Source organism: Diabrotica virgifera, chromosome 1, assembly GCF_917563875.1.
Source record: "Diabrotica virgifera virgifera chromosome 1, PGI_DIABVI_V3a".
NCBI classification, from domain to species: Eukaryota; Metazoa; Arthropoda; class Insecta; order Coleoptera; family Chrysomelidae; genus Diabrotica; species Diabrotica virgifera.
The window spans coordinates 225758852-225822225 of record NC_065443.1 but is presented as its reverse complement, the minus strand read 5'-3'; the positions used below and the strand labels follow the sequence as shown (position 1 = coordinate 225822225).

The 63374-nt window shown below is 32.4% G+C and overlaps 1 protein-coding gene across 1 annotated transcript; it reads left to right on the top strand.

The window, feature by feature from the left end:
* The first annotated feature begins 4000 nt into the window (after positions 1-4000).
* LOC126879026 (zinc finger protein 260-like) lies at positions 4001-57422 on the top strand. Its single transcript, XM_050641908.1, has 2 exons — positions 4001-4443; positions 51454-57422. The coding sequence occupies exons 1-2, from the start codon at positions 4209-4211 to the stop codon at positions 53376-53378; spliced, it is 2160 nt and encodes a 719-aa protein (XP_050497865.1). The 5' UTR covers positions 4001-4208; the 3' UTR covers positions 53379-57422.
* Positions 57423-63374: the final 5952 nt, after the last annotated feature.

Here is a 63374-nt window from a genome sequence, read left to right as displayed (position 1 = left end):
AACTTTAAACCAAAACACTCACATAAAAATTGACAGTAATTCTGCACATTGATAATTTATTCCAATTTCCTTCGACGGAAATTTTCCTCGGAAAATTCGGGTTTTCCAAACAAAATCTTTAATTTTCAACTAAAATTTGAGGGAAGTAATTATTTATCAATAATTAAATAATTTGGTGACAGTGTCATAAATCTTTTTTGTTATAAGTGTCTTGAAGATATGAAAATTTGTATGTACAAAGAGGACCGGAATTAAAAGGTATCTAATGGTTCAAAGATTAAAATCCTGTTGTTTATAACTCTGTCGCAAATGCCGGTCAAATTTGACCGGTTATACCTGGAATCACTCCTCGCAATTCAATTTGTTTTTCTTCGTAAAGGACACAGAAGCCGTGCCCTTTTCAACAGCGTTAACTTAATTTAATTAAATCTAATATTTTCTGAGGGGTTCTATTTGTTTATAAGCCAAAAAATTGTTTCTTTATAACATTCCTGAGACCGCTCAAATGGTCCAATTTCAATCCTGTAAGGAACGTTGAATAGGTATAGTGCTTTTTTATACGAAAATCATAGTTATTCTGGTGTATCATAATCTTTCTGGTTATTATTTCGACCGAAATTTTTTAATTAACATTTTAATTATTGCTAAACTATTGGTTAGATTGTCGCCGGTCTCCTGATATACAGAGAGGGGCTAAATTATGGAATAAATTCATTTTCTCTAAAATGGACGATTTTAGAGAAAAATCCCGAAACAGGTCGATTTTTATTTTTAAATTAAATTTCTTGGCATATATTTCAAACTAGTGACGTCATCCATCCGAGCGTGATGACGTAATCGATTATTTTTTTTAAATAGGAATAGGGGTTCGTGTTGTAGCTCATTTACAAAGGCGTTCAATTATCTATTCAGTATTATAAACATTAATATCATTATTTATACAGGGAGGCCAAAAAAATTTTTGAATTAAATTAATTGACGCAAGAAGAAGAATGCATGTAATTTATTTAACTCAAAATACATTCTATTGCTGTCAGAAAATAGAAAAAAATGTTTATTTTGCAAATAAACATTGCTTTTAGCTTAAATTAAATGTTCAAACTGCCAATAGGTAGGAGGGAGGCTGTTTGTGATTTAATTTAAGCGAAAAGAAATGCTTATTTGTGAAATAAACCTTTTCTTCTATTTTCTGACAGCAGTACAATGTATTTTGAGTTAAATAAATTACATACATTCTTTTTGCGCCAATTAATTTAATTCAAAAATTTTTTTTGGCAACCCTGTATAAATACCTAATGATAATATTGTTTATATTACTGAATAGAGAATTGAACGCCCTTTCAAATGACCTACCACACGACCCCTATTCCCATTAACAAAATTATCGATTACGTCATCACGCTCAGATGGATGACGTCACTAGTAAGAAATATATGCCAAAAAATTGTAATTTAAAAATAAAAATCGACCTCTTTCGGGATTTTGCTCCAAAATCGTCCGTTTTAAAGAAATGAATTTATTCCATAATTTAGCCCCTCTGTATAATCTACTATAATAAATCTTTCATGTCATCAATTATTTAATTATTGATAAATAATTAGGTACTTCCCTAAAATTTTAATTGAAAATTGCAGATTTTTTGGGAAAACTCGGATTTTCTGAGTAAAATTTTTGTTGAAGGAAATCGGAAAAAAAATAACTTGCAGAACTAAATTACGGTGAATTTTTATTTGAGTGTTTTTGGCTCAAAGGAAAAATTTTAGGAGTTACAGACCACTAATTGAAAAATAAAGAAGATTTAGAAGTGCTAATTTGTTTATAAATAAAATAACACACTTTCTGCGGACTTGTCATACCCCATATTACTAATAAAGTAACGCATAAATTCGTTATTTCGTAAAGTGGTTACTTTAAGGAAAATTCCCGAAACACGTCGATTTTTATTTTTAAATTACGGTTTTTTGGCATATATATCATACTAGTGAAGTCATCCATCTGGGCGTGATGACTTAATCGATGATTTTTTTAAATGAGAATAGGGGTCATATGATAACTCATTTAAAAGGGTATCCAATTCTCTATCCAAGAATATAAACATTAACATAATTATTTATACAGTGTGTTCAAAAAACATTTTTTAATTAAAATAAGTGAGACAAAAAGAAGAATATAATGTAATTATTTAATTCAAAATACATTTTACTACTGTCAGTAAACAGAAAAAAATTTTATTTGACAAATAAACATTGATTTTCGCTTAAACGAAATGTTCAAACTGCCAAGCGACAGGTGGGTGGCAGCTTTAACATTGAATTTAAGCAAAAAACAATATTTATTTCTCAAATAAACATTTTTTTCCTGTTTTCTGACAACAGTAAAACGTATTTTGAATTAAATAAATTACGTACATTCTTCTTTTTGTTTCAATTATTTTAATTAAAAAAATGTTTTTTGAACACCTTGTATAAATAATTAGGTAAATGTTTATATTAGTGAATAGAGAATTGAATACCCTTTCAAATGAGCTATCACATGACCATTCTCATTTAAAAAAATCATCGATTACGTCATCGCGCCCAGATGGATGACGTCACTAGTATGATATATATGCCAAAAAATCTGAATCTAAAAATAAAAATCGACCCGTTTCAGGATTTTTCATTAATGTCGCTGGTTTACGAAATAATGAATTTATGCGTTACTTTATGGACGCACTGTATATGCAATCTTAAGATTCGATTTTAGCAATAAAATAGCTGGTAAATAATTTTTCCCAACAATGGCATTTTTTCGATAATTTTCCCAGACTATCAACAAGTTCCAATAAACGGGAGCGCCAACCCAAATTCTGAGCAGTCTCAACATGATAAGATTAATATCCCCAGTTGTAACTAATATCGAAATGAATAAGAATCGCTATATTCTGCGGCTGTCATGGCGGTGTCGAAATGAAATTGCGACTGTCGAAATGAATTAGAATCAGGGCCCTGATCTGCGACGGAACTGACGTCACATACTGTTTACAATTTCTGACGTGAAGTTGGCGTTGACAGGTGTTTTTGTGGTTAATAAATAATAAATATTTTATTTGGTGACATATTTTAATGTAAAACACATTGTAAAACAGGTAACATTATGTATTACGGAAATATTAAGTCAATAATTTAATGCATTCCTGTTGGTAAATCAAGAAATTATTCCGGAAACCAAGAGTCGGCCATTGTTATGTCAAGTTATTAGCTACTTTTTATCCATAGAGTTATATATAGGGCTTTTCATCGATTGTCATTTGTTTCGAGCTTCTGTCATGTGTCACATAATATTAATATATCTACGCCCTACGTCTTGGGTTTGTATCATTTGTATATACCAATAACGTATGACGTAGATATATTAATATTATGTGACAGATGACAGAAGCTCGAAACAAATGACTGTGAATGAAAAGCCCTATTAGCATAGAGAGAGTGTCATTCAGAGCGAAGTGACGACACCATCTTTTTTATTTGGATTAGTGCTGTTTCACTCTTACGCATAGTAAAGCTACTACAGTTGTCCTCCTCTTCCGTGCTTATATTCACACTGAATGTCATCATAGATTTTCGATACAATGTGTTAGAAAGAGATGCAGCAAACCAGTCCATGAGATCTTGTCGTCAGGAAGCGCGGAAGGTAGGCTCCCTCTATGTTAATATATACCTCTATGTTTTTATCAGCTACTTTGGACGCCAGAATTTTGCTCATAAATTCTATCCTGGGTGTTTTTATATCAATGTTTGAAACTGTTTAAGATTTTTCGGTGAACGTCAAATGTCAATTTAGGCTAAACTTCAACGTGTTGACGACAGAGACATATTAAGGATAGACTTGGCTAGGGATATGCCACTCAATGCATACGTCGACATGTGATTGAGTGGTCTAGCCATCTTTGTCAGTCACATGCGAGGTATCGCTTGGTTTAGATAGACCACCGATCGACTGTTTCCGCGTTACGCTTTTTTGGTGAGTATGCCGAGTCTACGCATATGGTCAATCTTTGCCTCCCGACTGTCAGTTTGACAGCATGTTCGAATGCCCTATACTATGCTAGGATGTTTGGTTTGACAGTGACAGTGACGTATAAGTATTTAAGTTTTCGTTTTATTTTTCATTTATAGGCACATTAAATTATTTTTCACAAATAAAATCAAAGTTTAAAGTTTAAACAAATGGAAGTAAAACAAGAAGTTAGTGATGAGACGTGTCCAGTAGAAATATATTGTAATGCTATTGATGATGGTCCTTCGGATATTTGTAAAATTGAAATTAAGGAAGAATCCCAAAAGGAACATACACAGGATACATGTGATTATGTAACCTTAAATGAACTTGCCATCAAGACTGAAATAAAACAAGAGCAACATAAACTGTCGTCATTTAAAGAAAGACAAACAATTCCAAACGGTAAGTAAACCACAAGAGTAGGAGTATATGGATTGGTTTTCTAGGACTCTGAAACATAATCAATGATTTCTTTGTCAGCTAGTTAATCATTCATTCATTATATTGGCTACTCAACGTTAATTTTTATGTGTTTTCTGTTAAACCCACTTTAGACTAGAGCAAGGGTTGTCAACCTTTTGAGTCGAAAGAGTCAAAAATTACAATTTACAAAATTTCAAAGTTTTTAAAGAGCCACAAAATTTTTTTTGTCAACAATAAATAGTACAAGCATAAATAAAGTCCTTTAATAAAAGAAATTAATCCTATTTACAGTGGAACTTCGATTATCCGTCAGGGCACCAGACCAAGAGATAAATTAAAAGATTAAATAAGATAATAGATTAAAAAAATAATAAAAATTCATAGTATACTGCCCTGCTTAGTAAAAACTTTTTATCTACAATTTTCGTTTTTTCGTGATAAGGTTCGTGATATGCTTTTGTACAATTTGAGATGGCAGAAAAGGACTTTCTGACTAAGCAATAAGATACTAAATATCTAATAATATTGTTCTGAAGCTATTTTCTTGTGGCATTTTTATAATTAAGTATTTTCTATGGGAAATAAGCCACAATTTTATTAAAAAAATGAATTTATTAACATTTCGAAGCCCAAATCGGGTTTCGTTGTCAAAATACAAAATACGAAATAATAGTAGTATTTTGTATTTTGACAACAAAACCCGATTTGGGCTTCGAAACGTTAATAAATTCATTTTTTTAATAAAATTGTGGCTTATTTCCCATAGAAAATACTTAAGTCTAATAGTAGTAGATTTATATCCTTATCACGAAAAAACGAAAACTGTAGATCGGACGTTTTTACTAAGCAGGGCAGTATAGCTCTCAAATTTTATTTATATACTTGAATCAAACTGAATTATGGTGACACACAGATATTGACTGTAATAATTATTGTGCTGTGCGTCTTTATTTTCGGCTTGCAATTCTAAAAATAGAACTCTAAAAGCACAGTATCATTTATCATTACCTATTTAAATTGAACTTTAATCCAGAGCCCTCAATTAGAAAAAAAATTATTTACATAAAAAATGCGGTGGTGGCATAACTGCACATGTGTACATTTCAACAAATTTCGTTTGGCTTATCGCAATGCTCAAACAAAATGAATTGATGACTAAATTTTTACTTATGTAGTCAATATAACTTATGTATGGACCCTGAAGGTTAACAGAGGTGAAGGTTAGTAGAGAGACTGATAATCGAGGTTCCACTGTATTCATATGTATGGTCGCCTCGTATTTCCGTGAGACTGTGTAAAAATATAATGCATCTGTAATAAAAGCAAGTCATAAAAATGAAAGCAAAAGTACCCTACCAGGAGTAGTTATTAACTGCAAAACTATCAATGACTAAGATGTGTAAAATATAAAAGTTCAAGTACATTCAGATGTTCCAGGTATGCTATTTTAAAATATGGGCATATGGGCAATCACCCAGTTAAGTTTTCATCGAACTGTTGATCAGTCCACGTGGACAAAGAGCCACTCAAAAATCGGATATTGCTGTTATGACCAATCATAATGCGTTATCTTTTATCAGAAGGACTACTCACCCTTCACTCAAGATATAACAATATTTGGCTGAGCGAGGCCATGCCAAAGAATAGCTTATCAGAAAGTGTCATCTTTCGACCGACCACAGCCGTCCAGTGGTGTGCACGTGGTTAAGTATATTATTTTGTTTTTAAATTGCGGCAGCGAAGCAGATTGTGCGAAACAAGAAACTGAGTTAAATTCAAATAGTGCACTGCAAGTGAATTTAATTGTGACTTCATCAGTGTTCTTTCTAAATTTCTTTTAACATTTTATGAAGACACTTTCCAAATGTGGCGTCTGTGGTGCAATAATAATTCTGCAGCTGAAGAGCCACTGGAACCCTCTAATCAATTGGAAGATTTATTGGAGAATTGATTGATATTTAACGATGTGAAGAGTAACTATAGTATTGTCCTGCTTTTTGTTGAAATTAAGTAGTAATAACAGTGAATTATTAGCTGTATTTCATACCTACATGTGGCTAAAAACCTACAGTTTCAGTTGTAAGTGATTTTGTGAAGGCAGTGCAATTGTATTTCGAGAAATCGGCGCAATTATTTTGGATTCTACATAAGAGGTTCTGTTTTTGTTATCAGGTTCTGTTTTTTATTATCAGAAAGCAATTAACATCTAGAACTGTGGCCGATAAAGCTAATGGTAAATTAATTAGCTCCAACAATCGTTTTGTTAATAGTCCAGTGAAATTTTAACAATTTCGGAACTTTCATTATTGTTTTCAAGTATGGCAGGTGGATCCTGTTATAAATGCAAGACATCATGCATCTTTAAGGAATCAAGGAATGACCTATTTGGGTATCCATGTGACATCTGTAAGCGAGTAATTTGTAAAAATTGTTCATCTATATCAGCTACTGAAATCCGAGCAGTGATAATGGTAAATAGAATTGTGCCGTTTTATTGCCCTGACTGTGCTATAAACATTGTCAATTTAACAGATTTGATAAAGAGAATGAGTAATTTGGAACTGGAGATTCAAAAAAATCAGAGAGACAACAAAGATCAATTCTTGAAACTAGAACAACGTATTTTAAAATTGGAAATATGCCATAATGATAGCGCCGAAACTGCTGTTAGAAATAACGTGATTACTTCAGACATCGATGCCCTTAAGGAGGATATTATCAACTTAAAGAGTGCAATAGAGGATCTGACCGTAAATGGACTGAATACTGATGTTCCTGCCTCAAGTAGTAACAGCAAAGTTTCCGAGGATTCATTGGTTTCTGAACTCCAAGAACGATCCAGGCGATCAACCAATATCCTACTTTTTAATGTTACCGAATCCAACAATGACATGGAGGCTGCCACAGAAATTCTCAAAAAACTTCACCATGAACCTATTCCTATTCGCTCCGCCACCAGATTTGGCAAAAGGAATAAATTTGGCTGTAGGGCTTTAAAAATCACGGTTCCAAGCAGCTATGATGTTCAAATGGCACTCAAGGGTAGATCCAAATTAAAAGGTAGCAAGATCTTCATATCGAGCGATTTAACTAAACTACAAAGGGAACACGAACTCAAAATTAAGAACGAGCTGAAGACCAGAATCGATAATGGCGAAACTGATCTAAGGATCAAATACTTGAATGGAGTGCCGTCTATAGCTTCAAAAAACTGAAAAATCTAAAACTCAATACTGTTCCTCCCAATGACCACAAAATCAGTGTTTATTACCAAAATGTACGTGGCCTTCGGACAAAGCTTGGCAAGTTATTGGAAAATACTCAAGGATGCTTTTATAATGTTTTGGTGTTTACGGAGACCTGGCTAACTGAGGGAATTACCGACGCCGAGCTGAACCTAGCGGACTTTAATGTCTACAGAAGTGATAGGTCATCTTCAACCAGTGCCTATTCTAGAGGAGGAGGCGTTCTTATTGCCGTATCCAAGCAATTGAATAGTAAGCATTTGCCATCTTCACTTGATATCGAGCAACTGTTTGTAGCCATTATCAATGGTAACGAAACCATTATTCTCGGCACTGCATATTTTCCATTCACTTCAATGACAATGTTGACAACACAGTCAACAATTTCAATCCATCCCAACTATGCCTTTTGGGTGACTTTAATCTGCCTAATGCATCGTGGTCCCATGACAATTTCAGTTTATCAGCCACATTTAATCACCTTGCTACTCCTAACGAAAGAACATCCATTGAGATTATCTCAAATCTATCCTGTCTGCATAATCTATACCAGATTAACGTTTGCCCAAATACCTCTAATTCTTTATTAGATTTGATACTGGTCCAAAATAAAGATATCGCCGTTGTTGAACCTACAGACATTTTAATCTCTCCTGACCAATATCATCCCCCACTGGTGTTTGAACTACCCATAACTACCAGATATAATGAGGGACTTTTACCGGAGGGTTACTATCATGACTTTAAATCAGCAAACTTTTCTCTAATTAAAGGCTATCTCGATTGTGTCAACTGGGATACTTTAATGATTGGATGTTCAGTCGATGAAATGGTTAACATTTTATATGATATTCTGTACTCAGCTATTGACATCTATGTTCCTGTTAAAAAATTCTCTTCTAGAAAATTTCCTATCTGGTACTCTTCGGAACTAAAATCGTGTATTATTAGAAAGAAGACAGCACACAGGAGACTTAAAGAGTCCAAGCTGCCAAAAACCAGTTACCTTTACAAACAGTTCTCAGAGCTCCGATCTCAGTCCCAGATACTTGCCAAGCGTGACTATTTAAACTTTACATTGTCTACTGAAAACTCTCTTCCCGGCGGTCTGAATAAGTTTTGGTCTTTTATCAATAACAAAAGAAAATCAAATGGAATTCCTTCTGAGTTATCTCACAACGGTAAAACTAGTTCATCTGGTAAAGATATTGCGAATTTATTTGCTGATTTCTTTTCATCAGTTTACTCCTCTGTTGTTGTTGATTTCCCCGAAGACATCACTTCTTCACCCTTAAACCTATCATCATGTAAACTATCCATCTCTGACATTTACTCTAAATTGTGTAACCTCAATCCTTCTAAAGGCCCGGGACCTGATGGCATCCCATCAAGCTTGCTCAAGTACTGTGCATTTAATTTAGCTCGGCCATTATTTCTCATCTTTAACAAGTCTTTAGCTAGTGGAAGCTTTCCAAATGTTTGGAAGACCAGTTTCCTATTGCCCTTACACAAAACAGGTGACAAAAGTCTTGTGTCCAACTATAGACCTATTAGTATCCTAAACTCTATTCCTAAACTATTCGAATCACTTGTCTGCGATTTCCTTACACCCTCCTTGAACGGTGTTCTTTTGGAACAGCAGTTTGGTTTCAGGCGCCATAAGTCAACTGAACTCAATTTGCTGACATATACTAACTTCTTACTGAACGCCTTGGACGAAGGACTACAGGTGGACGCCCTGTACACCGACTTCTCTAAGGCTTTCGACAGAGTTAATCACAATATTCTATTAGAAAAATTGCAGCGATTAGGGATACATGGTTCACTTCTGCTGTGGCTTAGGGAATATCTTCTGGACAGAAAACAAATCGTCAAGCTCTACAGCTATTTTTCCTACGAAATAGTTGTCCCTTCGGGCGTACCGCAGGGATCTCATCTTGGACCTTTGTTGTTCAATGTTTTTATTAACGATATAAAAGACTGTTTCCAATATGCGAAATTTCTTTTATTTGCTGACGATGTTAAGTTTTACTGCCACATTAGGAATCCACTCGACTGTTTAAGGCTTCAGTCCGATTTGAATCGGTTGAATGAATGGTGCAGCAACAATGACATGGTTCTCAACTCCTGCAAATGTTTTCACATTTCATTCACGCGTTCGAAAAGTCCTATCTCTTTCACATACAAAATAGGTGATATAAATATCACAACAGTCACATCCATAAAAGATCTTGGAGTTACACTTGACTCTGGACTATCTTTCAATATTCATATAAGCAATATCATCTCAAAATCGCTTCAACTGTTAGGTTTTATTAAAAGATGCTCCCAAGACTTTAAGCAGTTGAGATCGTTTAAACTGTTGTACTGTGCAATGGTGAGGCCAATCGTGGAATATGCATCTTGCGTCTGGTCACCCGCCTATGAGACATACAACTGTAAGATTGAAAGGATCCAGCACCTATTCCTTAGGTTCGTCGCATTCAAAACAAACCGTAGAGACTGGAATTATATGGATCTTGAACTAGAACTTAACATTGACACCTTATCAAGCAGACGGAAAAAGAAGGACATGTACATGTTGTATAATATTATAAATTCAATTCACGACTGCCCTGAGCTCCTGGAGGAAGTAGGTTTACATATTCCCTCCAGAATCACACGTTCAAGATCTACGTTTCATACTCCCATCAGCAGAACTAACTTCACTGCAAATTCTTTCATCTCGAGGGTTTCTAGACAGGCAAATGCTTGCTCCAATTGTGTGGATTTCTTTGCGGATAGTTCGCGATTTTTAAAAACGCTAAAGGGTTGCACCCTCTAGTGTTATGTTCTTGAATATTTTAAACTTGAGATTATATATCTTTACCTGTTATTTTTACTTTTTGACTTGCTTTATTATCGTAGTGTTTATTGTATCTTATTGTATTTCACGTATATTTGTAATATTTTGTTAGTTCTTCATATCTTCTGTAATGTTTTATTGTAATGAGCTTTGCTCGTAAATATATATAAATAAATAAATAAATAAATTTACAAAGCTGTGTAATAAAACGTAAGCGACATTTTCAATAACTCTATGATGATGTCAAACAATACTTCGATTAATTCTTAAAGCCAATAATTTTAAACACAAAACTATATAGGTCTGGATCCCGCGTATGAAAAAAATTTGATTAATAGCAAGCTGAAAATTTGTTAATAGTTTAAGGGTGTCTAGTCGGATAAACTTTGATATATGGGAACACTGGAATAGGGGCAGTTTTAATTGTGGAACAGGTTAAAAATTTGGAACGGTCAGACCACGAAAACGGCACATTTATTTTGTCCGACAGAATAGACTTAAACTCTCCAAACAGAGATTAAACTCTCATGCAAAAATCAGACTGCTATTTATCACCTGTCATTTGACATATTCTACATGTTCCACTCATTAAAACGCCTATTTGGTGATAAATAGCAGTCTGATTTTTGCATGAGAGTTTAGTCTCTGTTCGGAGAGTTTAAGTCTGTTCTGTCGGAAAAAATACATGTGCCGTTTTCGTGGTCTGACCGTTCCAAATTTTTAACCTGTTCCACAATTTAAACTTCATCTGTTCCAGTGTTCCCATATATCAAAGTTTGACCGACTAGACACCCTTAAGCTATTAACAAATTTTCAGCTTGCTATTAATCAACTTTTTTTTCATACACGGGATCCAGATACTAATAGATAAGCACCAGACTATTGAAAAGTATTACTAAGCTTTGTTTTTAAACCAAGAGGAGTACACTAAAAAGACATATTCACACCCAAGAAAGTCACTAAAAATATCACCAAACACATCATCTTTTTGGATAATCATATCGGCCTTCAACGGTTATCCATAAATATTATATTATACTAATACGTCACTAAAGAGTTACAATCTAAAGGTCGATAAAAGTATATCTATCAGTGGAGAATTTTGGAACAACTTACGTGTTGCAGATGATACAGTAAAGGCCGGGACACACATATCTGCACCGAGCACAGACAGCATGGCCAGCCTTGCTGTCTCTGCTCGGTGCGGACATGGTGCTGGTTCGGTGCGGATATGTGTGTCCCGGCCTTAATAATAACGGATTAAGACAATGATTTAGAGAACGTAATGCAACGCCTTAGTGAACGCTGCCATGAGTACGGACTGAAGATTAATTTAAAGAAAACTAAATGCATGACCATAACTAAATCAGCACACGCAAACATCCAATTGACTATTGGAAGATACTGTAATTGAGAGTGTGGATACTACAAATAATTAGGAACATGGATAACATCAAATGTGGAACAAAGCAAAGAAATTAGGGAACATTCACATATTACGTAACGCAATTTTTGAAGATTTTTAACCCTCTCCCCTTACATAATATTTGAACGGCCCCTTATGACACGTATTGAAATAGTACGTGCATCATTCATTAAACTTAAAAAGTTTCTTTGTTATTAGGATATAAGGTTAGAACTATGCCTAAGGATGCTTCGGTGTTACGTGTTCTCTACTTTTCTTCATGGCTTGGAAGCGTGGACACTAACAATTCCATCAATTAGTCAAAAGATTACAATAACATGAAAGTTATCAGAGATAAAACAGGAAAGTTTACTACTTATGTGCAGTTGTATTACTAAAACGTATAAATTTGATCATACTTACTGTTTAATTATATGCGATAATTAATGTTATTGACAATTGTTTATACAGATATTATTATTTTACAATAAGTTCTGTTCAGTCGAGTCGATTAGTGTTATCACTATGTACCTAGGTATATCACAGATGTTGATAACACCGATTTTTTTTTATTTAAACTTTTTCGTAAAATAAAATATTTACTGATACCCACATAATTTGAGGAGATGCGATGGTCTCATTTACAATTTACACTTAAAATCAAATGTTTGCAAAATAATAACTTTTATTTAATTGAAATTAGATATCTACGCTACTGTTCACTAAATTGTCACCCTGGTCACTCTTAACAATGTTGCCATTTTGCTAGTATCTTGTCCGCTCTTGTTAGCGTAAATTTTCCAACGGAATCCCGTCTTTACCATAATATAGTGTTTTTCACATATAGGTATATTTTCATACATTTTATTAATTCAAGTAAAAAAATGAAAACAACTAAATATTCACTTAAAACACTAACTTGTACTTCAATGACAAACAATTGAGCAAATAATCACAATGGGAGCGTTGGCTTTGCATGGTTTTAGAAAGGTACGATAAATCTGCCTCATAACTTGTTGTTTTAAGTTTCAAACATGACTCTAAATTTTCATTTGTTAGTTGGCTTCTCAGTTTACTTTTAATTATTTATTTTTTATTTAGCGTATGGCAATTTGATACACAACATTATCACACATATGTTATAGTTTAACATCTAAGGTATTAATATATTCAATCGACGCTGGTGTTGCAGAGGCGAAGTCCAGAGGATCTCCATCATACTTTCTCCGAGGGCATTCGGCAATCATATGCTGGATGGTCTGTATCTCGGCGCCGCAGTCGCACTCAGCAGAGGTTCTCATTTTCCATTTATAAAGGGAATCTGCGCAGACTCCATGACCCGTTCTTATCCTGTTAAGAGTTGACCATGATTTTCGGGGGAGGTCAAAACCTGGTGGAGTTTCTGTGATGCATGGTGTGTTTCTCATTATTAGGTTCGGTCTGTCGCTCTGCATGTTCTTCCACTGGGAGTTCATTTGGAAATTGTTGGAACTCAAGTTTATTGCATCTCTAGTCGGAGGTTTTCTGGAGCGCAATCGATGTGAGTTAGCGTCGGCGACATATGTGTGTATAGGTAACTGCGGGTTGTTAAGCAGCTTTTGGAATTCTCTAAGCAGAGCATGCTGACGACGAAGGTTAGGTGGAGGTATGTGGCTCAGTAGTGGAAGCCACTCCACAGGTGTAGACATGATCGTTCCAGATATGAGACGCATGGCGACATTGAGCTGAGTATCTATAATTTTTGTGTGAACGCTGTTCAGCCAAACAGGGGAGCAGTATTCAGCTGCGGAGTATACGAGTCCAAGGGCTGAACACCGAAGTGTACTTGCTGTTGAGCCCCATGTAGTCCCGCAAAGCTTCTGTATGATGTTGTTACGGGTTCTCAGCTTTGCTGCGGTGTTCTCAAGATGTTTCTTAAAGGAGAGTGTTCTGTCCAGGGTGACGCCGAGGTACTTGGGTTTATAGTTGTGCGTGAGCAGTTGGTTATCAATGTACACTTTAAGTTTTGGGTGGGCCATATTGTTGTTCAGGTGAAAACAGCTAACCTCGGTTTTTTTGGGGTTAGGTTTAAGTCTCCATTGTTTAAAGTACTTAACCAGGCGTTCCAGATCTTCCGTTAGGATTGCCTCGGAGTTTTGTATTAAGGAGTTTTGAGTTGCAAGTGCCCAGTCGTCTGCATATCCAAATTTTTTAGATCTGGTAGGGGGCATATCAGCTATATACATACTAAATAGCAGCGGTGCAAGTACGGAGCCCTGGGGGAGGCCGTTGTTAAGCGTTCTCTGTTTGCTCACTGTAGTTCCCATGGTTACACGAAAGTTTCTACTGCTCAGCATAGTATTTATGAGTCGGGCGGTTGCTTTGCAGGGGATTATTTTCAGGAGCTTATAGATGAGGCCATCTTTCCAAACCGTGTCATATGCAGCCGATAAATCGATGAATGCCACAGACGTCTTCAGTTTTCTTTGGTAACCTGCCTCTATGTAGGTAGTTATAGAGAGCACTTGGTCAGTGGTGCTTCGTTGAGGCCTGAATCCTGCTTGTTCAATTGGTATTTTTTGAAGTAGCTTTGGGCCGATTCTGTTTAGGACCAGTCTTTCGAGGAGCTTGTAAGCTGAACTGAGTAAAGCGATGGGGCGGTAACTCGCTGGGTTGTCTGTTGGTTTTCCAGGTTTTAGAACGGCTATGATTTTTGTTTGTTTAAAGATGTTTGGTAGGTTACCTGTTTTGAGTATATCTGTATAGAATTTAGACAACCAGGTTTTTGCAAATTTCCCACAATGGATCAGGAATTCGGGAGGTATACCATCTGTACCAGGAGCTTTGTTAGGTTTAATGTCTTTGATGACGTTTGAGACTTCTTCTGGAGTGAACGGTGCGGAGTACTCTGTATCTGATGGACAGGCAGCTTTTAGATGTTTAAGCTCCCTTTTTATAGTAGTGGTAAACTTTTTATCACATGCTCCTCTGGAGGTGGCAACTATATGTGATGCAATTTTATTAGGGTTGAAGTCGTGGATTTGTCGTGTTGCCAGTTTGTCACTTCCGAGTTTTCTTAGGAGCGACCACGCTTTACGGCTGGACTTTTTGAAATCTAACGATTCGACTTCATTTGTCCATTTCTTCCTTCTTGCTACATCAAGGCTCAGGAGAAGTTTGCCCCTGGGAATGTGTTTCTTTGCTGTAGCAATTATTGCCCCTCTAAACCTTTCATAATTTTTGTATGTTGGTGGAATCCATCGTAGGATTTTATCGAGTTCGTTGGTAAAGGCGGGCCAGTTACCTTTGTTAAAGTTCCAGCGTGGTCGTGGAATGGTTGTGACTAGTGGGATTTGGATACCAATCTCAATAATGATCGGCCTGTGCTGGCTATGCGGGAAGTCATGAAGTACTTTTCTCTTGGTTGGTAAGGGGTAGCTTTTCTGGTTTTGCTCACACAACATAAATCTGGATTGTACTCTTGTTTCCATGCCGCCGATTTAAAAGTGCCCCGGTCTTTGGCATCGAAGACGTGATGCAGGTAGTTACTCTCTGCCCAGTCTAGCAGTGTCTCCCCGTTTTCATCGTTATTTCTGTATTTCCATTCTTGATGATGGCTGTTAAAATCACCTAAATAGATGGCGGGATGGGGCCTTATGTCTATGACGTGGCTTGGCCATGTAATACTTGGGGGTTTGTAAACATTTGTCACTTCCATTTCACCTATTTTGGTAACGGTCCAATGTATATTATCTTGCATGGTGGAAGATATGAGGTGAGCGTTTTCTACGGAGTTTTTTACGTAGTTGGCGGTACCATAAGCATGGTGATAGGTTGCTCCCAGAAGATCATAGCCTGGAATTTTGCCTCTACTTGCGAGTTGTTGTTCGTTCGCAGCATGGGTTTCCTGTATGACTACCAGGTCGATGTCGTTAGAAAGTAGTATGTTTGACAGCATTTCGCTTTTGGATCGACTAATGCCTTCAATATTTATCTGACAAGTCCGGACAATGGGTCCCAGAGTTCTAGTCGCTTGGTTCTCATAAGAACCATTTCTTGGTTGGGCGTTCATGTTTGCAGTTGTGTATTGGCCAGGAGATCGTTAGATAGTTTGGCCGCCTGTTCGTTCTAGCTCATTTAGTGTTAACCAGAGGGCACGTGCAGAATTCTTCTGCGGACGCGAGCTAGTTTACCCTCCAACTACTTTTAATTATATCCATGCAAGAGAATGCTTGCTCGCAAGAATATGTAGATCTGAAGGGAGTTAGCGCTCCAAATGCCAATCTTTAATAACACTTCTCCATATTGTGGAATATAAAGGTACTTTAGTCTTGTGTGAAATTCATATTTTTTAACATACCTCGTATACTATTGATAAAATTTGATATGTGATCATTGCATCTTAGGCTTTATGCTATGCAGAGCATTCTATGAAGAAAATTTTATTTTCATAAAATTAATAATAAAGAAGTTTTCCATATATGTAGTTCCAACTTAGTGCCACATATTGCATGTGTATATGTCACACTTTGAAAAAGCATATCTTTTTTAAAAATAGCCATACAATTTTTTACAATACACCATTTTAATGTAAAGAAAATAAGCTTTACTTTGTATTGAGCAATGTATATACCTGAACGTAAAAGAAAAAAAGTTATAATGGGAAATTTAAAAATAGTCATACATATCAAAAAAGTATAAAACTTTGAAAAACCATATCTTGCTTAAAAATAGTCATACAGCCTTCTATAATAGACTGTTTTAAAGGCAATTGACTTGTTTTCCTACTAAATTGCGTGTGCCTAAAACTGTGTAGAAAAAAGTCACTGAACAATGTTTGCTAAATAAGAAGGAAAATGACCCAAAAATGCTGTGTCGAACGTTGAAAAACCATATTTTGGAAATTATAAATTCCAAGGACTTCTACTAAACGTCATATTTTAAAGAAGAAGGATATGTTTTTTTTTCCGAAGCAATGCCTATACCTACTTATATCCCCATGGAAAAAAGTTTGGGGCAAAAAACAAAATTGCTTTCTTTCGTGTTTTTTTTGCTTTTTTTTTAATATATTTTTGTAAAAAAATATTTTGGACTGTAAAAGGCGATATTTCGATAGTAAATTTAATCTGGAACAATTTTTCTGTAGAGGTGTTTGTACCAAAAATACATAGAACTCACCCTAATGCAGCCTGTGCCTAGGGACTAATGCACCCCTTTCGTATTTAGAGGTCCATTAACCATATGAAACATTAAAACCCTGTTAACGTTGTAGTTCCTTTCAGCTCTCTTATTTTGAACATAATCAATAAGAGAGATATAATTTTCTGTCATATTTTAGCTACTGATATCTACTTTTAACTTGAATTTTTTCAACTTTAGTCAAATATCAAGGCGCCTTTTTGGCAAAACTTAAAGTAGGTCCACTTTTTACCAAAAATTACCATATTCAAACAGCTATAAAATAGATTTTAAGTAACGCAATTATATTTACAAAGCAACCTACAAAGTTAGTGCCATTATCGGACATCATTTAAACAGGCTTGCCTCTTCTAGATATAAATCTTCTTAAATCAGCGAGGAAGCAAGACGTAGTTAAGTCTGTGACCAGTTCTAGGTGTATCGCTTAAGTACCTTGGTTTCTACCTTGTCTTGTTTTAAGAGTGAACGGACCTGCATTGTCCACTCCCATGATTGCAAATGGAAACAATGGATTTACTCTAGGTGCAGGAAGATCTCCCATCATGGGTGTACACTGGGGACGGTTACATTTTCGAACAACCCGTTTCGCAATAGATCTACATAAAATAGGGCCAAAAACGTTCACGAACGACAGACAATAAGTGCTGAGGACCGACATGCAATCAGAGCTATTCCGAATCAAATCAACACACTTTGAATTTATTTTTTCCTGACCTATTTAGATTTTGTTAAAATTTAGAGTACTCATAGTGGACGTTTAGCTTGAAAAGTACAAAATTTTAAATTTTTAGCTCAAGCCGTTTCCGAAATATAGTTATGTAAAGTTTTCCAAAAAATCCAAGACACCGCGACCATACTTTTTCGGAATTGTTGTACAAGTGCCCTGTTGTATTTGTCGTTTTTGTTATTTTAATCTAATTTAATATTATGCTTGTACTGTTATTCTAAATTGTATATTTGCTCTACTCTAAAAACGTCTATTTTCGTGCCTTTAAAAAATCACCTTTTGCCAAAAAAAAACTTATTTATGTTAATGAAACAAAAGAGAGACTTACTCGCAATTATTTATTGTATTAGTCCTACGACCGGTTTCGCTCTCTACAATTTGCAGAGCATCATCAGGTCAAAGGTTACAAGTAAACTAGGTTAGGTAAGTGATGCCGATACAAGGAATAATTTAAGTCTGCACTATCATACCTTCTTGCCAATTAATAGGGAACTGATTGAAATGTGGTGCCTGCGTTGAATGCTTAGAATATCATGGACGGACAGAATCAGAAATGAGGAAGTATTAAGAAGCGTAGGGTTACAGGATAGGGAGCTTTTTAATTATATTAAAAGTAAGAAAACTGCATACTTGGGGCAAATATCACGAGTAAATAAATAATAAATAAATAATGTTTATTCAGAGAAAAGATACAATACATACAATGGTAATACATTAAAATCATTATAATTCCCTATAAATAAACACAAAAATACCACTTGAAGCAGAATGCTTGTACAGTGGTCAATTTGGTTCATTATGTAACAAAAATATCCTGAGTAGGTACACACTATCTTTTCACAGGCAATACAATAATATAATATCTATTACTTAATAATAAGAGAACAAAGAAAAAGCAAAGAGTTGTTTTTTGAATAATTAAATAATTAAAGAAAATAATTATATTTCAAAATCTGGAAAAAATTTAAAAATACAGCATCCCTACGATGTATTTATCAAAAAATAACAGCAACAAATGAGAAAAGAAAAACACAATTAAGTACAACAACTATGAGTCCAATATTCAAACACTTGTTTTATTTTCTAACTTCAATTAATTCATGTATTACTGAAAGAGGCGTATCTATAATATATTTCTTTAATTTATTTTTAAATTCTTTTATATTCTTGACATTCTGAACATTTATGGGTAAAACGTTAAAGGACCTAGGTCCTAGGTAAGTGAAACAACGCTGTCCAATTGTTTTTTCACTTTTAGGGGGTATCGCTTTATTCCTGTTTCTGGTGGAGTATTCATGCAAGGGAAACTGTAGTGTTTGTTTATTTTTATATTGATATACAGTAACCGCTTTAAAATAAAGCTGCCTAATATCAAAAATATTAGTTTCCTTGTATAATAATTCAGTGGAGTAAAGCTTGGGCTTGCGATAAATTGATTTTAAAATTTTTCTTTGGACGACATTTAGCTGTTCCAAATGATTGCCATACGCCCCGCCCCACCCAAGAATCCCATAGCATAATCTAGATTCTACTAAGGCAAAGTACATATTTTTTAAAAGGCGCTGTTCTAAAATATTGCTTAAGTATTTAAATTTATAGAGTAAACTTCGAAGGTTTTTAGTCACATTCGCAATATGTAGGTTCCATTTTAAATGACTATCAATTGTAATTCCCAAATACTTTACAGAATGAGCAGACAGAATATGTTGATCCTTATATCCTTCATTGGATATTATTAGTGTTTCGTAGTTAGGCAGACTTGTTTTGTAAGATCCAAAAGGCAAAAAGAAAGTTTTTGTGAAGTTAACAGTTAGTTGTTTGTGTGCAAACCAATCAAAACAATTTTTTAAATCTTCTTCAGCCAATAATTTTAGATTCTCCCAATTATCTGCAGTATACAGTACAGCTGTGTCATCTGCATAACTAATAATTTTACCTTTTAATTTCATTGACAATAAATTATTAACATAAATTATAAACAACAATGGACCAAGAATCGTTCCTTGCGGAACACCGTACTTCACCACATTTCTCTCACTCATACTTTCATTTATTTTTACCCTTTGTACCCTATTATCTAGATAACTTTCAAAAAATCTTAATACGTTGCCTCTGAAACCTACATCAGCCAAAGTTTCCAAGAGTTGCTTATGGCTTACTGTGTCGAAAGCTTTAGCCAAGTCTAAAAATACACATAATGTGGGCTTACCTCTATCAACTAAATCATAAATGCAACCCATTAGTGAAGCAATTGCATCATCTGTACCTCTGCCTTCAAACAAAGCCAAATTGATTATTAGATATGATTTTATGTAGGTCTAAAAATTTTAGCATCCGAGTTTTATGCCCGGTTGCACCAACAAATCTTAAGCTTAAGTCGAGAATATCATAAGGATTAATACAATATAATTATAATATATTACAATAAGAATATCATAATATAATAATAGATATAATTGATAATAAGGTAAGAATATAAAATTATGTTGCAACGTAAGTGATACTCAAGGAGGCCTTATCTATAAGTAGAGCTTAGCTAAGCTGGAGCTTAAGATCTGTTGGTGCAACCAGGCATAAATCGCTTTTTCCATAATTTTTGCAAGGCTTGAGATTAGTGAAATTGGGCGGTAATTTTGGCTTAAATCCTTATTTCCTGATTTATATACAGGTTTGAAAATTTGCGTCTTTAAATTCTGTTGGACATTTTCCATTTTCTATAATTTTATTTAATAAATATGTTAAAGGATATACAATTTCTCCTGAAACTTCTTTTAATATTTCTGCCTTTAATAAATCAGGTCCGGGAGCTTTATTCAACTTAGGGATTGAATAATCGCTATAACCTCACTTTCAGTTATTGGATCAAAAAAAGCACTTTGAGCGACTGAGATTCTATTCGGATTATTGGATGGCGGTTTTTTTATATTGTTAGCCAGTTTTTCACCAATAGTTGAAAAATAATTATTGAAGGTATTAGCGATATCCAAATCAGAGTTCATAATCCGGTCACCCTCTACTAACTGTTTAACGCCTACAGAATTTACCTCAGTTTGGGTCAGTTCACGAATAACCTTCCACGTATTTCTACTATCGGGTTTGTTACTAAATACGTTTTTGAAATATTCTGCCTTAGTATTTTATATTAAATTTGTCAAAAAATTTTTGTAATTTTTGTATTCTTGTTTAAGAATTTCATTATGTGGATTTTGGATCATTTTTTTATATAATTTATTTTTTGTGTCTATTGATTTTATTATGCCAGACGTTATCCATTTTTTCCGTTTAACTTCGTTCCGTTTTATTTTTTTTTCATAAGTAGATTCTTTTATTTTCTTTTGAAGAGTTGTTACAATTTTAGTTGCAATATCTTGTACGTCACTTAAAAGGAAAATTTCGCTCCAATCATACTTTCTTAGTATTTCTCTTAATGTGTTATAATTAATGTAACTATTTTTAAATTTATTAATATTTTTTTTACAAATAATGCTCATGTTAATGTTTAGTTCTCCTATTGTACAGAAGTGATCGGTAGTTAAAGATGTAATAATGAAAGGAGAGCAAATATCTTCAATAGACTCTTTAGTGGATTTAACAAACATATGATCTATACAGCTACCTCCCGATTTATTTGGTCTCGTTATTTTGTTTATTAATGAATGAAAATTATATTCGGACAGTAAATTTAAGTAAGTATTAGCGATTTCATCGTCTGCAAGTATGTCAATATTAATATCGCCAACAATAATGTTATATGTGATTGGTTCTGCTTTTATTATATTTAAATAACTTTCTAAGGCTACAACAAACGCACTTTCTGAGGTTGCAGGCGAACGGTATATTGCTGTAATAAGTATCATTATGTTATTGAGTTTAATTTTTAATTTTAAGAATTTAAAAATGTTAACCTCTACTATTTCCACCTCGTAGTCAAGGTTATTTTTTATGAATATTATCACACCGTCATTTTGATTGAAATTACCCTCGTTATAATGGATATTATATCCATCCAATTTAAAAATATCTATACATGCCACTTGTCTGGTCTCAGTTAATACAAAACAATCAATATCATTTTCTATTTGTTGTGTGTAAATATTAAACTCATCAAAATTTTTAATAATGGACCTAATATTTTGGTGCAAAATACGAAAAGAGTAGTTCTTATTGGAACACAAATTATATTCGTTTATGGAGTCAACTACTTTTGTATCAATAGGAGTGTAATTAATGTATTCCAGAAACGAATTCATGTTACAATAATTAATATAGCGTACCAATATTACTGATTATTAAATTAAAACTATTCTAGAAAACAAAAAATGGTGAAAAAAAAACTATAAGTACAATATACAGTAAAAAAAAGTTAATTTTTTGAAGATGCTGCTCTAGTGGAGTAACGATTTGTTTTTCTGGTTTCATCCAATAATGTGTCGGTTACTTCAGCAGTCTTGTTAGTAGTAGTAATAGACAGTTTTTCCAGTGTTAAAGATTGACCATCAACTATAAGCCTATTTCCTCTCAACTTCACCGTTTTACCTGACGACCTGAGTTCAGATTGGTATTTTAATAATTCCTTTCTTACTGCTTGTTGAGATGGGGATAGATCTTCGGCGATGAACACCGTTGTACCTTTTAGAAGCTTGCACTTTTTTAGAACACTAATTTTTGCTGAATATGTTGCGAATTCTACCAATACTGATTTATTTGTTGGATTTTTACCAAAGACATTGAAACCACTGATATCTGAATTTACTAAACTTATATCCAGTCTCTGATTCAACTCTTGGATGATATCCTCAAGAAGTGTTGACTTTTGTACATTTAAGCCGAAAATAACAATATTATTTTTTCTTAGTTTATTTTCAATTCGTTCAATTTGATTTTTTAGTTCTACATTTTCAGTTTCCAGTCTTTTAACTCTAATAGTTTGTTTTTCTTTCTCAACTTTCAGTTCATCAATGTCTTTTTTTAAGAAAGCTACTTCCTCCTTAAGACTAGATATGAAATATTCAGATAATCTCTTGTTCTCTTCCTTAATAAACTCTTTTAATTTCGTAAATTCACGATCTTGACTATCAGGCATATTTTTATTGTACATATTTTATTAATTTTACGTGTATGGAACGCTTTATACTATACTTAATTTTTGTCAATAGAGAGTTATTGCCAACGTCTTTTTAGTCGGCCTGTAATAAAAGATCCTGTATTTTGACATATAAGCATGCGCAGTATTGCGTCTTTTATTTTTGTCCTTTAATAAAATACAGGCCGCCTGTATTTAAGGAAAATTCGAGGACACCCTTCTTTTAATAAAAGTTCCTTTATTTTGACATAACGTGTCAAAAATGTGAAGAAAAGTCTAACTTCACTTGTATTTTGAATTTATCTTGTCCTTTCTTTTGATTGATAATTTTATTGTGGGATTGATATTTGATTAACTTTCATCCTTAAAGTTGTATGTTGGGTTTTATTTATTAAAAAGAACTCTAAGTAATATTCTCAGATATAGATTATTGATGTTTTGACCCAAAGGAATATAAAAAAGAACATTTTATTGAAGCTTGAGTGATTACAAAAAGTTGTAAAAAGGAATATTATGTAAATAAAAAGTGTTATTAATTACAATGCTCAGACATAGATTATCATTAACTCATTTAAACTCAATATAATTTACATTTTTGTATAGAAATAAATATTTATTATAGATGTAAGAGGTAATTTCAATAAATTTTAAAGAAGGTTAGGATTTGTTAAAATTCTAGATTCAAAATAGAGTTCAATTCAACATATATATATATAACAGGTTAGGTTAACAAAATAAAACAAAGGTTTAAGTACTTATTTATTTTTGAAAATTTGGTATTTTACAGATTAGAATCTATAAAGTTTTTAATCAAAAGTATTAATACACTTTCATTTTCATGCCATCTTCTTCGTTTGGTTCCTATCCGTTTCAAATGTTGGAAATCATATTAGCAATCATAACCTTGCTAGCTGCAATTCGAAACAGTTCCATTGATATTCTCCGTCTACTGGGTCTTCTCTTACCTTTGACTGTACCTTGCAATATGTACTGCAGCAGGGAGTAACGGTGCTGATTTCTCATATGTGTCCCAGATACTGCAGTTTTATGCGTTTAATGGTAAACACAATCTCCAATTCTTTCTTCATTCCTCCTAGAACCTAATTATTCGTGATTCGTGATCCATTTCATGCCATCAGTGTTTGTTTATTTAAACACTGCCAAAAAAATTAAGAAAAAACCACCATAAAGCTTAATTCTTCTATTATATTTTTGTCTATGGGAAGTTTATTTGACAGATTAGATATTAGAGGTCTTTTCATTTCCAGATAACTAATTATTGGGAAGTTTATATAACAGTATCCTTAGTATCTGTCTTTTCGGCTCCGGATAACTAGTTAACGGGAAGTTTTTCTCTGCCAGATATCTATTAGTATCTTGTCAGATAAACTTCCTGATAACTAGTTATCCAGAGGTGAAAAGAGAGGGCCATAATGGATCTTAATGAACAATGAATATATTTTAAACGATAAAAGATCAAACGCCAATAGCATGTATATATTTATAAATTTATTATTTAAAACCTGCTAATGATCATAAAATACTTAAAATCAGTCACCAATATAATATTTATATTTATTTATAAGTTTATTAACAAACTGCAGTCCAATAAAAATAAAATTACCTAGTTTAAGACTTTAAATGTCGAACAATATTTTTAAACAAACACACACACAATTAAGTTGCATTAGATTAGCTCCTGGTTGAAAATGTACTGCCACAGCTTCTATATCAATATCAATAGCACACTCATTTGCCAGTATTTCAACGTTTTCTCTATTATCTACTGCAATATTATGTAAAACTGAACAAGCTGATATTATTCTTTGAAAAAAAGGTAACTTGCATCTCATTACATATGTTAAAATGGGAAATCTCTTCAAAATACCAAATGTTCTTTCAATAACAATTCTTGAAGGGGTTTGTGATTGATTATAAAACACAACTTCTGTCTGAATGTTCTGCAATGGTGTCATAGGTAGTTGTAGTTGAGGACTGGATATCCACTATTCCCTAATAATATATTCTGCAGAAATTCCCCATTTTATATACCCATAATCCAAAAGTATTTAAAAACTCCTAAAATAGTAGGTATTTCCAATTGCACTTCCATATTATTGAACGATGAGTATTATGGGATATAAGTTGCTGTCTAAACATCTTTAAATGACAAAATAATTAAATTTAACGTTTTACTCTTTTCAATTATCTTATTTTAACTTTTATCAACAAATGGAATTTTATAGGTTATTTTTATATTTACAAAAATATTTCATGTCATTTGTCAAAATAAAAGATTCCTTAACTGCGTTTGCAATACCACTCTTTTAGACCCGTCCTGTATTTGTCCTTTATTAAAGTATCCTGTAATAAAGGATCCTTTATTTGCCGGTGGCAATAACTCTCTAATAACGCACAAAAAACCAGAGCGATATCTTTTTAAAATTTATGGTTTTAGGTTAGTTTTGTCTTGTTTATTTGTATGCAATTACTTTCTACGTCTTTAAAACAGAAAACTTAGTAATCCCAGGTGATGAATGGTAAATACATTGATAGTTGTGAAACTCACCTCCCAATTTGTTTCACTATTTCTTGTATAAAAGTGGTTTTAAAGACGGAACACTTTATAATGACTTTTACTTAATCGAACCACACACACCTGAGTGAGTATAACGATACACTTTTCAGCAACTGATACTCGAAGGGAAGATAGAGGGTAAGAGGGGTCTGGGACGTAAAAAGATGTCATGGCTGAGAATATTCGCCAATTGATAGAAATCCACAGCTATGAAATGCTTCGCAATGCTGCTAAAAACAGAATTATTTAATCCTGAGTATCTAACATTTCACCAGACAAGAAGATGTACGGTGGGCGCCTATGCAGAAATGCAAGTCACTTTAAGAAGAAGAAGGAAACTGATAGCATGGATTATGCTGCATAGATTAGCAAATCTTTGGGCAAGATCTTGGGGGTGGAGGAAAATGGCGAAAGACAGCCAACAAATCAGTGTTTGATATTTTGTTTGTTTGAAGGAATAAAAATTGTGATGTATATTTAACGGTTTTATTTATTATTAATTGTTAATTTACTTAAATTATTGTGAGACTGACAACGTTTGGATCATAAAAGTTAGTAAGTGAAAAAATAATTGATTGATGTAACTCTGGAATTGCACAACCAGAGTTAACATCAACCAATTACATTTTTACTTACTAACTTTTATGATCCAAACGTTGTCAGTCTTACAATAATTTAAATAAACGAACAGATTAACGCATAATAATAAATATAAAAAAGAGTGTGTGTACTTTGTACGCACGTAAGAAGTTATACTTCTATTTTTATGATTTTAACGAAACAAATATATTTTAAACATTTTAATTGTATTTTTATTAAATATTAAACTAACTTTAATACTTAAAATAATACCACCACTTAAAAATAACGTTAATACGTCATTTTTGATGAACTGGAACGTCCACGTAATTGCTTTTCTCGTGAGGAATCGTATAAACTCTAAAAAGCGTCGTTTCTCGACAAAAAAATTATACTCTAATTTTTTCATGGTCCTTTCGATTTTCTGCTGTATTTTGTAAAATTTTAAAATCATTAAAAATGGTTAAATTCTCGAAAAATAATGTTAATCCGTCATTTTTTGACAAACTGGAGCGTTCCAGCAATTGCTTTTCCCTTGAGGAATCGTAGAAAATCTAAAAAACGTCAGATTTTCTAAAAAAAAGTATAACTGCTAACGTGAGTACAAAGTACACACTCTTTTTTTTTTCTATATTGATAAGCCCAAAAATATATACAGACTATTTAAAAGTCAGTACTATACAACTAGACCAGCAAGGATCTGTGAAAAAACGTCTATTTTTGGATGTGAAAGGTGGCATTCGGATTTTTGCAGATAAAGTTAGGTGACACCTTCAGTAATAATAACTGACTTATGCTCCTTCTCAAATATGCCCGGAACATTAATAAAAAAATTAAAATATTTAAAAATTTCGAAAAACATCGATTTTTTTCTGCTTTCTTTTCTTTCTGCTTACTTTAAAACGATTCGTTTTGGAACAAAGTCGTACAGAAATAAAATAAAGATAATTGAATTTTGCATGATATACGACTGGTCAAAAATGTCTTAACGTATTACCTTTTCTGCAATATAGCAATAAATACAAAATAAGGGGGCAAAATACGCCTATTGTTATTCAATGTTATTAACCACTTTGGTGGCACTTAGAACCTTAGTAATTCGCTTAGGAAATTCTTTGTAACATACTTAAACCGTGTACTAAATTTTATTAAAATCGACCTAACAGATTTTGTATAATAAATTTGCAATCTAAATGTTTTTAAAAAAGTTCAAATTTTTTAAAATCTTTCTGAACAAAAAGTAGACCATTTAGAAGTTGTCTAATTTTTTTACATATAAATAGGTGCTCTACCTATCTAATACACTTTACAGAAGTAAAATCGGATTATTGAAGGGGCCTCAGCAATGTTTTAAACTTATAAACAATTTTTTGGCTTATAAACAAATAGCTTTGTTTAATAATAAAAAAATTAATTTTTAGCACTGCAAATAATTAAAACCGGTATACGTTGACTTAAACTTTCAAATGATGTCAGCAGAATTGCTATTTTATTTTTTAATCAAAAGTTATTCGCGTTCAAAAATTGCAATTTTTCGAATTTTTGAAAGTTCCACTGCGTTTATGTCGAAAACTATGCATCCTACGAAAAAACTTGTAACAACATTTTTTGCTTAGAATTACCCAAGGAATACAAAAAAGTATCTTATTTTGCGAAAAATCGATGTTATGTAATTCCTCAAGTTCTTTGTTTATAACAATCTTATCGACATTCGGATCAATTGTTACCCAAAAAAATCGTGTTCTACGGGTCAAAAAATACATAAAAATCTTGGGTAAGTCCATCTAAATAAAGGAGCCCGTAGCACCCCCTCCTGGCCACAGGACTAATTTGTTTATAAGCCAAAAAATTGTTCATAACTTTAAAACATTGCTGAGGCTGCTTAAACAATCCGATTTCAATTCTGTAAAGTGCATTAGATAGGTGGAGTGCTTCTTTATATGTACAAAAATTGACAAATCTTTGTATGCTCTAGTTTTTGTTGTGCAAGATTTTAAAAAAAGTTTAGATTGCAAAATTATTATTCAAAATCTTGTAAGTCAATTTCAATGAAATTTGGTGTACGATTTTAGCACATTACAAAAATGTTCTAAGCGAATTAGGAAGGTTCCAAGTGTAACCTAAGGGATGGAAAATCATTGAAAAAGGACAGGCTTGTTTTGCCCCCTTATTTTATATTTATTGCTATTTTGCAGCAAGGGTGATAAATTAAGACAATTTTAACCAATCGCATCTGATAGAAAATTTAATTATCTTTGTTTTATTCCTATACGACTTTGTTCCAAAATGAATCGTTTTAAAGTTATAAGCCAAAAAATAGAAAAAAAAAACGAAATTTTTTGAAATTTTTAAAAATTTTATTTTTTTTTATTAATGTTCCGGGCATATTTGAGAAGGAGCGTAAATCAATTATTATTAACGAAGTTATCACCTAACTTTGTCCGCAAAAATCTGAATGCCACATCTCACATCCACCTAAAAACAGATCCTTACTGGTCTAAACTATTAACTCACTTTTGTCTCTGTTCTCACAACTTTTAAAACCCAACATAACAATGATAACCATAATAATAAAAATGACAACATATTCATTAATCACAGCCGCCATATTGGATAATTTTTGACATATCATTTGAATACTCAATCAGAGCAAACGTATAATTGATCTGCGCGTAGCACCAACAATTTTGATGAATTCGCGCACATTTACATTCACTGCCAATCGCGCCTAAAGAAGTATAACTTCAATAATACCGTTAAATATATAACATCAAAATTTTTAGTTCTTCAAACAAACACAATATTAAACACTGATTTGTTGGCTTTATTCCGCCACTTTCCTCCACCCTCAGTACCTTGCTCAAAGATTTGCTAACATATGCACTATAATCCATCTATCCTATCAGTTCGCTATTAGCAAAAATTGAGCAAGAAGTTGATGACAGTGCAGACTTTTGAAATCATTCCTTGTATCGCGATCGGCACCATTTGGTTTACTTGTAACCGTTGACTTGATGATGCTCTGCAAATTGTAGAGAGGAAAACCGGTCGTCGGAGTAATACAATAAATATCCACGAGGAAAGACGTTTTTCTGTAGTTGGCCGTATACCTAGTGTGACAAACTAGTCCGAAAAATCCGGGACATGGCCCGAATTACGAAGTTGTGTCCCGGCGTCCCGGACAAGGCTTCCGGGCCATCCGAGTTTTTAACGTTTTGGTAAAATTCCATTTTGAAATTTTGAATACATGTTTCTTATAAGAAATCACATCAAATTGAATTGGTGGGACTAAAAAAAGTCGACAATTTCTAGAGTGTAATACAAATACCACATCCAAAATGGATGCATTTTATATCGTGGTATTATAGTTCTACGAAAACTCAAACTGTGGACTTTTTTCGTTTCTGTATTTCAAGCATCGTCTTTGATATAATTATCATAGTGATCTTTAAAAGTTTTGTTCTCATTTTTAGCCAAATTCAATCGTTCGACAAATATGATCAACATAAAAATGTTCTGAAGCTGTTTTCTTGTGGTATGTTTGACAATATTTTTGATGGGATTAAGCCACATTTGGTTATAATGATAATTACATTTTTATATTAACCTAAGGCTATATTTACATGGAAATCCAACATGAGTTGATTTTATATTTTTTCCCATTTTGAGAACGTTTTCCGGATTGGAAGTCGAAACGTCAAAAACTAACAAAATGTAACATTACAACCAATTGTGGCTTAATTCCATCAAAAATATATGTCAACATAAAAATGTTAAATAAACGGACATGTATTAAAGTTTTATATTTAAAAAAATGGCGCGATTTTCATTGAAAAGTACCGGATTTAAGCTATTTTTTCAGTCTTGTCCCGAATTCGACTAAATTGGGAGTTGGTCACACTACATATACCATATATTACAAAAAAACAAGTAAAATCCTTTAAAAGGCATATTTATTAAAATTCCCTAAAAAGGGCTACATTACAGAACTAGTTTTCAATCTGATAACAGTTCATCATCTGTGCTGACCTATAATAAGTATAACCAGATAAGTTCACGCAAACTTTTTTAAATGTTGACTACGGTTTAAAAAAAAGGTTATTAGTATGATACAATTGATTCAAGAAATGGCATAACCCAGACATCCAAAGTGAAAGATATCCTCCAACACCAAATTGGTCTATATGGTTCACATATTGTTCAGTAAAAAGTTACACCATTTTAAGCGTCCGGTTTGGGGGGGGGGGAGATGGGTGAGAAGTCGGTAAATTGGTTTTTTTTAAGTTTTTCGTCAATATTTCTTAAACTATGCTTTAACGTAAACAATGTTATATACAAAAATGTTAAACATAAAATTTAAAACAAAAAAGGTCGATACATAATTGTTATAAAATCAACGGTTCCAGAGTTACGGAGGGTGAAAAGTGGAGGTTTTCGATACTTTGTATAATTTTTGGGCAATTGATGATGATTTTGAGTGGTGAGGTTGACGTTTCTTCAAGGGCATACCACTAACATACCACTGCAATAGCAAACTTTATTCACAAAACACAATGATGAAAGAAAATTTCTTTCATCAGTAATAATATAAATTTCCCAAAAAATATAAAAAGTATCAACAACCTCCACTTTTCACCCTCCGTAACTCTGGAACCGTTGATTTTTTAACAATTATGTATAGGACTTTTTCTGTTTTAAATTTTATGTAGAACATTTTTGTATAGAACATTGTTTACGCTAAAGCATAGTTTTGGAAATATTGACGAAAAACGTAAAAAAAACTACTAATTTACCGACTTCTCCCCCAAACCGGACGCTCAAAATGGTGTAACTTTTTACTGAACAATATGTGGACCATATAGAACAATTTGGTGTTGGAGGAAAACTTTTACTTTGGATGTCTTGGTTAGGCCTTTTTTGGACCAATTATACTATACTATCTTACGTAACTTTGGAGCCGTTCATTTTAGAAGAATTATGCATAGGGTACTATGAATTTACCGATTTCTCCCCCCCCCCCCCCCCAAACCCGACGCTCAAAATTCAAAATGGTGTGACTTTTTTCTGAACATTATGTGTTGGAGGATAACTTTCACTTTGGATGTCCGGGTTTGGGTCTAGTTATACCATACTATATAGGTTTTACTCACAAGATGCTGACATGCGAACCACCAAAATACAAAAATATTCGGGTAAAAACCCTTTAAACTTGATCAGTCATGGAAACATTGACTATAAAATTGAACATGAATGCACAAAATATCACATGTCCATAAGCTGGTGTCTGATCGGCCTATGGAGGAGCGGTACGGCAAGGGATAAGGGCTTGCGGCTCGGTGACACTGACGCCTAAAAACGGTGTATATATATTCTGCCCAGGATACCATTTGACGCCAAATTGAGTTGTTCACATGTTGAATGGTTGGTGGCAACTGGCGACTGATAACACCACCTTACTGCATTTTAATACAGCTACTCTAAACACATAACTATAACATCAAGGTTAATTTTACTTTAATTAATTATTTATCACAGTGGACTGATGTTGGTTACTGTTTTCAATTTTAACAAGCTTCACACCAGTGGCTACATAACTAACGGCCGGTTTCACAAAGTCAAGTTAACTTGTGGTTAAGAGATAACCAGAGGTTACCCCGAAATATGTGTTTCACAATATCAGGTCAACGGCGAAGTTGTGGTTAACCGACAGAATTTTTAACCAGAGCTTGGAGTGATGGTTAAGCTCTTAACCAGAGGTTATCCTAACCTAATTTCGTTTAATTGACAGGACAGAATGTAGAGTGATACAAGTAAATTATTAATTACAGATATGTGAATTTATAATATGATGTATGTACTTAAATGTGTTTAGCATTTCAGCGGCCAATAATTTTTCGATTTTTAAATGATTTACTTCCTGGGGTAATTATTAATACACATAATATTAGTCCCTTGCTTGCTACATGTTTTTATATTAACAATTTAATTTTAACGATTTTGGCGTTTAAACAAATATTATTCTTAAGCAAAACTTAAAATGTATAATGTGCATGTAATATACAGCGTGTGTACTTTAGAGTTGGCCACGTAGGAGAAGCATTTTTAATATTAATTTTACGAAAAAAAAGATACATCAAAAAAAGTTCTGCATACTAATTTATATGGTCCAAAATCTAAGATTCAACCATCATATATCAAATTTTATGAATCCCATAGGAGATATGTTAAAATATATGAATTTTTAAGGCCAGATAGCAAGAATCAACATAAAAAATATGATTATGTAAATGAAACCACAAGTCTCGCAGTGAATATCCTAACCACACATATACACACATTTATTTTTCCTTAATCTGCAAAATAAACTCCACAACTCAATATAAAATCACTAAAAAATATATACAACAAATAGTCCTAAAGAGATAACAATTTATTGAATTTATCCTAATAAAAATTAATCAAAACTCATCTGACTGATCAGCTGATCTGATACTGATAATTCTCCATAAAAATGTTATTTCTGGTGATCATTGTCCATAATTTCCTACCAACACAAGAAAAATAAAACAAAACTTACGGTCAACTAACCATGATTGAATCTGTGGTTGTGAAACAGCATCTGTCAGTTGGACTGTGGGCAAAGGTTAGTTGAATGCTAGGGTTAACCGCAGATTGTGAAACTGACCGTAATAAGTAAATATTTCAACTTCCTGTTACACTGTCATTTCTGTCATGTCATCATCCAGGATTTCCGTTACATATTACCAGTCGCCAGTTGCCACCAACCATTCAACATGTGAACAACTCAATTTGCGTAACTTTGCGTTAACTTATCAGGTTATACTTATTTTAGGTCAGCACTGTTGATGATCTGTTATCAGATTAAAAACTAGTTCTGTGATGTAACCCTTTTTAGGGAATTGTAATAAATATATATATATATATATATATATATATATATATATATATATATATATATATATATATATATATATATATATATATATATATATATATTTTATATCACTTAAAACTTTTTAGACTTTTTAAAAAATATTTTATTTTGAAAAATAGAAAAATTAAGTTACATGTACTAAATCTAAATTATTACGAACAAATATTAAACACCGGCAAATGGTTTTATATGATTTACAAAATGCTGAGGTTGTGAGAAAGCCTGGACGTAGTAGTTCTCGCTGACATTGGCATTGAAACTGGATGCGTCGATTCAGATGGCTGACACCTGATATATCCTGATGGGAAATAAGTAGGTACTTCATTATTAAGGTTAGTTGGTAAAAACGGATATAACAGCTCCCCTTGTTAGAAGGAAGTTGACGCGTGGCAGCAACTTCCAGAGTGTCTGTTTATTGGTATTCAGTGCGATTTGCTCTTCTTCATCTATGGAGTCGCTTAGGTGGATACTGGGTCTTTGTCTTGGAAAGATTTTGTCTAAGAAGTGATTGTAGCAACTGAATGGTATTTGAACTGGATGACTTTAGTACGTAACATTATCGTAAGCGTCGATCAATTTCTGGGAGTGTACTCTTGTACTACCAATAAGGGCATCGCACGTGGGTTGTAGTTTGAGCACGTGGTTAGTTTTGATGATTTCTGACTTGACTTCTCTGAATTAGCATTTGATTTTATTGGGCAGTGGGTCAGAAACTGTTACGAGCCAAAAATTCAAGCTGATCTTCTGAACGGTGTAGTCTTTGGCAAATATTACGAAAGTCTGGCATGTTCTAGGAAGGCGTTCTTGTCGCTTCAGAAGTTGGGCTTCGCATATGGCGTCGCTGTCGATTGGATAACAGATCTTGGTTCTGGCTCGAAGTGTTTTGCATGACTCAAGGCTATCTATTTATTGTAAGGTATAACAAAGAATCATCGTTTCGCGCAATATATTTATGAGTTGTTGTTAATATCGAATTTAAACCTGTTCGATTATCCAGTATTGTTATTGGATAGAGATAATATAAAGTATATTGTTCTACATCAGTTAAACAGTTAAAGGAATATTTAAGAAGAACACAATTCTTGTGTCTAATTGATAGGCATGTAATTCGATAATATCGAGATATTGAGGGAGGTTTGAAGTATAGATAGATGGGGAAGATTATTTTTCTGTAATGATTGTGATATATGCCTAAGCGATTCAATTAAATCAAACGGAGTAATGATTGAACTATGTAATATTTTTAATCGAGCAAAAGTTATAGCATTTACTATATCATTTAACGAATGTTCGATAAATGAATAGCTTTCCATTAGCAACTCACAAAAGTTCAGTATATCGATTTGAGATTTATAGAATTTTAATTGGTCAGAGATATTCATTATTGATTTTCTAATTTCTTTAATATTATTGTTGAAGGTTTCCTCATCTATTTGTAATTTTCGGATTGTCGCGTTGAAACTCTTAATGAAAGAAGTGGTAACCGATATTTGAATTTTTAATAGCTTTTCGATTTGATACTTATCGCGGGGTTTCTTATTAAATTTATACATTCATTGAAATATTCGCCATCTGACGAATCTGATGGCAGATCTGATCTGAAGTTTCCGGTTATTGTTATTGATTTCCATATTGAACCTATTCCGTTAATAAGTTCATGTTTTTTCTCGGAAAGCGTGTTGTTTCGTATCAGCGATTATTTCTGTATATTTGACTTTAACGGAACTAGAGATTTGTTTGAGGAGACGTATGTGAGTTTGGACTTCAGATTTGAATAATAGTATTCAAGCTACATTTTATTCAGTGGTATCTAATAAATTGTCTAAGATTCTGTCGTTTTGTCGATAAAATCTCTGATTGGTTACATGTCTTTGTATACCAGGAGGGTCCATTTGTCGTTTGAAATTTTGATTTAAAAGATTTAGTGAAAACATACAGGAAGCAGTGTTAAACATTAGTAAAGTTACCTTAGTTAAATTAATTAGTTAATAGTTAAAAATAGAAAACAAAAATAAAGGAATGGTGTGATGGGAGAAATGCTAAAATTGGTAGAAGCAATTAGAAAAATAAGAATTAAAAGTTAACCAATAATAGTGACTGTAGTAGATAAGAATTCAGAGAATTGAGGACAATGATTAAAATAATGTGTAAAACAAAAGAAAATACAATGAAGATAAACTCAAAGAGGTCGAAGAAAGATTCCAAAAAAAAGGGCATTAAATCCTTTTACCAGGAAACAAGAACAATGGAAAGAGGATATAAGAAAAATATCCCATATATGAAAAATGATGAAGGTGGGTACATTAATAAATAAATCAGGGAGTTAATGAGAAATTGGCAAACTAACTTTTTGCAACTGCTAAACAAAAATGAACAAGGAAGGAGAATAATCCATGAAAGTGAATATGACCTTATATTAATAGAAACTTGTACAATGGAAGAAATAAAAAATATAATAAAAAGACGAAAACAATAAAAGTCTAGGAATAACAGAAATATCGGCGGAAATGATAATAGCCGAAGAAAAAAGGCTACCCAAAGAGATACATAACTTGATAAAAGCACATGGGAAACAGAAAAACGTCAACAGAGTGTGCGATAGCAGGGGCATGTCCTATACACAAAATTTGACGAAATGAAAGGTGAAAACTATTATAGTAGAGACAACTATAATAGAGATATCGCGCTGTTATAAGTAGTTAGTTTAGACAATCTTGACACAAATCATAAGAAAAAGCTAAATCAATATAAGGAAAATATATTGGTCGAATATCATGCAGAATTTAGAAATAATAGGTCGACGACAGACCAAAAGTTTGCGCTAAAAGGAATCCACACTACGTGCTACGAATATAAACATCAGTATTATGTCCTGTTCGTTGACTTTCAAGTACGACTAAGATAAGGTAAAGCGGCAACAGATATACGATCTAATGAAAGAGATAAGCCTACTAATTAAAATCGTCATGATGAAAACAAAATGCCTATGGATAACACAATAACGAAATAGCAAACAAGGGCAAGGGCATAAACCAAGGAATTTTGAAAGAAACGAAGGATTATAGTAAGGGTACAAATTATCAATGACCCTTTTTTACTTTGATACTAGAAGGAGTAATTAGAAAAAGTAAAATAAAGATGCAGGAAATATTTTCCTTGAACATGGTCATCAATGTATGGCAATGTATAGATTTAACACTATTAATGACAGGTAAGAAAGAACTAAGAGGATTAATCAAGAATATTAGAAATGAGGCAAAAGGTTTAGTCTTCTAATAAATAAGGAAATAGTAATAAATAAGGAAAAGGCAAAATGCATGATAATGGGAGAAAGAGATAAAAAGGAAGATAATTTCTCCTTAGACAGAATGCGAAAAATGCCTATTCGAATGAGTTTCAAAGTTTACTCAGGTGAGTCTGAAATTATGTGAAAAGGGACACGGGGAAGGAAAGATAAAGATAAAAATAGTAAAAGCAAACAAAAAGTATGGAGTGTGGCGATCATTAATGAAATTCGAATATGTCTCAAGAAAACAAAAATTATAATCTGCAAAACAGTTGTCAGGCATACAGCTACATATGCATGTGAAACATAGGTACAAAAATCAGAAATAGACTTTTTAGAGAGATGGGAGAGAAAATGCAAGAGCAATATACAGAGGTGTGAAAATAAATTATTAATAGAGTAGAAGGAATAATAAGAGACTTTTTTTTTATAATGGCTTTGGCTTTGGCTTAGTCAATTAGCCAGACTATTTGTTTTTTTTTGTATGGAATAAGGGACTTAAATAACGAGTCAAAAATAATAAAATAATGATGTCAATCAGAGCATATGGAATATGATATTTAGGACAAATTGAAAGAATGGGAAAGGAAAGAATGTTGAAGATGGTACTATCACGAAAATCAATACATCAAGAAGAAAAGATAGAACAGGAAGGATATTAAATGTCAGAGTATATGAAGACTTGCGAAAAAGTAATAAAAAGCTTTAGACAGAAAGCAATGGAAACAAGTAGTTAAGAAAAAATGTATGGAAAGACTATAATAAAATTTGTACATTGCAAATATTTAATATTAAGTATTAAATAAAAGTAAATGTAATATTGTCTATAGTCTATATTATAGTAGTACAGTGTAATATTATTATGTACTTAATAACTTAATACTAATTGTGGGGAAAATTAAATTTCTCAGCTCTATGCATTCAAGGGTTCTTGAGCTTAATAAATAAAATAAATTCTTCATAAAAGTAGATTCCAATGGTGTTGTTGATTAGGGTTAACATATACTGGGAGTGGATGACTGAAATGAGTCTAAGGAATTTGAAAGAGAATTCATGATAGATGAATTTTCAAAATTTACTTTGATTGTTCTATTGGATTTGGTATTTAATAAAGTAACAAACTTTACGTGGGTTTCTTGGGTTTCGAAAGGGACAATAATTTTAATTTGGGTTTTCCTTTAGGATTACCTAAGTTCCTAAAGTATTTTGATATAAGCAAATTTACATTATAAAATGTTTCGGGTGGTCTAACAGAAGTATACCCAAACATGAGTTCGTACGGTATAAATCCGTGAGTTTTAGCATTATAAAATATTTCGGGTGGTCTAATGGAAGTATATCCAAAAATGAGTTCGTAGGGCATAAATCCGTGAGTTTTCGCATTATAAAATATTTCGGGTGGTCTAATAGAAGTATATCCAAAAATAAGTTTGTACGGTGTAAATTCGTTGGTTTTGTTTTTTGTGTTATTAGGACAAATAATTGCATAAGGCAGGATATTGAAAGGATGTTCATCGAAATTTTCAGATTGATTAGCTCTTTTGTTTTTATATTTTAAGCAAAGATTTTTTACTAGTTCTCGTTCTTCCTTGTTAATATGTTGTATTGGAAGTCGAGACTTGATGTTGTCGTTTCGGTATATTTTATCAGAGCAATAATTTATTAAGTTATCGTTTGACTGGAAATTTAGAATCGTGTAGTTTGAATAGGGTTCAATTATTGCGGTATCAGAAAAATCGGTAATTTTGGGGATTGTGTTTGAGTTTACTATAATAGATGTCAGAAATTTTTCTTTTTCATTCACGTGTACTAATGCGTCGGGGGTATGGACTTTATCATTTTCATTTTTGTGCAAAATTGCATCTGTATTTGACAGATGACATGTTAGATTAAATATTTGCTCGGATCTGGGATCTATTTTAATTTGATTAGGAGATTCATTGTTAAGCGAATTAGTTTCTACGTTGTAGAGAGGTAATGTTTGAAAATTTGTGATTAGTTGTTTGTTCTTGAAATCTATTGCACATTCGTAATGTTCAAAAAAATCGAGGCCTAAGATTCCATCAAAATCTGTATCTAGATTATGGATAAATACTTTATGGGGGTTTCCCATTTGGAAAGGGAATAAAGTAGATTCGTTGATATGAATTGTTTGATCTGTATTAAACTGTATGGTCATATTTTCGGGAAAACGTGGTTTGAAATTTTTCGCGGTATTTTCATTAAAGATAGAGATACAAACACCGGTATCGATAAGTAGTTTAAACTTGTTTGATACGTCTGTTATATAATAAGGATTTTTAGAGTTTACAGCAAGAGGAGGGCTTAGAAAAATTTCTGTTCTGGAAAATTTAGAGACGGGTTCATGTCGTCCAAATTTAGAGTTTGGATCTGATTTTTTATTTGAGACCAAGGTTCGTTTATTGAAATGGCATTGTCTGGTGGGTGGTTCTGATTTGGAACTGTGAGAAAATCCTGATAGTCTTGGCTATGAATTAAATCGATCGATTCATCGAATGAATTGTAATAATCAGGAGGTGGATAATAATTATTATCGGAGAAATCTTCGTAATGATAGTTTTCAATTGGAGCTGGGGTATAGTCATGAACATAGTCAGGTTCGTAGTTAACAAAATGAGCTCTCTGTCTATCATTCGAAAAATTTGGGTTCTTATGAATTACAGAAGGGCGTATTTGTGAGTTATTTTGATTAGATTGAGGTCTTTGTTGGTCGTTAGATCTAGCGTTTTGATAGTTATTATTCGGGCTGAAGTTTTGCCTCTGAAAGCCATTATTTTGGGCATTATTGAAGTTTTGATAGCTAGTGAAATTTCGAGTATCGTTAAAATTCTGGGAATTATTTTGGGAATTTTGTCTAGAGCGACATTCGTTATTTGAGTGGCCAATGCGTCCACAAAAGGTGCATCTAGGTGGTTGAAAGTTTGGTCTTCTAATGGGTTGATTATTTTGATTGGGTCTTGGAGGATTGGGGCGATTGGTTTTCTGTATTTCGAAATAGGATAATTGTAGCTCTCGTCTGATGCGGACCTGAGCTTGAAGAAGGTCTTTCGGATTACTAGCACGAACAATATGTGCAATTTTTGGATCTAGGCCGGTCAATAAGGTATTGAGCGCCATTGATTCGATTAGTACGATTTGGGCTTGTTTCTCTTCAGGAGTGAGGCCAGATTTCTGGATATTGGCATGCATTTTTGCATTAAGGACTTGGACACGATTGAGGAATGTAAGAGCCGATTCATTTGGAAGTTGTTTGACTCTCTGTAAATCTTGTATGAGAGAAGATAGGTCTCTAGTGTCTCCAAAGTGGGAATTAAGAAGTTGCTTAATTTCTACATATGATAAGGGATTTCTAGAGCTTATGAGTTGCGCTGCTCTTCCGCGAAGTTTATTTTTTATGTGAATTACTAATAGTTGTTTTTGATCACGCGTAGACATATTGTAGGCATAGTCACAAGCATTTAGAAAGGTTTGTAAAAATATTTGATCGCCTTCGAATTCGGGTACGATCGAAAATATTTCGGATAGTTTATAAGGTTCTACTTCGGGTTCATTCTCGATATGAGATACGGGGACTGCGGGACGAGAAGTATTACTGTTGTCAGTCATGATGATCAAATAAATTTAAATAAAACAGGTAGTCAATATATCAAAAATAAAAAAATGGTCAAATAAAACAATTTAAATATGAAATAATCAAAATATCAAATAATAAAAATAAAAATGGTCAAATAAAACAATTTAAATATCAAATAATAATCAGAAATAATAAAAAATATCAGAAAATGTTTTTATAACAACTGTCCGATTAGCGAAATGTGCGTGTTTCAGACGTGTATATAATAACAATAATGATAATAAAAAGTAATATTTAGTAGTTGTATTTAATAGGTATCAGAAAAATGTTTTTATAATAACTGTCTGATGAGCGAAAAGTGCGTGTTTCAGACGTTTATATAAGAACAGTAGTGAAAATAAAGAAATGACGATTAACAGAATAAACGTCAAATAGTTAAAAAGGTAATCAGAAAAATATTTAGTGGTTGTATTTAATATTAAAAAATGTTTTTATAATAACTGCCCGATGAGCGAAGAGTGCGTGTTTCAGGCGTTTTACAAGAACAATAAATAAAAAAAAATTGACGATTTACAGTATAAACGTCAAATAATGAAAATAAATATGTAGTTGTCTTTATTGATTTTCAGTATAATCAATATTGGAATATCGAACAGTATTCAGTAATAATAATAAAAATATAATAATATACGAGATGATTCAATATTAGACTTACACTAAATCCAAAAACATCTAGTCGTCTTGTTCTCGACAGCGTCTCTACCAGGGGCTTCACCAGGTGTTCCTAATCCGTAGATATCTGCAAAGTGATGACGGCTCTGCCTTTTGGATGGTTCGTTTCTGAATCAAAGGATTGGAATCCACCGTTGTTAGTTAGGCCTTTCCGTGTTCTAACAACGTTTCCAGATCCTACTGACTGCGCCAATTTTTATATCACTTAAAACTTTTTAGACTTTTTAAAAAATATTTTATTTTGAAAAATAGAAAAATTAAGTTACATGTACTAAATCTAAATTATTACGAACAAATATTAAACACCGGCAAATGGTTTTATATGATTTACAAAATGCTGAGGTTGTGAGAAAGCCTGGACATAGTAGTTCTCGCTGACATTGGCATTGAAACTGGATGCGTCGATTCAGATGGCTGACACCTGATATATCCTGATGGGAAATAAGTAGGTACTTCATTATTAAGGTTAGTTGGTAAAAACGGATATAACATATATATATATATATATATATATATATATATATATATATATATATATATATATATATATATATATATATATATGATTATTAATATGTAGTGACTGTTAATAATACAAAATGAATAATTTTGGGGAATGCAGTCAATGTGTTTTGGGCTAATTAGAAGTGAAACACTTTGAACTTTTGTCGAGCTTTCGGACAATTTATTTCCTTTATCAAGACAATCTAAAAATACAAATGTTTAAATTTAGATGAAAACTAGAAAAATAAAAAACTTAAAAAGCTTACTGCTCGTGGTTTACAAAATAACTAACATACTTATAAAAAAACATATAAACTCTTTCTAAAAAATATAAATTTTAAAGGTAAATTAATTTTGAAATATGTCAAAAGGACATTAATCAAATGTAGTTAGACTACTTTAATAACTCGATAGATTGGGAAAGAAGTTAGTTAACAGTATAAAATAATGATATAATGATGTAAGCTAAATTTAAGTTATAATTATTGGTAAAAAAAAACTGATAGTAATGTAAAACAAGTTAATTTAGAATGTTATAAATATTTTTCTTTTGCTACTATTTATTGAAATTTTAAAAATTATTAAGACCAAATTGTTTATAAAATGCATAATTCAGTAATATTAGATCTCAAAATTAAACTCAAAGTTAGTAAAAATTACAGTCAAAGTTAGTTAGTCAAAGCTAAAATGTTATTATAAATAATGCTTAGATTATTGATATCAGATCTTTTATTAATACAATTTGATTTTTTTTATCCAAACCATTTCTTTAAATTCTCTTTTACGTAAATTTATTTCTCTTTCTAAAATTGTTGCTTCTTGAAAAATGAAAATATGATCCTCATACATACATATATATATATATATATATATATATATATATATATATATATATATATATATATATATATATAACAAAGGAGCACTCGTAAGTGTAGGGTTTTATCGGTCAAGTGGGTGAAAAAAGAGACAAAGAATTCAGCTACTTCATCTATTTATTGAAGACGTTTCGTCTACTGCTCAGTAGACATCATCAGTTCATCTACAAAAAGAGTGGTATAAGAGACAACATCCAAAAGAGAGGTAAAAAAGCACTAGCGTTACCTTAAAAAGACATGTAGCAAAAGATAAGATGTACATAGTAAAAAAACCTTATCCATGAACCAACGTAATGTAAAAGTATATAACATTTAAGTGTATAGTTAATATTTAAAAAACTTTAGTACAGCCAAAGACAAGACCATGTGGTAACAGTCATATATAAAAAACAAGTGGAAAAAAGCCGGCTTGCTTTTTTGAAGTCAAGAATGAACCAAGAAAAAACCAGATTCACTTCCAAAAACTTAGTAGTATTTAAGCATACTTCATTTTAACTTTAGGTAACATCATTAAATGAGTAGAATGCTAATATGCAACTTTGAAAATTTAAAGTCAAATGGTTACCAGCAGGTCATCCTAGCCCAACGGACACACAAAAGAAAATGGAGTTTGAATTATCAGGTGTAAACTGACATCTCGCCAAGAGGCAGGCAACCTTTAAAAAATTATAACAAAGAGTGACTGACAACTGCAGTGCAGCGCGGTAAAATTTAAATTGATGTAATTAAAACAGTTATAAAAGTGTTTAAAAAGTGAAAGTAATATCAAGAAGTAATCAAGGGATGTACCTTATACCTCGTAGACAAGAATCACAGTTTATTTTAAACAAGTGAGGGCACTTCACACAATTATATGGAAAAGTGCCTACGTTAGTACTGGTAATCCAGTTAACTAACTAATATATAAGATAGTACAACAGTATAACTCCCATATATCGCAGCTCAAAAAGCAAGAAAAAAATATGCAATAATTTAAGAAAATTTATAAATCAGTTTAGCAAATTGTAATTTATAATTAATATCAATAATGCAAAATTTTATCCTATGGAAAGTTTTAAATTGTTCAATCTATTAAGTAAACTGTTATTATCAAAAAAAGTGGGAAAAGCTTGAAAAAACCACCAAAAACTTTTTTACAATAAAATAATTTAAGTGAATAACATCGACTGATTCCGCAAGATCAATATTAAAGAAGTGGAAAAAGCCTGAAAACCACAAAACTTTTTTACAATATAATAATTTGAGTGTAATAATACCAACTAATTCTGCAAAATCAATGCATGGTATATTTGACTCAAGTTACTGATGTCAGTTCTCTTGTTAAGTACATTAGAGGTTTTTAATATGAAACACATCTCTAAGAACTGTCTTTTCGACAGGTTGCGTTCATTGCAAAGGATCTTGGCTTCATCAAAGTCCACCTTATGTTTTGTATCTATTGCATGTTGGGCTAAGGCACAAGTTGGTGTTTTCAAATTGATATCACTACGGTGTGAAATTAAACGTGATTTTAAAGCTCGCTTTGTCTGCCCTACATAACATGCATCACATTCAGCACAAGGTATGTGGTAGACCACATTAACTTGTTCCAAAGGGGACAAGGGTGTTTTAGTCTTAGAGAACAAATTTCTGACTGTTCTTGCGTTCTTAATTGCAATCTTAACAGGAATATTATTATTTTTATATAGTTTAATAAGTTTATCAGTAACCTGAGGAAAATAAGGAAGTGAAGAAAACTGGGAAACAGGAGTCCCAAGATTAGTAGTAGGCAGAATTGTGATGTTAACAGTATTATTCGATATTGATCTAAGTTGGTCACCATTGGGTATGTCGTTCAGAGAAGAACCGTAGCTTTGGGAAAAAAGAAATTTATTGATAAGGGAGGAAGGGTAGGAATTATCTACCAATATACTTCTGAGTAGCAGAAGGGATTCCCTTCGATTAACCGGATGTGTCAACCTATGTAGCCTACAGCTTAAAGCATTAATAAGATTTATTTTATATTTAAAAGGATGACAAGAATGGTAGTTGAGAAACCTATTAGAGGCCATTGGTTTCCTATACCAACTTGTACAAAGTGTGTTATCTCCACTTCTAGTGACACGCATGTCCAAGAAGGGGATACTATGGTTGTTGGGGTCCTCGAGTGAAATCGAGGAACCCATTGGTGTACCAAAAATTTGTATATGGTTATATTTTGGTGAGTTTTGATGTAGTTTCACTTTTTACTAACCTTCCCCTAGCTAGTGTCCTTACTTCACTAAGAAATCATTGGAATATTATCCAACCTAATTCTCCAGTTTCCTGGGAAGTGTTTGCAGAATTGCTCCAATTAGTGTTTGACACTAATTTTTTGGTCTTCAACGACAAATTTTATTTACAAATTTTTGGTACACCAATGGGTTCCTCGATTTCACCCATCCTAGTGAATTATGTTTTGGATGATTTAGTTTCTGACCGTCTGGGTTATTTAGATTTTCAAGTTCCTTTTGTTAAACGTTATGTGGACGACCTATTACTAGCCTTACCACCAGACAAGACTCAGGCCACCTTGTCCATCTTCAATGGGTTTGATCCTCATTTGCAGTTCACATGTGAACTCGAGGACCCCAACAACCATAGTATCCCCTTCTTGGAAATGCGTGTCACTAGAAGTGGAGATAACACACTTTGTACAAGTTGGTATAGGAAACCAATGGCCTCTAATAGGTTTCTCAACTACCATTCTTGTCATCCTTTTAAATATAAAATAAATCTTATTAAAGCTTTAAGCTGTAGGCTACATAGGTTGACACATCCGGTTAATCGAAGGGAATCCCTTCTGCTACTCAGAAGTATATTGGTAGATAATTCCTACCCTTCCTCCCTTATCAATAAATTTCTTTTTTCCCAAAGCTACGGTTCTTCTCTGAACGACATACCCAATGGTGACCAACTTAGATCAATATCGAATAATACTGTTAACATCACAATTCTGCCTACTACTAATCTTGGGACTCCTGTTTCCCAGTTTTCTTCACTTCCTTATTTTCCTCAGGTTACTGATAAACTTACTAAACTATATAAAAATAATAATATTCCTGTTAAGATTGCAATTAAGAACGCAAGAACAGTCAGAAATTTGTTCTCTAAGACTAAAACACCCTTGTCCCCTTTGGAACAAGTTAATGTGGTCTACCACATACCTTGTGCTGAATGTGATGCATGTTATGTAGGGCAGACAAAGCGAGCTTTAAAATCACGTTTAATTTCACACCGTAGTGATATCAATTTGAAAACACCAACTTGTGCCTTAGCCCAACATGCAATAGATACAAAACATAAGGTGGACTTTGATGAAGCCAAGATCCTTTGCAATGAACGCAACCTGTCGAAAAGACAGTTCTTAGAGATGTGTTTCATATTAAAAACCTCTAATGTACTTAACAAGAGAACTGACATCAGTAACTTGAGTCAAATATACCATGCATTGATTTTGCAGAATTAGTTGGTATTATTACACTCACATTATTATATTGTAAAAAAGTTTTGTGGTTTTCAGGCTTTTTCCACTTCTTTAATATTGATCTTGCGGAATCAGTCGATGTTATTCACTTAAATTATTTTATTGTAAAAAAGTTTTTGGTGGTTTTTTCAAGCTTTTCCCACTTTTTTTGATAATAACAGTTTACTTAATAGATTGAACAATTTAAAACTTTCCATAGGATAAAATTTTGCATTATTGATATTAATTATAAATTACAATTTGCTAAACTGATTTATAAATTTTCTTAAATTATTGCATATTTTTTTCTTGCTTTTTGAGCTGCGATATATGGGAGTTATACTGTTGTACTATCTTATATATTAGTTAGTTAACTGGATTACCAGTACTAACGTAGGCACTTTTCCATATAATTGTGTGAAGTGCCCTCACTTGTTTAAAATAAACTGTGATTCTTGTCTACGAGGTATAAGGTACATCCCTTGATTACTTCTTGATATTACTTTCACTTTTTAAACACTTTTATAACTGTTTTAATTACATCAATTTAAATTTTACCGCGCTGCACTGCAGTTGTCAGTCACTCTTTGTTATAATTTTTTAAAGGTTGCCTGCCTCTTGGCGAGATGTCAGTTTACACCTGATAATTCAAACTCCATTTTCTTTTGTGTGTCCGTTGGGCTAGGATGACCTGCTGGTAACCATTTGACTTTAAATTTTCAAAGTTGCATATTAGCATTCTACTCATTTAATGATGTTACCTAAAGTTAAAATGAAGTATGCTTAAATACTACTAAGTTTTTGGAAGTGAATCTGGTTTTTTCTTGGTTCATTCTTGACTTCAAAAAAGCAAGCCGGCTTTTTTCCACTTGTTTTTTATATATGACTGTTACCACATGGTCTTGTCTTTGGCTGTACTAAAGTTTTTTAAATATTAACTATACACTTAAATGTTATATACTTTTACATTACGTTGGTTCATGGATAAGGTTTTTTTACTATGTACATCTTATCTTTTGCTACATGTCTTTTTAAGGTAACGCTAGTGCTTTTTTACCTCTCTTTTGGATGTTGTCTCTTATACCACTCTTTTTGTAGATGAACTGATGATGTCTACTGAGCAGTAGACGAAACGTCTTCAATAAATAGATGAAGTAGCTGAATTCTTTGTCTCTTTTTTCACCCACTTGACCGATAAAACCCTACACTTACGAGTGCTCCTTTGTTATATTGGAATTGACGGTCGTACTCCTTTATGATATATATATATATATATATATATATATATATATATATATATATATATATAATAAAAATCCATGGTAACTTTGCTCCTGTAGTAATCCTTTTACAAGTTAACAAACAACTTTTTTAACTTGCTACACTATACTGACGAAGCCCAAATAGGCCGAAACACCGGTGTATATAGTTGCACAGAAATGTATGGAATGATGACCCTTCATCATTTTATATATTTCCAACTAAATTCACATTCACTTTACGAGTATTAGCCAATGATTTTACTTATTTATTTTTATATATATATATATATATATATATATATATATATATATATATATATATATATATATATATATATATATAATAAAAATTTTTGGGCTATTCAGTAAAACACTTTGAACTTATTAGTCGAGCTTTCGAAAATTTTATTTTCTTTATCAAGACTATCTACAAATAAAAATGTTTAAATTTAGATAAAACTCAAAAAATAAAACTTAACTTACTGCTCGTGGTTACAAATTAATAATTATACAACTTATATAAAAACATGATAAAATATTACTTTTAAGTAATTTTACATATTACTTTTAAGAAATTTTCATGTTTTTATAAAGTTGTATAATTATTAATTTGTAACCACGAGCAGTAAGTTAAGTTTTATTTTTTGAGTTTTATCTAAATTTAAACATTTTTATTTGTAGATAGTCTTGATAAAAAAAATAAAATTTTCGAAAGCTCGACTAATAAGTTCAAAGTGTTTCACTGAATAGCCCAAAAATTTATTGACTGCATTCCCCAAAAAAATTTTTATTACAATTCCAACAGTCATTACATATTAACAATCATATTGGTTATAATGGGGTTTTATGGTAACATCTACTATGAATATGGTCCTGCTGCTGTAAGTTTCCTGAAACAATGGGCAAACATGAACAACAAACTTGCAACTTTAAGAAACAGAAAAATTTTTTTATTAAAATGTAGAAAACACCATCTTCTACCCAAACATATAAACAATGGAATGGTAAACGTAAATCATTTGATAAACCACACTAGAGGAAGAACTGGAAATCTTATTCAGAATTTTAATTCGAGATTGGGAAGGAATATAATTAATTTAGAAATTAAAGTCACTTTTTCAAATATTAAGATGCTAGAAAAACAACTTGGTGAGACTAAAATTAAATTGAGAAATTACCTTCCACAATTTATTATAGATAACTTTAATTTTAGACAAAATGATTTTTACAAAAAAAAGTTTCTTGAAATTAAAAGATATAATTTAAATAAATTTGAAGCATTAAAACTAGATAATTTTAAATTTGTCACTTTTCAAGAAAAATGGATAAAAAATTTAACTGATATAGATATACCATATAATGTTAAAAAATTATTATCATTAGGTCCTAAATTTTGTTTGTTGCCGAAATGTAAAGACGTTAGCATGTCTTCATTATTAGCAGATGTAGAAAATATTTTGACAAATTTTGATAATAATATTAAAGACAACCTTAGAGCTAAATGTACTAATATAATTACCAATTACATTCACTTAGATAATTCTAATAAACATTTCTTAAACAATTTGTATGAAGAAAGTAAGCAGTTTTTAAAATCTCACCCTGAGTTATATTTGGTCAAAAGTGATAAAGGTAATGTAACAGTACTAATGTATAAAACAGACTATGAAGAAAAAAGTTTAGCTTTATTAAATGATAAAAAGTATTATGTGAAACTAACAAACAACCCTGTTTCTAAACTTCAACAAAAAGCTAACAAAATTGTCTCACAACTAAAAAATAAAGGGTTTGTTACTAAAGAAATAGCCTCCACTTTGACAATATATAACTCTGTAGTTCCTAGATTCTATACTCTACCAAAAATTCATAAGCCTACTTTATCAATGAGACCAATTGTTTCTGCAATTGATTCTCCTAACAGTAAACTTTCTAAATTCTTTACAGAAATTTTAACCAAATCTTATAATTCCTCCAACGATTTTTGTATTAAAGATTCTTTTCACTTTAGCAATTACATTAATAATTTTAAATTACCCAATGGATACGAAATTGTTAGTTTTGATGTAACGTCGTTATTTACTAATCTTCCTTTACATATGGTACTGGTAAGTGTTGAGAAGCACTGGAATTTAATATCAAATAATTGTAACCTTGATCTGCAAACTTTTAAAAGTATTTTGGAGTTCATATTCAACTCGAATATCTTAATTTTCCAAGACTTTATATACAAACAAGTTTATGGGACACCAATGGGTTCAAAGATTTCCCCTATAGTTTGTAATTTTGTCTTGGATGACTTGATTGATGATATAAGAAAGAAAATTGATTTTCCAATTCCTTTTATAAAGAGATTTGTAGATGATTTAATTTTGGCTTTACCATCAGACAAAATTGAGTATACATTATCTATTTTTAATAGTTGGAATCAAAGTATCCAATTTACTTACGAAAAAGAGGTAAATAATTGCTTACCTTTCTTAGATTTCTTAATTCACCGAGATTCTAATAATATGCTACGAACTTAATGGTACAAGAAACCTTTTTGCAGTAATAGGTATATTCATTATCTTTCTCAACATCCCTTCAAAATGAAAATTAACTTAGTTTTAGGACTAAAGAACAGAATATGTAAACTGTCACATAGGGATTTTGTAAATAATGACCTCAACAAATTAAGAGAAATTTTATTAGAAAATGGTTATCCCAGGGGTTTATTAAATAAATTAATTTTTAGCACTAATGATAATAGAACACTTCATGAAGACAATATTGACCAACAGGAAAGGGAATTAGAAAGTTTACCTACCATTTCTTATTGTTCTCTACCATATATACCAACTTTAACACCCAAATTGGTTAAGTTATTTAGGCAAAATCCAAAAATTAAGATTGCCACTAGAAATATTAAAACTTTAAACAGTCTTTACACCAAAACGAAGACTCCACTACAAGTTATGGAGAGTTCTAATCTTATTTACTCTATACCTTGTAACACTTGTGGTAAATGTTACGTTGGTCAAACCTCACGGAATTTATCCCTTAGATTAACTTCACACAAAAGTGCGAATTGACATACTATCAAAACTTTTACGTTTACATATTACTTTTAAGAAATTTTCATGTTTTTATATAAGTTGTATAATTATTAATTTGTAACCACGAGCAGTAAGTTAAGTTTTATTTTTTGAGTTTTATCTAAATTTAAACATTTTTATTTGTAGATAGTCTTGATAAAGAAAATAAAATTTTCGAAAGCTCGACTAATAAGTTCAAAGTGTTTCACTGAATAGCCCAAAAATTTATTGACTGCATTCCCCAAAAAAATTTTTATTACAATTCCAACAGTCATTACATATTAACAATCATATATATATATATATATATATATATATATATATATACCGTTTTTTAGGCGTCACGCCCTTCCGGTAGGGATCTATGGAGGAGTGTCACCGAGCCGCAAGCCCTTATCCCTTGCCGTACTGCTCCTCCATAGGCCGATCAGACACCAGCTTATTCCAGACCAAGTCGTAGATTCTTTTTAGAATTTTAGACTACGACGTCAGCCTTTTTATTTTTCTATTCACCGGGCTGGGGCACGAACCTCGATCGCCTCGACCGCATATCCACTATAGATTTGTCAATCGTGCGCCTCAGTCCGCTTGGCTAATCTGATCGACTATACCTATATATAAATATACCTTTTATAAAAAAAAAACTTGTTTTTTAAGAGGCAACAGTAGCGATCAACAGGTAGCGACAAACGCAGTCCAAGATTGCGGCTGTAATTTTAAATATTTTGTTGAGATATTTGGCACACATATTCGTAATATAATAAAGAATGGCGGTACAGAGCCCAATTTGAGAAATGTGTTAGTATGTGGAAATTACTCTATAACTAAATAAAATATTCCAAAAAGGAGCCTGTACCGCCATTAAGAAGAGCAAAAAAATAAACTGTCTTCAAATAAACTTTTTTATCCCATGCCTAGATTTTGTGTCATATTGGACCTAGTAAAATTTTTTATCTCATAACAAGAAATCGAATATATTATAACCAAATGACTGATTAGTCAAAATAGATAAAGTGTCACTGTCATTTTGACAAACCTGCGTAAGAGTTCTGTTATCTGCATAGCGATCACTCGATACGAATTGTATCCGCCATGTTTTACCGTAGTGCCGTAGAGTGTTCCTAATCTCTATGCAGATAACAGAACATAAATCTGACGCAAGTTTGTCAAAATGACAGTGACACTTTCTCTATGTTGACTAATCAGTTATTGAGTTATAATATGTCCGATTTCTTGTTAGAGATAAAAAATTTTACTAGGTCCAGTATGACACAAAATCTAGGCATGGGATAAAAAAGTTTATTTGAAGAAAGTTAGTTATTTCCACATACTAACATATTTCTCAAATTGGGCTCTGTACCGCCATTCCTTATTATATTACGAATATGTGTGCCAAATATCTCGAGCAAATGTTCAAAATTACAGTAGCAACCTTGGACCGCGTTTATTGCTACCTATTGATCGCTATTGTTGTCTCTTAATACAATAAATGATTGCGAGTAGGTCTCTCTCTTATTTCATTCATCATGAACTCGCATATGCAACCCATGCAACACATTTATGTTAGTTTTTATTTTAGGCTTTCCCCCAGAGGAGAACACATTGGAAAGTATGAAAACAATACCCGTACATACATTTAATGAAGACCAACACATGGGTCAATCTGTTGAAGAAAATACATTCAAATGTGAAGTTTGTGATAAGATGTTTACCCACAGAAGTTCATTGAATACACACAAGAAAATTCACACTGTAGAAACGCCTTACAAGTGTGAAATTTGTTTAAAGCAGTTTGCTATCAAACGTTATTTAAAAAATCATTTGAGAACGCACACTACAGAAACACCTCACCAGTGCGATATTTGTTTTAAGCAATTTACACAAAACGCAAATTTGAAAAAGCATTTGAAAGTACACACTGGAGAAACGCCTTACACGTGCAAAATTTGTTTAAAAAAGTTTGCTCGTAAACAACAATTAAATGAACACGCAAACATTCACACTGGAGAAAAACCATACAAGTGTGAAATTTGTTCGAAACAGTTTGCTCGAAAAGATTATTTAAATAGACACATGTACGATCACAGTGAAGAAAAACGATATAAGTGTGAAATTTGTTTTAAGCAGTTTTCTAACGCATATAATATGAAACAACATGTGAGATTGCACACTGGAGAAATGCCTTACAAGTGTGAAATTTGTTCTAAGCAGTTTAACCGCAAAAGTACTTTGGAACAACACGTGATACTGCACACTAGAGAAACGCCTTATAAGTGTGAAATTTGTTTTAATCAGTTTAACCGAATAAGTACTTTGAATAGACATTTGAGAGTGCACACTGGGGAAAAACCTTACCAGTGTGAAATTTGTTTGAAGCAATTCAGTGAAGCAGGCAGTTTGAAAAAGCATTTAAGAGTGCACACTGGAGAAAAGCCTTACCAGTGTGAAGTTTGTTTAAAACAGTTTGCTCCTAAACGAAGTTTAAATGAACACGCAAACATTCATACTGGAGAAAAACCATACAAGTGTGAAATTTGTTCTAAACAGTTTGCTCATAAACAAAGTTTAAATGAACACGCAAACATTCACACTGGAGAAAAACAATACAAGTGTGAAATTTGTTTTAAGCAATTTAGAAAAAGGACAAGCTTGAAAATCCATTTGAGAATACACACTGGGGAAACGCCTTACAAGTGCGAAATCTGTTTTAAACAGTTTTCTCGAAAAGCTTGTTTAAATGAACACATATACATTCATACTGGAGAAGATCCATACAAGTGTGAAATTTGTTTTAAGAAATTTAGCCAAAAAATTAGTTTGAAAAAACATATGACACTGCACACTGGGGAAAAACCTTACCAGTGTGAAATTTGTTTGAAACAGTTTGCTCGAAAAGATTATTTAAATGAACACATGTACGATCACAGTGATGAAAAACGATATAAGTGTGAAATCTGTTTTAAGCAGTTTTCTAAAGCATCTAATATGAAACAACATGTGAGATTGCACACTGGAGAAACACCTTACAAGTGTGAAATTTGTTCTAAGCAGTTTAGATACAAAAGTTCTTTGAACAAACACATGAGACTGCACACTAGAGAAACTCCTTATAAGTGTGAAATTTGTTTTAATGAGTTTAACCAAAGAAGTAGTTTGAAAAGACATATGAGAGTGCACACTGGGGAAAAACCGTACCATTGTGAAACTTGTTTTAAGCAATTCAGTGAATCAGGAACTTTGAAAAAGCATTTGAGAGTACACACTGGAGAAAAGCCTTACAAGTGTGAAATTTGTTCTAAGCAGTTTACTACAATAGGTGATTTGAAAAAGCATTTGAGAGTACACACTGGAGAGAAGCCTTACAATTGTGATATTTGTTTAAAAAAGTTTGCTCGTAAACGAAGTTTAAATGAACACGCAAACATTCATACTGAAGAGCAACCATACAAGTGTGAATTTGATATAAGCAGTTCATCCAAAAAGGAACTTTTAAAAAACATGTAAGAATTGAACATTACCAGTGTTGTATTTGTTTTGAGCAATTGAATGAGTGTTTGGAAAAAGGATAATTTTCAGTCATGTATTCCTACTTTAGACAACACTCCATATGTTACTTGCTAGCTTGACGGGTTGCGAATTTACAAAAGCTATACCAATTAAGTCATGGGGGCGACTGAATTCGACTAGGTTTTGTATACAAAATATTAGTTACATATTATATTCTATTTCGGTCCAGAAATTAACTGTATTGGTGTAGGATTTGTAAGCGAAATTTTTGATTATTATTGAGCAAATGTCTATACTGTTTCAGTCATTTAAGTAAAACTAATCAAGTATTTACTTAAGTGGATTTATTATTATATCATAAAATTTAGTTATATTTTGAAAATTAAAATGATTAATATATATTTGGATACGATTAAAAATTAAAAACCAAAAAAATGAATAACTACTATTGTAGAGCCCTTTGAAATTACAAAATGAAAATCGATTTTTTTCCAATATATCGAAAACTATTAGAGATTTTTTATTGAAAATGGACATGTGGTATTCTTATGGCAGTAGTATTTTAAGAAAAAATGATAATGAAATTTGGACACCCCATAAAATTTTTATGGGGGTTTGGTTCCTTTAAACCCCCCCAAGCTTTTGTGTACGTTCCAATTTAATTATTATTGTAGCGCCATTAGTTAAACACAAGTTTTTAAAAACTTTTTTGTCTCTTAGTACTTTTTCCAAAAGTCAGTTTTTATCGAGATATTTGAATATTTATCAAATCCACCACATATTTGTATATGGTAAAGTACGATTATGGAGACTTGGTAATAATATGAAAATTTATTTATGATTTACATTTTTAAGTATATTTTGAACCATATTAAAAAAGAAGCCACATCTCGATAAAAGATGATAAAATACAAAGAGGCAAAAAAGTTTTAAAAACACTGTTTAACTAATTGTACCGCAGTAATAGTTTAATTGGAACGTACACAAGCATTTGGGGGGTTTAAAGGAACAAAACCCTCATAAAAATTTTATGTAAACATATTAAAAAAGGAGCCGTAACTCGATAAAAACTGCCTTATCGAAAAAATACTAAGAGGCAAAAAAGTTTTAAAAATATTGAATTTAACTAATGGAACCACAATAATAATTTATTTGGAACGGACACAGAAGTTTGGGGAGGTTTAAGGGAACAAAACCCCCATAAAATTTTTATGGGGTGCACAAATTTCACTATAATTTTTCTTTAACATGTTCTTTCCATAAAAATGCCACATGTCCATTTTCAACAAAAAATCTCTAATGGTTTTCGATATATTCAAAAAAATCGATTTTCATTTTGTAACTTCAAAGGGCTGTAACTTCTTTTGTGTGCATATTTGTACGAAGGTAAGTTAGGTTCATTTGAACTATTTGTGGTCCCAGAATATGTGGTTTAATTTATGACCTGTATTTTTGTTACACCCTGTATACAGTATGTCCCTGTAAGTTAGAACCATAACAAGGGAGAAAAGTGGTACTTTTCCTCCCGAGAATGGTTTACGGCCCGACGCGTAGCGGAGGGCAGACGCGTCGGGCAGTAATCATTCAAGGGAGGAAAAGGCACTTTACTCCCATGTTATACATATGGTTTTTCCACCTTTCTCAAATAACAAGTCATTTTTACTTAATTTATTTATGTAACTAACCAACAAAATTTATTAGAACTAAAACTAACAAGTAGGTACAATATAACTGTCAACTGTCAAATATAAGTCAAATTATTAATGTAAACATTGTTAAACCAAAATAACAATTTACTGTTTTTTACCATTCTGCAAAATACAGGGTGTTCTACAAATCAACGTTAAAATGTATAGATTCTTACGTAATAGAAAATAGAATTTGTTCAGGGCGTTAATAAGTTTATTTCATGAATGAAAGTTCATGACGTCACTTTTACTTTTTCTCCCTAGGGAGGAAAAATATTTTCCTCCCTAGGGAGGAAAAGTACAACTTTGCTCCCTACAATCAGGTCCGGAAAAGAATACTTTCGGTAGAGGTGGGTGGAAAACTTTTTTATTATTGATTTTACGAAAAAAAATTATTCTTCGTAAAAAGTTCTGCATGGTCTAAAACCTAAGATGCAATCATCTGGTATTAAGTTTTATCAATAGTATATGAGGGATGTCAAAAAATATGAATTTCTGTCAAAAGTAAAGTATTCAAAAGTAAACAATATTTTTAAAAAGTAAAGTATCTTTATATATTTCACAAGATTGAAAATTGTTATTACGAAAAATTTTTTGGACTTAAAAATAATGTTCTATATGAAGTACATTCTTCTAATTTAAATATTTTCTCAAATTATCTCAAATTAATTTTCTCGATATTATTAGTTTTACGAAAAAAAGAAGTTATTCTTTATAGAAAGTTTTGCATTGTCTAGACTAGAAAGTAACATACAGCCATAGTTTCTCAAATTTTATTAATCTTATACGAGGTTTGTCAAAAAATATGATTTTTGTTCGAGAGTAAAGTACCGTTATAGTTCACAATATTTCAATTAATAAGATGTAATTGTATACTCATACATGTTTCTTAATTCTGAACCACTTTTTATAATGAAAGTTTTCAATATTGTGCAAAATAAGGGTAATTTACTCTTGAGCGAAATTCATATTATTTTTTGACATACCCCGTATAAAATTGATAAAATGTGAAATATTATGATTGAATCTTATTTTGTAGAAGGTGCAAAACTTTTTATAAAGAATAACTTTTTTTGGTAAAATTAATAATTTCGGAGTTTAAATAAAAATGATAATGGGTGTCATCAAAAAAAAAAATTTTTTTCAATAAGAATAATGTAATTGCGCAATAGAACAATTTTTTATTCCAAACAACTTTCGATAATAACAATTTTCAATATTGTGGAATATACACGTGCTTTACTCTTGAGAGAAAATAATATTTTTTGACATACCTCGTATACTTTTAATAAAATTTGATATCTGATGATTGCATCTTAAGTTTTCGACCATGCAAAACTTTTTATAAAGAACAACTTTTTCTCGTAAAAGTAATAATAAAAAAAGTTTTCCATATGGTTCCAATTTACAGGGACATACTGTATATACTCGTATATTAGTAGTTATTCATTTGTTTTTAATTTCTAATCATTTTCAAAAATATATTATTCATTTTAATTTTCAAAACATATCTAAAATTTATGATAAAATAATAAATACACTTAAGTAAATACTTGATTAGTTTTACTTACATGACTGAAACAGTATAGACATTTGCTCAATAATAATCAAAAATTTCACAAATCCTACACCAATACAGTTAATTTCTGGACCGAAATAGAATAGAATATGTAACTAATATTCTGCATACAAAACCTAGTCGAATTCAGTCGCCCCCATGACCGAATTGGTATAGCTTTTGTAAATTCGCCGCCGGGTTGGTAGAGGCCATGATGTTAGAAACATGGCAATGGGTTTTTAGGTTAGGAGTTTCTAGATCAAGCATGGCCACAGAATTACTAACTACACAGAAGCGAATCTGACTGTCGTTTCCAATGATGTGATATTTTTGACAAATAGTTATTAATCAAATATGAAATATAAAATTTAACTAATAACAACTGTCACTGTCAATCGCAAAAGTGAGGTTGCACCACTTAAGCGCTGGTTTCCTCGAAAGCGGTGCCGACAACCTGCGATCGTAACACCACGATGAATGACATCATAGAAAACTGTACCATGCAAAATAATAGCGTTGGTTTCCAAGGATGCCTTGGAAGCCACCGCTTGCTGAGCTTGCACATTCCATTGCCCAGTGAAGAAACTTGAATTTTTCACCGTAATCTGACGTAATTCATCGCAGTGCTACGGTCGCTGTTTGTCGGTGCCGCTTTCGAGGAAACCCAGGCTTTATGTAGCCCATGGGCAAGAAAATTGTGTTATCGTTTTCTGTCTCTTTCGCTTCTGTGTAGTTCGTAATTCTGTGGCATGGCATTGTATGTAGGATCTACAATAAACGTGTTACTTGATTTTACTCTGAGTTTCATTAATACAACAGATAACATTCCAAAAATATAGCGAATTAAAGTGAGAGTCATCTTATGAATATTTATATCTTCTGTCCGATGAGCGCAAAAACGATAAAATCGCCGGTCGCATTAGTATAAACATTGGAAAGAAAAAAGAAAATACATTCAAATGTAAAATTTGTGATGAGCAGTTTACCCAAAGAAGTTCATTAAATAAACACAAGAAAATTCACACTGGAGAAACGCTTTGCAAGTGTGTACAGAGTGCACACTGTAGAAAAACCTTACCAATGCTATATTTGTTTTATGAAATTTGCACAAAAGGCAAATTTGAAAATTCATTTCAGACTCCACACTAGAGAAACGCCTTCCAAGTGCGAAATTTGTGTTTAAATGAACACGGAAACATCCACAGTGAAGAAAAACCATCTTCAGGTGTCGTGTCCGTACTCAGACGTTTAGCATCATCATGTTTACAAGTTCCTGAAACGTCTCTCTGTCGGCTGCTGCGCGAAATAATTCTTCTACCGTGGAACAACACCATTGTCTAATATTACGCAACCATGAGAGTTTCTTTCGACCAATCCATCTCTTTCCCTCCACTTTTCCTTGTATTATAAGGCGAAGTAGATGGCATTTAGGTCCTCTAATTATATGGCCGAATTATTCTGTTTTTATCCTCTTTATGACGTTTATGAGCAGAAGTTCTGAATCATCAGTTGGAGAATACCCTAATAGCACACGACGTCCTCTGAACGTGCAAAATAGGTCCATTTTTGGTCCTAACGTCCATGGACCATAAACGGACGTCCGATGCTGGACGTACTTCGGGTGGACTAAATATGGACGTCCTTCGGGTGTAATAAATATGGACGTCCGTACTCTGACGTCCAATCGTCGTGGACGTTTTCCAATCGTCCATATTGGACATATACCAATAAGGGGATTAAACAGCAAAATTATTCAATAAAATATTAATTATGTTCATAAAATAGTTTAAATGGAAAATATTATAAATCATATTTAATTCAAAATTGTATAGTTTAATATATAAAACATCATCGAAACCATCAATACCTGCTCACAAAAACACTTTCTGTAATCGTTTCAAATCAACTTTTCAACATAGCTCCTCTCCACCACCCTTTTATGTTAAAATTCACCGGTATATATCAACGTTAAATCTCCAAAATTTCCCCAGAACGTGGTTAATGAATGAACATAGCATTCCACCATGGATTATCAAAACCCCACATGCAAACACACAATTGACGAAATATAATAAATACGATACCAATTTACGTCTTATATATCAAAATTATAAACAAATAGTCTCAGAATATAAAAATTACACCCACTTATTCACTGATTCGTCTAAGTCTTCCCAAGGCGTAGGAGCAGCAATATACATAAACAATGAAACCAAATATTTATTTAAACTTCCCAGTTCCTACAGTATCTTAAATGGAGAACTTTATGCCATATTACAAGCGTTAAAGCACATTTCCAATGCACAAACCAAACACTCTTTAATAATATCTGACTCACTGAGACTCGTACAACAAACCTTCACGAAAAATCCTATAGTCATATTAATCAAAGAAATATAGCACAGTCTGCATCAAACAGACTCAAAAATAGTTTTTCTATGGGTTCCCTCTCATTCTGGAATCGAGGGAAATGAAAACGCTGATCGTTGGGCTTACACAGCTGCGCAATTACCTTCATTGGCAGAACAATCAATTCCAGCGGCAGATACAAAACAACTACTAAAATCGATGACCCTCAATTTATGGAATGAAAAATCGAAAACACCTACGAGCAAGTTAAGAGACGTTAAAGAAGATACTGGTCCACGGAATCCACATACAATCAACAGATCGAACCAAGTCATCTTATCTCGTCTTCGGTTAGGACACTGTAAACTTACTCATGAGCATCTCATTACCCATACCGAAGCACCAAAATGCAGAAGGTGTAATATACCATTATCAATAAAACATCTGCTAGCAGAATGTGATGAATTTGCCGCTTACAGACAATCTATATCTGGTTATTCAAACAATATGAAAGACATTCTTAACCTGCAAACCGACTGTAAACCTCTTTTCCAATTCCTTAATAAATGTAACCTAGCAAGTAAGATTTAAGTTGTACACAATTTCATACTTTTGTAAACTTATTAATTGTATTCTCGTTACCCCGCTGATGACCTTCGTGGTTAATGCGGTTATTTCTAAATAAATAAAAAAAAATATCTAAACATGTTTTTGTTAAGGCTATGGGTACATAATTCGCAAATATTTTACGCCTATCCCTACTTTTTCTGTCTTTACACGGCAAATTACGTGTAGTAAAATTCTCACTGGTATGGAAACTGCAGATGTAAACATAGCGTCATAAAGTTAGCGAAACGGTTTTTTCAAAGTCGTTATTTTGACTTCTACCATAGCTCAAAAAATTGCACCTCGTTTGCGGATAATTGCACCATTCAAAATTTCATTTGCGGAGTTTCCGTTTTCGAGATATAAGCAAATCAAAAGTGGAGATTTCGGCGCAGCCCTAAAAATAAATGTCGATTTTCAGGGTATAAAATGCCGTAAAGTCACTAAATAACCATATCAAAAAATTGCACCTCGTTTGCGGATTATGAATAAACTGGTTTTAATTGAAAATTGTGAAAATTGAAAATGTTATAAAGGAAAAACGATATTAATGTTGGTTGCCTATATTGTAGGGGCAAAGGAATCCAGAATAATTTTCACTTTTGGTAAACCTAAACTGTAAGGCTAAATAGTCAAAATAACTCCTCCTGACTTAAAGGTAATCCCTCCTTTGAAATTTCATTTGCGGATATTCCATTTTTAAATTATATCAAAACGAAATTTCTCGGGACAGCGCCAAAGTATATATTTCCATTATCGGGATATTTATTAAAAGCTGTAAAAATAACAATAACTATATCATTTAATTTCTTCTGGTTTGAGGATTACGAATAGACCTGGTTTAAACTAAAAATCATAAAGCTTAAAAATTTTCCGAAGAAAAAAATTTTCCATTTTGGTGGTCCTACACTGTATTTGCAAAAGTATTATCTGTATTGTAATGTATATCTAAAATAATTGCTTCTGACGTAAGAAAATCCCTCCATTCGAAATTTCATTTGCGGATTTTCCGTTTTAGAGTTATAAAAAATAAAAATTTTCGGCGCCGCACCAAAGTGTTTATTTCCTTTTTGTAAATATCAAAAGCCATAAAACCACTAAATAATCATATCTTTTAATTCCTCCTCGTTTGAGAATTATGAATATGAATATACCTTTTTACTAAACTAAAATTTTTAACTTTTAACTAAAAATCATAAAAATTAAGAATTTTCCGAAGAAAAAGATTTCCATTTTGGTGGGCCTAAACTGTATTAGCAAAAGTATTACCCACCATATCTAAAATAATTCCTCCTGATTTGAGGATAATCCCTCCATTCGAAATTTCATTTGCGGATTTTCCGTTTTCGAGATATAACCAAATAAAAAGTTGAGATTTCAAATAAATTTTCATTTTCTGGGTATAAAAAGCCGTAAAATTGCTAAATAACCATATCACCTAATTGCTCCTCGTTTGCGGATTATAAATAAACTGGCTTTAATTGAAAATAATAAAAATTGAAAATTTTATAAAGAAAAACGATATTAATGTCGGTTGTGGTTGCCTATACTGTAGGGGCAAAGGCAAAGGACTAGTAGTGATGTTGATTATAGTTACTTTCGAGGATTCGTTACAAATCGTTACTTTTGTATAAAATAATCATTTACAAAATAAAAATGTATACCATTTTTATTCAGTTACAATGCGAAGGCAAAACAATCTTACTTTTCAATTAGAATACGGAGTGCAATCCAGCTACCGAGAGCTTTTCCCACACATTGCAACTAAAACATATAGGGTAGGGGACTTCTGGCAATTGAAAGATGAAGTTTTTCAATCCTAATAGCAACATTAATAATATTGAAAATATTAAAAATATTATTAAAAGATTTTTAAATTGAAAAACTTATTGGTACATTTTCCTGGTGACACCTCCAAGACTTCTACAATTTGCAAGCCAAATGGATGCTGCAGTGAAGACAAAGGGAATGAATTCTACACTATGCAATTCACATCCCCGTCTGCAGCTTGGTATAAAGTTCCAACGGAAAATGCACCTAGTTACTCTACGGAGTAATACGACTATTCGCGGTGTGCAAGTACTTGGAAAGGGAAACGAGAAACGACCGTGCGCGAGTCGCGGAGAAATATTGCAACTATCTTAAATAATTCATATTGTCAATTGAAATTGTCAAATTGACGTATATTTCATACCTTCTGTCATTGACGCAGAAAAATTATATATTGCTCCACAATATTGATATGATATGCAATTATTATATAAAGGTAAATTTAATTAATTGTATTTTGCTTGCAGTACTGCATTTTAATAACTGATTTTATTTACTACATACAATTGTTTACGTTTGCTAAACATAACCTGCATCTTATTTTTTCTTCTTATTATTTTTTTGGACTATGGTCTTGACAATTATCCAGCAACCAGGACTAATATAATTGGCCAATATAATTAAAAGTGCGAATAAAAGTACAGAGCGTAGAAATAGAGGTCGCTTTGCCGAACTTGCACGGTCCCAATACGCTGTGAGCTCGTAGGTAGAGGGGATAATTAAAAAGTCGCGAGCGCCAGTAGTGACAAGTATGTAAACCTTTACCAGAAATTTGACATAAATGTCAAAGTGATTAATTTAAAACATTGAAATTAAAAACATTAATAGGAAATAATATTAGTTGGTCAAAGCTCTGGTGTATATTTTTACCTTAAATATACCTACTTACGTTTTAAATACTGAATTTTAAGTTTTTTTAATATTTTGTAATATGTAATTATAAATTAATCTAAGCGCCATCTACACGATAATTGTGAAAGTATCCGAAGTAAGAAATTAATATTTCATTAATAGAACGTTAAACTGGTTAGCAAAATCTTTAAAAAGTCGATTACAATTTAATTACTTTTTTGTGTTGTAAGAATTAAGCGATAACAATTAAATAATAAATTTAAAAATTACCGGTAAAAGTTGCATTAGTAATCCGCTAGGAGCGACACCAGCGAAGCTCAGAGCGTATTAAATAAAAATGTATACCATTTTCAGTTGCAATGCGAAGGCAAAACAATCTTACTTTTCAATTAGAATACGGAGTGCAATCCAGCTCTCTGAATCGCGAGTTTCGATTTTTATTGGAATATCATCGGAGAGAGCGTAGGCTTGTTATCCATATCCTAACTGACCAGCACCGAGAGCTTTCCCATACATTGCAACTGAAACAAATAGGGTAGGTGACTAGCGTCATCTGGCAATTGAAAGATGAAGTAAGAAAAGTGAGATTGTTTTGCCTTCGCATTGCAACTAAATAAAAATGGTATACATTTTTATTTTATAGTCGTATTACTCCGTAGAGTAACTAGGTGCATTTTTCTTTGGAACTTTACCAAGCTGCAGACGGGGATGTGAATTGCATAGTGTAGAATTTCTTCCCTTTGTCTTCACTGCAGCATCCATTTGGCTTGCAAATTGTAGAAGCCTTGGAGGTGTCACCGACGGGTGAACCCTGGAGAACCTGAGCAACCTTACCGGAGATTGGGTAACTAACCCCAGTGGAAAGTTAGGTAAGGGCTGACGAGGAAGGGAGAAATGGTCCTCCGAAAAGAGGGTTGGGCGATAGGCCAGTAACCTATTCTTGTAAAAAAGTACTACTACGAAACCTTCAGATAGGCCTCGGAATGGACGGATATCAAGACGACGACTTTGGCAACGGAATATGGAATTTATGCTGGGAACATGGAATGTCAGAACGCTAAATAGACCAGGAGCACAGAGGATCCTTCTACACGAACTGAAAAGATATAA

Coding starts and splice junctions, on each gene's coding strand:
- LOC126879026 (XM_050641908.1), top strand. CDS start 4,209: ATGGAAGTAAAACAAGAAGTTAGTGATGAGACGTGTCCAGTAGAAATA. Junction 4,444..51,453: donor AAGACAAACAATTCCAAACG/GTAAGTAAACCA, acceptor TTTTTATTTTAG/GCTTTCCCCCAGAGGAGAAC.